At 44.2% G+C, this 67,560-nt stretch overlaps 1 protein-coding gene across 1 annotated transcript; it reads left to right on the forward strand.

Moving 5' to 3' along the window:
- Window positions 1-22,723: 22,723 nt before the first annotated feature.
- Window positions 22,724-49,736, forward strand: LOC118364944 (uncharacterized). The gene is made up of 4 exons (XM_035746780.2): window positions 22,724-22,759; window positions 47,380-47,472; window positions 47,861-48,196; window positions 48,607-49,736. The coding sequence occupies exons 2-4, from the start codon at window positions 47,400-47,402 to the stop codon at window positions 48,984-48,986; spliced, it is 789 nt and encodes a 262-aa protein (XP_035602673.1). The 5' UTR covers window positions 22,724-22,759; window positions 47,380-47,399; the 3' UTR covers window positions 48,987-49,736.
- Window positions 49,737-67,560: the final 17,824 nt, after the last annotated feature.

Here is a 67,560-nt window from a genome sequence, read left to right on the forward strand (position 1 = left end):
TTTTTACGAATTATCTTTGAAAGACAGGGTCCTGAAAAACAGACGTTTCTTTTTTTGCTGAGTTCAGCTGTCGGTGTCTATTTCAGGACCAAGGACAGCAACCAAACTCTACATCGATTCGGATGCAACAGTGACACCCAGCGGTCACTTGTTGAACGGTGAACATGGATTCGCTTCGTAATAACGACATTCCCTTATACTATACTGCAATGTTGCTTCGTTAGTCATTGTTTATTGTTTATATCTGCATCCAGAACACACTGAGCTGTCCTCTATTAAGGTAAGAAGTTAGTGGTTTGATTAACTGTAAACCTGCAAACTGAAACTGAATTTGTGGCATTTCATCTAGGGAAGATAAAGTAAGTCATTGAGCTGCTCAAATCGCTGAATGTGAAACTATCATCAGAATTGAATCTGACACACAATAAGCTATAAGACTACTCTGCACATTCCCCGTGGGCCCGGAATGGCCGAGGTATCAACAAAGAACCAAAAAGGAGAGAAAAATCATATTCAGACACATCACAAGTCCCTTCACACTTTCCAGCTCTCTGAATCACTGGTGCGGTGGAGCAAAAACCAGCACAGAGCGAGTCAGTGTGAGAGCAGAACTGTAGGGGCCCAAATGGAGATGACAGAAAATAGAAATCTCCAGCCCAGTCGTGCATGAGAGAGAGACACTGATGTGTCATTTTGACTGACAGGCAGCGCATTGGCCCTCCAAATGAAGGGACAGTATCACTGGCTCAGGGACTCTCTGTCTTGGTCGGTTCTCAGTCTGTTGTGAAGAAAACACTATTGTGAATTACTGTGCGTTTCGGGAGGTGCAAAAATCATAATAACAGGTTTCCCTAATTCACAAGATTTTACACTCTCTACCGAAATGCACAGGAAGGGAATTCACTTTCCATATTAGGCGACAGCCTCCTGTGGCTGAGCATGTGTTGCTTCCAGCCTGTCTGAAATGGATAACAAAACTTAATTATATTCTATTCTTACCATGTCCCCTGCAAATTCTTGTGGATGCTTGCGCGTGCACGCACACACACACACACACACACACACACACACACACACACACACACACACACACACACACACACACACACGAGAAGAGAGATCAACGCAGTCTAAAGATCATTCTGTCACAGACATACACTCGTTTGCTCTGCAGTGGCACGGAGCTCCACTCCTCACAGTGGGCACAAATAACCCTTTAAGACCATTGGTGGTTTCCTGAGGCATGTAGTGTTATGGCTAAACTTGCTCTATGTACAGCTCTGCACCATAGTGGATCCAGCCCAATGTTCCGTACCTGCTGTCAGCATCACTTGTGGTTTATGGATGTTGCAGTGATCCAACTACAGTCAATGTCCCACTCATTCTGGTACTCAACGCACAATGGAATCCCTCCTTATGGCCGCAGACTGTGTATAAAGCCCTGGTCCTTGTCCGAGTGTTATACATGAGGGATGTATGACATTGTGAAATCAGCGTAACTGGTGTCCTCTGTATGCCATACCAACGGACTGTAACAGCAGGTAGACAGGCAGGAGGGGGTATGGCGCCAGCGTCAGTAACAGAGGGAAAGAAGCCATTTAATTTCTCGAGCTTCAAAAAAAAAAAATGTGATCTGATTTCTGATGACACAAGTCGTCTGTGTTCTATTACCAAGGGGAACAAAGCCTATGAAATAATGTTAGTCTGGTGGAGGATTGTAAATCACTAACGTGCAGTTGGCTAGATTGTGTTGCTTCTGGACACGGCTGACAACAGAACCATGTGTTGAAAAGGAGAAGCTGTCTGCGTGGTGAAAAAAAGGAGAGTGAATTGATTTGTGTCAAAGGCTTCCTCGCTTCTCGTTAGGTTTACATTGGAACAGAGAGCAAGAACACAGGCCATGCAGAACGTCATTTTAAATCCGTTGTTTTGCCAGCCAACGAGGGCAGTTGAGGTGAGGTCAATGCTGTTGGCTGGGGATACTTCCTCTGTTTTGAGTAATACACTATGATCACATACTCTACGTGCCTATCAGGATAAAGGTAGGACCCAGATGCAGACCGTGTCGAAGTAACAATGTTTATTACAGCAACAGGGGAAAAGGTACAGGACGGCAGTCAGGCACAGGCAGAGGTCGGTCATCCAGAGACAGGGCAAAGGTACAGGACGGCAGTCAGGCTCAGGGTCAGGCAGAGGTCGGTCATCCAGAGACAGGGCAAAGGTACAGGACGGCAGTCAGGCACAGGCAGAGTGGTCAGGCGGGCGGGCTCGGGGTCAAGACAGGCAAGGGTCAGAACCAGGAGGTACGAGAAAAGAGAGACTGGGGAAAAGCAGGTGCTGAACACAAAGAACACTGGTTGACTTGACAAACAAGACGAACTGGCAGACAAACAGAGAACACAGGTATAAAAACACAGGAGATAATGGGGAAGATGGGCGACACCAGGAGGGGGTGGAGACAATCACAAAGGCAGGTGAAACAGATCAGGGTGTGACACTGCCAATGCTACCGATCTAATTGAATTCACAATGGCGCCTTAAGGAACACTACAGGTCAGAATGTACTGTCACTACTGAAAGGCTTTTGCCATGATATGTTAACCCTGTAAATAGAAACCATACAGGAGAGGGGAATTATGAGAAACAGATTATAATCGAGTGTAGCATTTTGTAGACAGAGTACACACATGATCCATATGTCCATGTTTGGCTTGGGAGCTAGCTAGTTGACAAACGGAGCATTTCAAGTAGCTTTGATTCTGGGCTCAATGCCAAGCCAAACCTAGCCCAACTCAGCCCAGCTCACTCGAGTTTAGGACTCCTTAGCCAAAAGAGTACACCAATACAATTCAGGCTGCATCTCGATCGTCTTCTACTTGTCCTTCACATTTACCAGCGCTAATCTGAACAGAGGATGAAAGCAATGTGGATCCTTTCAGGTGAGTACTGTCACCTGTCCAGTCCTTTGTGATGGAGTAAAGGTTAGACAGGAAGAGCGACAAGTAAGCCTATTTAAAAGATCAGTTTCACTTTCCTCATCCTGCTCTTCTCCTTGGCTAATTGGGTGTCCGAGAGTCGGGATAAACAAACCAAAAACAATTCATTAAAGGCTGAGCTGTAACTGAAAAAAAGAAGCTAATGAATAATCGTTCATCCTTCTGCCTGTGTCCCAAATGGCATCCTATTCCGTATACGTTGCACTATTTTGACCTAGACCCATAGGGCTCTGGTCAGCAGTAGTGCACTAAAGAGTGAATAGGGTGCTATTTGGGACACACCCTCCTCTGTTCCTTCCTAAGTGACCGTTCCATCGTTTCTCATTGCAACAGCATTTTAATCCAATTAGCAATCCCTTTCTTTGGACTAATGGATGTAAAAATATTTTAAAAAGAGGGGGGAGCGATGCAGACAAATGGAGGGAATCGATGGAGGAGTGGAGAAGAGAGATCAGACGTAACAATGACGGACATTGACCCATCTGTAATGAATGAGGGAAATCAGTGGGAGGAGCACATTTTTTATTTACATTTTTTCTGTGTCGGAGGTTTGATTTTATTGCGTGTTTATGTGTGTGTGTGTGTACGTAAACATTCAAGAGGCGTTCTCAATCTCAGGTGTAATAAACAAGCAAATACTTCCCTCTCATCTCAATCTGACACTTTTACACAAAGGAGTAGCCTACTGCTACAATGGCACGCATACACACCACACACACGTTGGTCCCAGCATAGTAGAGTTCAGTTCTCTCAGTGGCTGAGCAGTAGTATGTTTTATGAATGACAGTCACACACGGGCGTCCTGTTGTCTCTCCATGCTTAGTGTGACAAAGATGGCAGCTGGAAAGCCAGGGGATGACACCTCTACGTCTCCTCTGAAATTAACCAACCAACCAATCTCTTCCGTAATTCAGATTTCCCTACGCAGGTTGAGGGTTGGAATAATACAAAAAGGCCGGGATATGACACTGAGGTAGGCCTGTTTCAACACCTCGTGCTGGGAGTGTGTCCAAATAGTGTGATGATTGCCCCGCTCTCTAGCTACAGCACACACCCCCTGGAAACTCTGTCACACACACACACCCACACACCCACACACCCCCTGGAAACTCTTTCACACACACCCTGGAAACTCTTTATGTCACTCACACACAAACACACACCCCCCCTGGAATCTCTTCGTCACATATTACCCCAGACGCATGCATCCACACACACACACACACACACACACACACACACACCTTTCTCAGGTACTGGCATCTGCTCTGCCCTCACACACATTATAACAGATGGACCCCTGGAGGATCAGACTACAGGATCAGAGGAGAGCTGACATTCTCTGACCCTGATAATAACACACACGTACTTACAATGCCTCTCGTTTTCACTGAGCCGCTCGTTCCAGTATTTCATACATACAGCAAGCTAAAGAGCCTACCAGTGAAGACCTCTGTAACAGTGGAATGACACAGTTGAAGTTGACACCACCTCAGTCCATAATTATATACAGTATAATATATCACTATCTCCATCTGTTGAATATTCTTGCTTCAAGGAATCTTTAATAAAACCATCGATCTCCGAAATGGTCCGTTTTTCTACATTTCCAACATCTGTTTTTATGAACACACAAACTAACTGCTGCGGTGCTGTAAATCGACAGGGTACTGCGACGGTGCAGCCAGTGTGTTGACTGGAGGGCCGAGAGGAGAAGGGACCAGAGGTGCCACACAGGCCCCAGGATGAGACTGTGACTGATGGGTCCACAGGCCCCAGGATGAGACTGTGACTGATGGGTCCACAGGCCCCAGGATGAGACTGTGACTGATGGGTCCACAGGCCCCAGGATGAGACTGTGACTGATGGGTCCACAGGCCCCAGGATGAGACTGTGACTGATGGGTCCACAGGCCCCAGGATGAGACTGTGACTGATGGGTCCACAGGCCCCAGGATGAGACTGTGACTGATGGGTCCACAGGCCCCAGGATGAGACTGTGACTGATGGGTCCACAGGCCCCAGGATGAGACTGTGACTGATGGGTCCACAGGCCCACAGCGTAACAGAGGGTGAAAAGGGAAACATATCGAGGGCAAGTCCCATTGGAAAGGCCAAATCGATCTAATACACAATGTGATCTAGAGACACACACAGAAGAAGAAATAAAGTAACTAACCGACCTTCACACTCTCCCTCACAGAAACATACACAGACAGCCCTTTTCCAACAGTGGTCAAATCCGATCTCCCTCTGTAATAGCAATTGCTCATTCACTGCAGTCCAACAGTGGGCCAGCCGGACAGCCTGAGACATCCAGTCTAGAAGGAGGAGTAGCATCACCAGGTGGACAGCCTCTCACACCCCACTGTTTATTCAGAGCTCCGGCTCCCTTCCAGTCCCACGCACAGTCAGATTCATAATGAGATTCATGCCCGGGCTACGCTGCAGTGAGGCCCACTGGGTGGAAGCAGGGGGATTTCCTGTGTCAATCAAAGAGCTGTATTACTTATGGAAGTAATACAGTTTTTTGTTTGGTGTCTGCGGTGCATGTTGTTTTTTTGGTGAGTATTCCTCTGAGTGCCCCTACTCTGTCCATCCCTGTTCTGATGCTGTGGTCATTCCCTGACACCGTACCACACCTAATAAAAGTCTTGCCTGCTGTTGCGTGGGGGCTCAGTGCTCATATCAAAGGGCGGAAGAGGAGAGGGATAAAGAGAAGAGAGAGAGAGAGAGAGAGAGAAAGAGACGGGGGGGAGAGAAATATGGACGGAGAGATTGAAGTAACAACGTTTGGAGCCAGAGCAATCTGAGCTGAAAATTAGCATTTTACCTCATTGAGAGGATTCCTGCTTTCTCATGCTGGGCACAAACATCCTTATCTTTCAGCTTCAAAACTCCAGCTTGGAAAACTCGGGGTCCTTCCTCTGCTCTTCTTCCTGCAAAACGGTATCCTCACGCCCCCTCTGAGTTTTTCTTCGTTCCCTGCTGGGACATTAAAGTAATATTTAAGACATGTTAAATAGCTTATTTAGCATAGCTCTAGCCTGGTTACAGATCCGTTTGTGCTACCATAGGAGTTGGCAATACCATAGAAATAGAACCTATAGAAGGGTCTTGGAACCCATAACCCTGGCAATTTGACTGGTACACTCACAATGGGTTACAGCCTAATTGACTTGAATAGGCACCCTTGTTCTATATATTATATTTCTATGTGCAATACAGCACAAAGGATCTGGGATTGGACAACCCTTAGCTAGCCCGGAGGTGGAAATGCAAACAGGAGGACTGATGCCATCTTGTTTTCAATGTAGCAATAAAAAGCCATAGCAAAATCAATTGAGGTTTATTGAGGCCGGTGGTGTACTTAAGGTCAAAGAGGGACGATGGAATCCTACTCTTTACACGGCAATGTCCTGTAGACAGAGACGCTGTTTACTTCCAGGTCAGATAGGCAGAAAAACAACGTTTCTTTCATTTTCTACTCAACTTTCATTTGTGACGATGTAAGTTGTTGAATAACAATATACTTAAACGAAACTATTCAACTTTGTTTTAAAAGGAACTGGAGTTGGTAGCGTCCCATGTTATGCTCTATGTCTTCGATGGCGGCTTGCCGGCAGAGCGAGACCCTGCGCCTGAATTGTCTAGGAACATCAGAGGGATGACGGTGTCCTAAATAGGACAAATGGTGGTGGGTCCCGCGGAGGCAGTGATGTGTTAAGCTCAGGCATTGTTGGAGAAAGGGGGGAGAGTCGGAGAGAGAGAGGGGGGAGAGTCCGAGAGAGACAGGGGGAGAGTCAGAGAGAGACAGGGGGGAGAGTCAGAGAGAGGCAGGGGGGAGAGTCAGAGAGAGACAGGGGGGAAAGTTAGAGAGAGACAGGGGGAAAGTTAGAGAGAGACAGGGGGGAGAGTCAGAGAGAGACAGGGGGGAGAGTCAGAGAGAGACAGGGGGGAGAGTCAGAGAGAGGCAGGGGGGAGAGTCAGAGAGAGACAGGGGGAAAGTCAGAGAGAGACAGGGGGGAAAGTTAGAGAGAGACAGGGGTAAAGTTAGAGAGAGACAGGGGGAGAGTCAGAGAGAGACAGGGGGAGAGTCAGAGAGAGACAGGGGGGAGAGTCAGAGAGAGACAGGGGGAGAGTCAGAGAGAGACAGGGGGGAAAGTCAGAGAGAGACAGGGGGGAGAGTCAGAGAGAGGCAGGGGGAGAGTCAGAGAGAGACAGGGGGAAAGTCAGAGAGAGACAGGGGGAAAGTTAGAGAGACAGGGGGAGAGTCAGAGAGAGACAGGGGGAGAGTCAGAGAGAGACAGGGGGAGAGTCAGAGAGAGACAGGGGGAGAGTCAGAGAGAGGCAGGGGGAGAGTCAGAGAGAGACAGGGGGAGAGTGTGAGAGAGAGCTAGGGGGTAGAGTCAGAGAGAGACAGGGGGGAGAGTCAGAGAGAGACAGGGGGAGAGTGTGAGAGAGAGCTAGGGGGTAGAGTCAGAGCGAGGGGGGAGAGTCAGAGACAGGGGGGAGAGTCAGAGACAGGGGGGAGAGTCAGAGAGAGAGTCAGAGAGACAGGGGGAGAGTCAGAGAGACAGGGGGAAGGGGGTGAGACAGGGGGGAGGGGGTGAGACAGGGGGAGAGTCAGAGAGACAGGGGGGAGAGACAGGGGGAGAGACAGGGGGGAGAGTCAGAGACAGAGGGGAGAGTCAGAGACAGGGAGGAGAGTCAGAGACAGGGAGGAGAGTCAGAGAGACAGGGGGGAGAGTCAAAGAGAGAGGGGGGGAGAGTCAAAGAGAGACAGGGGGAGAGTCAGAGAGAGACAGGGGGAGAGTTAGAGAGAGAGGGGGGGAGTCAGAGAGAGAGGGGGTCAGAGAGAGAGGGGGAGTCAGAGACAGGGAGGAGAGTCAGAGAGACAGGGGGAGAGAAGGGGGAGGGGTGAGACAGGGGGGAGAGTCAGAGAGACAGGGGGGAGAGTCAGAGAGACAGGGGGGAGAGTCAGAGAGACAGGGGGGGAGAGTCAGAGAGACAGAGGGGGAGAGTCAGAGAGACAGAGGGGGTGCGTAGCCTGTATATTGCCCATAAAAATGATAGAAACTCCTAGCCCTCTTCTCCCTCAACTCCACACTCCATCATTTATTTAGTCACAGTGAGGTGTCACCACCAGTTTGTCACTTTGAATGTGATTGGCTATGACACGCACAGGCTGCCATGCCACCATGCCAGCTGAATACTTATGTCCCCCCTTAATTGCCTGTAACAACACAGATGGGGGGTGTGGGGGGTGGACCAGGGGAAATCTCGAAATAACAGAATGCCATGAAGTTCCCCTCATCTGAGAAAGTTAGCGGGAATGAGTCAGCGGTGTTCCCTGATCCCGAGGTCGCTCATGCTGGGAACGTGTGATCTCATGCCAGCGGTAGGTGAATCGAAAGACGGACAAGTGAGATGACGACACATGACCCTGGAAGAAGATCAACAACCTTTAAAACAGAGGGGTATCTGTGAGTCTGGCTAAATCAAAGTCTGTATTAAAGACCCGCTCTCTGATATTTCCAGCTGGTTTCGATCATTTAAATGACGTTAAGCTCATTCCATTGAGGGCAAAGTGTCTGTGGGTTTTTGCGCCGCCCTTGTACTTGATTGATGAATTTAAGGTCACTAATTAGTTAGGAACTCCCCTCACCTGGTTGTCTAGGTCTTAATTGAAAGGAAAAACACAAAACCTGCAAACACCCGGCCCACCATGGAATGAGTTTGACACCTCTGATTTAAATGAATGGTATATAGGCCTACCGATTGAGGAGTGGGTCTTTAAAAGAAGGGTGGCAGAAATATCAGAAATAAGATGTGACTTTTAATCGACATGTCAGGAAACAGCCTTAAAACAGGTTGTCAGGGTGACACCATTGAAAGGGCGTTTCTTACATTTCTGTCTCCAAACGCTTGGAGGCATTTCGATTGGTCGTAATGATCAGCCTGGTAGGAGGGGATATCCAAGCAGAGGAACATCTCCTGAATCGAAGCCACGTCCATTTCAATTTGGGTGTCGAATTGGCAAGCATGGAGCTCAAAGTCAAACTCAACATAACGACTTCAAATGAATGTATAGTAAGCACACACTTGCAGAAATGCAGCAAAATTCACAAAATGGATGGATGAGCATGTTAGTTAATAAACTTAAGCGACACATGAAAATAACAGTATAGATGAATGGGAGCGTATAAGTAATACTTATGCTTATATTCCTAAAGCTTCACATTGAAGGTTAGGGAGACGCTATGTATTTAGCTAGTTACATCACGGTATCATAGCAGCATGGCCTATCAAATAATGACATGCCGCTAGCTAGCTAACGTAGCTACGTAGCTATAAACAAAACTTAGCGACTTACCAACACACTAGTCTCAGGTTTGACGTCCAGGCCATCTCCCGACGTTTGTTGAACAACTTCATGGTAGCCCATTATCACTAGAGTAGCTATTTCCTGATACAAGGGCAAGTACTAACCACACGTTGTCTGGGGAAGAGGTTCCAGTGGGCAAATTTGTTTTGTGTGACCCGGTGCCCCAGGTGGGCAGGGTTTGCTCATATTCGACCATTCCATTGGTCCTCCTAAGGAGAGGTCTCTGCCCACCCAGGGCACCGAGCCATGCAAAGCGAACTCGCCCAGCCTTTTCACAGAAAACACGGTTCCATAACGTGTTAACAGGTCGAAAATGGGCATGAATCGTTGTCATAATTGTAATCCAAACCAAACCCTCAAGTAAGTCGGACTAAACTCTATTTTGGAAGAGACTGACTTCATGACCAAAATGATCCTATTTACATTTGTAACCGATTTTGACACTAGAATTAGCGTTTCTTACTCATATCGATGCCACATGGGCAGTTTAAATTCAGAGAAGTTGGTTTTAAGGGTTAAGGGTTTACCTGAAATGAATTCGGCTTGGTGAGAGTGGTGGGTTCTGACGTGTGGTGAACCTGTGAGTTGCACGATGGCTGGCGTTAGTGGTAGCTGTGCCAGTCATGGCTGGCGGGCCCTCACGCCGTGGCAATGTGCCTTTCACAACCCCACTGCCGACAGCCACGGGCCCCCTCCATTAAACACCCATTCCATCAGTTGTCAGGGGAGAGGACGTCAAAAACTTTTCGCTTACTTTGTATTATCCCAGGTGCTGCATGGATTATCATGTGTATGTCGACCATTTGGACGTTTCTTACTTAGCTTCTATGGACCTTGGGAATGAGAGTCAGTGGTCGTTTTCTCTTACAGCGGCCGTGGTATCCGTGTTAAATACAGTTTAGTGGTTTCATTCAGCTTCTGCCGCAGTTCAATGCATCAGCATGTTGAAGACAAAGGGATTTGCCAGAGACAGGAGAGGATGACATTCTGTTTTCAGACAGGCTAGACAGTCTGGATACAACAGAATAAGTCAATACTTGACCTTGACCTGATGTGGTGACATCAGTTACAGACACTAGCTAGTGACAGTCTAGTCTGTATAATATTCCTTAGTCTTTCAAAAGGAATTTGCCAAGCTTTAGGCAGATCATGAGAAAAACATACTGTGCTGAGGGGAGAATGGCTCATAATATTGGCCGGAACAGAGGTAATGGAGTGATTCAAACACCTGGAAACCACATATTTGATGAGTTTCATACCATTCCACTAATTCTGATCCAGTCATTACCATGAGCCTGGTCTTCCCAATGAAGGTGCCACAAACCTCCTGTGGGGTGAACCGATTGACTCCAAAGGGATCAGCATCATGATGAAGAGGGTCTTTGCCTTGTCTGCCTGTTTCTGTATCCTGTTTAAACAGACATTAGGGCAATAACACTGAATGGCTGTGGTATATCAGACGGTTTTAAAGGCCCTCTCCCGGAGAAAGGACAGAGCGAGCGACGGAGCGTGGCAGAGAGCTAATTGAAGTCTCCTGACACCATTAGCACACTGCCATTGATTCAGGGAGATAGTGGACCGTGTGGTGCCAGAGAGAATGCAGATGGATGACGTTTTCTTTTTTACCGCACTTTCACGGGCCGGGCCACGCATCCCTAAGCACAAAGAAAAGGGCTCATTTATTAGATGCTCGGGGAGAATATAATGAAATGGGTCTTTGGATTGTGGTTGTGCTCTTTTCACAAATTCTACAAGCCTATAGAGAAAACATTATGGTCTCCTTGAAATCTAGCCAGATAACTGCAGTGTCAAAACCATATTTGGCATATTAGTCAAATAGCAAGAATAAACCTGTTTGGCCCTGTCCGGGGGTGTCCTCGGATGGAGCCACAGTGTCTCCTGACCCCTCCTGTCTCAGCCTCCAGTATTTATGCTGCAGTAGTTTATGTGTCGGGGGGCTAGGGTCAGTTTGTTATATCTGGAGTACTTCTCCTGTCCTTTTCGGTGTCCTGTGTGAATCTAAGTGTGCGTTCTCTAATTCTCTCCTTCTCTCTTTCTTTCTCTCTCTCGGAGGACCTGAGCCCTAGGACCATGCCCCAGGACTACCTGACATGATGACTCCTTGCTGTCCCCAGTCCACCTGGCCGTGCTGCTGCTCCAGTTTCAACTGTTCTGCCTTATTATTATTCGACCATGCTGGTCATTTGAACATCTTGGCCATGTTCTGTTATAATCTCCACCCGGCACAGCCAGAAGAGGACTGGCCACCCCACATAGCCACATAGTTCCTCTCTAGGTTTCTTCCTAGGTTTTGGCCTTTCTAGGGAGTTTTTCCTAGCCACCGTGCTTCTACACCTGCATTGCTTGCTGTTTGGGGTTTTAGGCTAGGTTTCTGTACAGCACTTTGAGATATCAGCTGATGTACGAAGGGCTATATAAATACATTTAATTTGATTTGAAACCTATTGGTCAAAAGATAGCGTTGGTCAAAGAGATGAATCAGGCTTGGCTCAAAGGTCTTTGAGTAAAGATGGACTTACTATATATACAGAGATATGTTAGCTCTTTGTCTCTGACTCCAGGCTAATAGACTCTGACCACTGGGTGGTCAGCCACATAGAAATATAATTACTATATTGGACATTACCAAGTCAGTGTTCTGTGATGGGTACACTGGCTGCCAAATTGAGTGTACCCGTGTGTGTGTGTGTGTGTGTGTGTGTGTGTGTGTGTGTGTGTGTGTGTGTGTGTGTGTGTGTGTGTGTGTGTGTGTGTGTGTGTGTGTGTGTGTGTGTGTGTGTGTGTGAATGTATTTGCAAGTATAAGATTGAGTTGGTGCGCGCACATGATGACTTCCTGAGTATGTATTTTGGCCCTTGGCAGGGCCTGGCAGTGGCAGTAGAGAGGAGGCTAATGAAAGCTGCTTACAGTATAATGGGAGATGTGGTCCGACAATGGAGAAGGTAATTACTGCAGTCTCAACCCGACACAGCACTGACTGGTTAAGAATGACATTATTGATCGGCTGACGGGCCAGGAGGCAATGGGATGCAAAACAAAGAGAAAAGATTCTACAGTACACAGATCATCAGCCTGCACTGCTTCTATCAAGGCCAAGGCACACGCAGACACACACACAGTACCACACGCACACACGTATACACACTTAGATACTCGCACAAACATGCGCACACACAGTCTTTCCAGTCTTTACACACACACACACACACACACACACACACACACACACACACACACACACACACACACACCAACTGACTACTAGGGGCTATGAGACAAGTCCATTATGCCCTAATATGCTTGGCTGCAGAGATGGCGCTGTGTACTGACCCAGACAGGAATTCTCAGGACACTACAAACTCTGAACACATGAGGGTCAGTGTAGATATTAGGTTTCAAGGGGTGGAAAGTTGGGGGCTGAAGGGAGTAATTTGCAGGCTCAGCCCCTTGTTGTTCAACAAACGGATGAACTGCCACACTCTTAAAACATCTCTATTCACAACAAATGATCCAGAGTGCAGAAAGCAGGAAGCGCTCATCGATTTATGTGATTTTCGTTTTCACCAAAAACCATATGAAAGGAACAGCGAATCTATTGATTTGGGGTTCTGTTTATTTTTACAAGCGGTAGGTATGATAGATCAATACACCTGGTCTCTGCCTGTACAGGCAGGTGGGGAGGTTTTCACTGCAGTGTCTCTACTGATCCATCACTACTGCTCCACAGCCGACTCTCTCTACTCTACCTAGAGACCCCCCCACCTCGTTGTCTTATCCCCCCTCCATTCACTTTCCACCCTTCCTACATCGATTCCGTCTCACCCGCCAGCTTGTAAGACATTAGGATTCCTACTGTTTTTCCCATTTCTCCTGCCTGTCAGTTGTATTACCTATCTCTCACTACAGAACTAGCCCCTGCAAACACACACACACCTGCCACCAGCATGGGTATGAGCCACCGCCCCTGACTTTCACACATAAATCTCCCATTCAGCTGTGAGACATGGGCCTCATGTTAAATGCCAAAGGGATTCCACCACAGCACAGGTAATTATTTATCTGGATCCTCTCTCTCTCTCTCTCTCTCTCTCTCTCTCTCTCTCTCTCTCTCTCTCTCTCTCTCTCTCTCTCTCTCTCTCTCTCTCTCTCTCTCTCTCTCTCTCTCTCTCTCTCTCTCTCTCTCTCTCTCTCTCTCTCTCTCTCTCTCTCTCTCTCTCTCTCTCTCTCTCTCTCTCTCTCTCTCTCTCTCTCTCTCTCTCTCTCTCTCTCTCTCTCTCTCTCTCTCTCTCTCTCTCTCTCTCTCTCTCTCTCTCTCTCTCTCTCTCTCTCTCTCTCTCTCTCTCTCTCTCTCTCTCTCTCTCTCTCTCTCTCTCTCTCTCTCTCTCTCTCTCTCTCTCTCTCTCTCTCTCTCTCTCTAAAACCAGAGGCCCTGTAGCAGGCCAGTGTTGTATATCCACGTGGCTAGGTGCCTAAGGGAGCGTGGCGCAGACAGATCAAGTGTTATTTGTCACATGCTTGGTAAAAACAGGAGTAGACTAACAGTGACATGCTTACTTACGGGCCCCTTCCCCGCAACAAAGAAATAGAGAAATACTAGAAAAGTAAAACACGTAATAATAAAAGTTGTGATAAATTGATGAGTTGATGATAACTTGGCTATATACACGAGGTACCAGTACAGAGTCAATGTGCAGGGGTACGAGGTCATTGAGGTAGATGTGTGCACATGCAGATAGTCCGGGAAGCTATTTGGTTAACTATCTAACCAACTATTTAGTAGTCTTATGGTTTGGGGGTAGAAGCTGTTCAAGGTCCTGTTGGTTCCAAACTTGCTGCATCGGTACCGCTTGCCATGCGGTAGCAGAGAGAACAGTCTATGACTAGGGTGGCTGGAGTCTTTCACAATGTCTGAGGCCCGCCGATCAATGCACCAAGATGGGTAAGGAGAGCAGGAGTAAGGAAGGGAGAGAGAGGGAAATAAAGGGAGGGGGGGAGAGAGAGAGAGAAGTGGAGAGGGAGTGAGACAGGGACCGAGGAGCATGGCTAAAAGGATTGATAACAAAACGCGGCCACCGAGAAATCCCCTTATTTCAGTCGGGCAGTCCTGTGGGTGCCGGAGGGAAAAGCGGAACAACAGCAGAGATGTGGAGAGGAGGAGGAGGACAGAGGAGGAGAGAGGAATACAGATTAGAGAAGAGGTTTTCAGAGAGAACAGTCTCTGGTACCAGTGTCCCTGAGGTTCTGTCACTTCCACCTCCACACATAGAGCACTGATGAAATGCTGGTTTGTCACTATATGCTCATTCTAGGGTTCCTATCTAACGTGCTATAGATCTACGTGCAAAATTAATCATATCCATTCATCAGCGTTGAATGCTAAGCGTTCATCTGTGACTAATAGCTTTGTAAAGCAGTATAGAAATTCAGCTCTATAGAAATGCTGTATGACTGACTGATTGATTTGAGCTGGGTTGTGGCATCAACAAATTGTCCTCGTTGAAGCATGACATACTACGGCATTCTTTACACAGGGCTCACAAGGTTTCTCATATTTCAAGCAGCTGCACAGCACTCTATAACAACTACGCCACTAAAGCATGGTTGTGCCCCAAATGGCACCGTATTCACTATGTAGTGCACTACTTTTAACCAGAACCCTATGGATCCAGATCCCTACTAAACTCAGCAAAAAAAGAAACGTCCCTTTTTCAGTCTCTCAAAGATCATTCGTAAAAATCCAAATAACTTCACAGATCTTCATTGTAAAGGGTTTAAACACTGTTTTCCATGCTTGTTCATTGAACCATAAACAATTAATGAACATGCACCTGTGGAACGGTCGTTAAGACACTAACAGCTTACAGACGGTAGGCAATTAAGGTCACAGTTATGAAAACTTAGGACACTAAAGAGGCCTTTCTACTGACTCTGAAAAACACCAAAAGAAAGATGCATGAATGTGCCTTAGGCATGCTGCAAGGAGGCATGAGGACTGCAGATGTGGCCAGGGCAATAAATTGCAATGTTCGTACTGTGAGACGCCTAAGACAGTGCTACAGGTAGACAGGACGGACAGCTGATCATCCTCGCAGTGGCAGACCACGTGTAACAACACCTGCACAGGATTGGTACATCCGAACATCATACCTACGGGACAGGTACAGGATGGCAACAACAACTGCCCGAGTTACACCAGGAACGCACAATCCCTCCATCAGTGCTCAGACTGTCCGCAATAGACTGAGAGAGACTGGACTGGGGGCTTGTAGGCCTGTTGTAAGGCAGGTCCTCACCAGACATTGTCGGAAACAACGTTGCCTATGGGCACAAACCCACCATCGCTGGACCAGACAGGACTGACAAAAAGTGCTCTTCTCTGACGAGTCATGGTTTTGTCTCACCAGGGGTGATGGTCGGATTCGCGTTTATCATCGAAGGAATGAGCGTTACACCGAGGCCTGTACTCGGGATCAATTTGGAGGTGGAGGGTCCGTCATGGTCTGGGGCGGACCATCGGACTGAGCTTGTTGTCGTTGCAGGCAATCTCAACACTGTGCATTACAGGGAAGACATCCTCATGTGGTACCCTTCCTGCAAGCTCATCCTGACCCTCCAGCATGACAATGCCACCAGCCATACTGCTCGTTTTGTGCGTAATTTCCTGCAAGACAGGAATGTCAGTGAACTTGCAGGTGCCTTGGTGGAAGAGTAGGGTAACATCTCACAGAAATAACGAATCTGGTGCAGTCCATGAGGAGGAGATGCACTGCAGTACTTAATGCAGCTGGTGGCCACACCAGATACTGACTGTTACTTTTGATTTTGACCCCCCACCCCCCACCCCCACCCCCCTTTGGTCAGGGACACATTATTCCAGTTATGTTAGTCACACGTCTGTGGAACTTGTTCAGTTTATGTCTCAGTTGTTGAATCTTGTTGTGTTCATACAAATATGTACACATGTTAAGTTTGCTGAAAATAAACACAGTGGACAGTGAGAGGACGTTTCTTTTTTTGCTGAGTTGATAAAGGGATTGAGGACCATTTGAGACACAGTCCATGTTTTTACTAAGACCACCGAAAGGAAAGCTTCTATGTGGCCCTCAGTGAAGTAGATTGAGAGAGTCTCTATTAAATATTTTGGGGGCACTTATCAGAGACATATAATGCTCTTGGCAATAGCAGAAGCTTTCTTCAGCTCGCTGAGTTGCTATGAGAGGGAATTAGTTCCTAATGTGAGAAGTAGAATTCTCCTCTTTAGAAATTATAGCCTGGTCCCAGATCTCTGATGGTTTTTGTCATTGCCAAACAACATTATACAGCACAAATATTTGTATATATTTACAGTTGAAGTTGGAAGTTTACATACACCTGAGCCAAATACATTTAAACTCAGTTTTTCACAATTCCTGACATTTAATCCTATTAAACATTCCCTGTCTTAGGTCAGTTAGGATCACCACTTTATTTTAACAATGTGAAATGTCAGAATAATAGTAGATAGAACGATTTATTTCCCAGTGGATCAGATGTTAAGCCATTTTGCCACAACTTTGGAAGTCTGCTTGGGGTCATTGTTCATTTGGAAGACCCATTTGAGACCAAGCTTTAACTTCCTGACTGATGTATTGAGATGCTGTTTCAATATATCCACATAATTTTCCAACCTCATGATGCCATCTATTTTGTGAAGTGTGCCAGTCCCTCCTGCAGCAAAGCACCCCCACAACATGATGCTGCCACCCCCGTGCTTCACGGTTGGGATGGTGTTCTTCGGCTTGCAAGCCTCCCCCTTTTTCCTCCAAACATAACGATGGTCATTATGGCCAAACAGTTACATTTTTGTTTCATCAGACCAGAGGACATTTCTCCAAAAAGTACGATCTTTGTCCCCATGTGCGGTTGCAAACCGTAGTCTGGCTTTTTTATGGCGGTTTTGGAGCAGTGGCTTCTTCCTTTCAGGTTATGTCGATAGAGGACTCGTTTTACTGTGGATATAGATACTTTTGTACCCGTTTCCTCCAGAATCTTCACAAGGTCCTTTGTTGTTGTTTTGGGATTGATTTGCACTTTTCGCACTGAAGTACGTTCATCTCAGAGACAGAACGCGTCTCCTTCCGTGGTCCCATGGTGTTTATACTTGCATACTATTGTTTGTACAAATGAACGTGGTACCTTCAGGCGTTTGGAAATTGCTCCCTAGGATGAACCAGACATGTGGAGGTCTAGAATTCTATTTCTGAGGTCTTGGCTGATTTCTTTTAGGCCATGAAATACATCCACAGGTACACCTCCAATTGACTCAAATGATGTCAATTAGCCTATCAGAAGCTTCTAAAGCCATGACATCATTTTCTGGAATGTTCCAAGCTGTTTAAAGGCACAGTCTTAGTGTATGTGTATGACTGTCACGCCTTGGTCTTAGTATTTTGTGTTTTCGTTATTTATTTGGTCAGGCCAGGGTGTGACATGGGTTTATTTTGTGGTGTGTTTTTGTATTGGGGTTTAGTAGGTATTGGGATTGTGGTTGAGTAGGGTTGTCTAGCATCGTCTATGGAGTCAGGTGATTCTCGTTGTCTCTGATCGGGAACCATATTTAGGTAGCCTGGGTTTCACTGTGTGTTTTGTGGGTGATTGTTCCTGTCTCTGTGTAGTTTCACCAGATAGGCTCGGTCATTTTGGTTTTTCTTTTTACTTGTTTTGGAAGAGAAGAGAACGAGCGCCATTCTCCTTGCGGAGATGGTGCTAAATACATCAACACGGTCGGTCCCTGGGATTGGGCTGGCCAACACGATTCGGTTTGCTTGGAAGGAAAAGGAGTTGGAGCCTTTAGGACGGGAAACTTTTGGAAGGATAATATTGATGGGGATTCTAAAGCTGACGGTGAAGGACGTGTTTTGTTTCCAAGGCAACTCGTTGGAGGGAGCATACGACGTGGCACTATATACAGAGGAAAAACACGATGATATCCTGAAAAGGGCAAGAGCAGTGGGAGGTGAGAGGCCGATGTGCCACTACGAAATAACAAGCCTGGCGAAGAATAACTTTAGGGTTGTAACTGTCAACATTTACAACCCTTACGTTAAGGACGAAGTGGTGAGGGCTTTTCTGGGGAGATACATGGATAACGTCTCCTCAGCAAGGCACCTCAAAGACTCCCTTGGGTTTTGGAATGGGAGGAGAGGCTTCCAGGCCCTCCTCAGAGAGGACCCAAAGGGACATGGTGGCTACCTCCATCCTCCTGCTATGTTCTCCCTAGGGGCTGACAGGGGGACGTTGTTTTATGCACGTCAGCCCCCATTTTGCAGGCGCTGTATGGCCTACGGTCACATATTCGCCTCGTGCAGTACAAGAAAATGCAGATTTTGTGCATCTGAGGATCACGAGGCGAGGGATTGTGACAAGCCTAAGACGTGCCATGGGTGTGGCTCGTCAGCACACCTGTGGCGGGGGTGCCCGGCCCGTCAGAGGTCATATGCGTCTGCGGCTGGGGGGAGAGCAGGAGCGGGGGATGGGGGAAGAAGAGAAGGGGAAGGAAGCACGCCTCATGACCAGAGTTTAGGTCCAGAGGGGAAGGCCACAAGGAAGGAGGAGGAGCAAGAAGCGGCGGATGGAAGAGAGAAGGAAACGGAAGGCACGGGAGTAGGAGAACCAGGAAAAGCGGCGGAAGAAGGCAACCGAGTGGAGGAGCATGAGAGAGAAGAAAGCGAGGGAGGAGTGGTGGAGAAGGAGACGGTGGAAGAGCAAGTGGACTGGGGGGAAAGTGCCCTGGTGGAAGAGATGAGGGGTATGGTGGAGGAGCTGGCGGGGGGGTGGTATGGAGGGGATGTTAGTAGGTTTAAGAGGGAGTGGGACAAGGGGGAGTCGGTTTGGGGTGTTGGGGGGGTGCACTCATCAGGGGTAGGGATTTTGTGTGGGCACAGGGATGTAAAAGTGGAGGATTCTTTTGTGGTAATGCAGGGGAGGGTTATAGGGGTGGATGTCACGATGAGGGATTGTAAATTTAGATTAGTGGTGGTGTATGGGACACAGGTGGTGGCAGACAGGAGGGAGATGGTGGACTGTCTGACGCCCCTGTGTGTCACAAATAGGAAATTAGTGATAGGGGGGGATTTTAATACAGATTTAGGAAGAGGGGGGATAGCAGTGCAGGCGCCATTGCCAGGCTAATGGCTTGCCATGGTCTGGGAGATGGTGGTCTGCACACTACTCCGAAAATGGACAGTCCTACATGGCGCAACTCCAGGGGGGTTGAGCGGAGGCTCGACTATATTTTTGTACCCAGGTCTTTGGGTAAGTTGTCTGGGCGGCTGTTGCCTGTTTTCTTTTCGGATCACGACGGGGTGCTCCTGCAGGTGGGGTCGCCAGTCTGCCTCTTTGTGGTAGGGGGTACTGGAAGCTAGATCGGGATGTGCTAGAGGAGCAGGCTTTTGTTGACGGGTTTTATGGTTTCTTTTGGAGGCTTGAGGGCCTCCGGTCCATGTGCGAGGGGGTGTTAGAGTGGTGGGAATTAGTTAAGGTGAGGATTTGCCGGAGGACATTAGAGAAGTGATGGAGGCCCAGATCTCACTAGAAGAGGTTGAGAGCGCTCTTAGGAGGTTGGGAAAAGGGAAGGTGCCTGGGATAGATGGGCTGCCGGCTGAGTTTTATCTCAAGTTTTGGGGTATACTTGGACCAGTGGTCCTCGAAGTCTTGAAGGCCATCCTTGAGACGGGGGTCCCGGGGGGGATCAATGGCTGTTGGTGTGCTGTCACTTTTATATAAGAAGGGGAAAGTAACAGACCTTGGCAACTGGCGGCCGTTGACCATGCTGTGTGTAGATTACAAGCTACTTGCAAAGGTTTTAGCAGACCGGTTGCGCACAGCCCTTCCCTACGTCGTTCATGAGGATCAGACGTGCGGAGTAAAGGGCAGCTCTATTAGATGGAACCTACAGTTAATCAGGGACTCCATCGCTTGGGTTGAAGATAGAGGACTGCCTTTTATGGTAGCAGCGCTAGATCAGGCGAAAGCCTTCGATCGCGTGAATAGATCCTTTTTATTCAGAGTGTTAGGTCGATTAGGATTTGGGGAGAAGTTTATAGGATGGATTCGTACATTATATGTCGGAGCGGGGTGCCGAGTTAGTGTAAATAGTCACTTGGGTGACGTTTTTGACCTCTCGTCTGGGGTCAGGCAGGGTGCCCACTCTCGGCTCTCCTCTTCGTTCTGTACATGGAGCCTCTGGGGCTGCCATTAGGGCAGACACAGGGGTGGAAGGTTTGCTGATCCCTGGAAGTGGTGGGCTGCGTGTTAAGATGACGCAGTACGCCGACGACACTTCCTTGCTGTTGTGCAAGGACTCGTGCCTGACAAGGTCCCTTGCCATCTTTGGGGATTTCACCCGAGCGTCAGGAGCAGTTCTGAACCATGCAAAGTCTTCCATCAAGTTTTTCGGAAGATGGCGCGGTAGAACGGATGTGCCTGGGGGGTTATCTCTCTGTGAGGGGGCCCTGAGGATTCTCGGGGTCCATTTAGAGACCTCCGGATCAGCGACGCTAAACTGGAACATGCGTATCGCAGTGGTACAGAGGAAGCTAGCAATGTGGAAAGCTAGGTATTTGTCTTTTATGGGCAAAGTCCTGGTCCTAAAGGTGGATGTGTTGCCGTCTCTTTTGTATTTGGCATACCCATTGCCGGCTTGTCTGAGGAGGCCTCTAGTGAGGCTTGTGTTTCAGTTTATGTAGAGTGGCAGGCGCGAGTGGGTCGCCAGGGCATGCATGATCCGTCCCATCGGGGAGGGAGGTAGGGGGGTACCACATTTCCCCCTCAAGCTGGACACAATTTTTGTTTCTTTCTTGTTAACTGAGCTTGCTCAGCCAGTGATACACCCGTCCGGTTACCTCCTGCGGGTGTTTTTCTCGTATCAGGCGAGAAGCATAATGGTGTGGTCTAACACGGGTCCTCAGGCGGAACAGCTGCCGTGGCACTTTGGTCATGCGGCCAAGTGGCTGCGTGCGCACCCTGAGGTTAAAGTTGCCCGAGTAGGTTTAGATCACAGGCACCTGTACGAGGAGGTCAGAAAGGCAGGGAGTCCGGCGCCTGTAGTGGGCATCTCGGAAGTAGTCTGGGAGGGAGTGCAGGCGCGGGGTCTGGACAACAGGCTCAAGGACCTGAATTGGTTGAGCCTTCATAAGTGTTTGCCGATACGTTCCATCTTGTACCGGTATAGTTTGGTGCAATCCCCCACCTGTCCAAGATCCTCTTGTGGCAGGGAGGAGACTGTGCGCCATGTCTTTTGGGACTGTGCCTTTGCCGGAGTAGTATGGGCTAGGGCACGGGTGTTGTTAGTTTTGGTAAAGGGGGATTTTGTATTGACGTGGGCCAGGTTAGAGAGGGGTGTAGGGAGAGCGAGAGGGACGGATAGGGACAGGTTTCTGCTCTGGCTTCTCATGAGTCTCTTTAAACGGGGGCTGTGGGAAGCAAGGCAGAACATGATGAAGGCAGGGAGAGATTGGGGGGTGGAAGGGATAGTGAGGAGGGTGGAAGGAGATTTGAGGGGGAGGATGAAGAGGGAGGAGAGGAAGTGGGGGCAGCATGCTGCTCGGGAGAGGTGGAAGGGGGGTTTAGGGCTGGGTGTCATTTCGATTTGTAAGAGGACAGATTAGGGACGGGGAGATAGGGAAAGGTATTTTGTAGGGTGACGGGGAGGGAAGATGCTCCCCTGAGGTTTTGTTTGGGGTTTATGTTTAGTTTAATTAGTTGAATTAAAATACCATTATTTGAGTATGTATGTAAATTATGAGTTGTAAAGAATGAATGGTATTGAAGATAATAAATTATTTTTTATTTAAAAAAAAAGATAGGCTGTATAGGTTTTCACGTTTCGTTTGTTGTTTTGTATATTAAGTTATTTCATGTATCGTTCATTTTTCATTAAAGAACCTGATTAACCACCACGCCGCATTTTGGTCCGCTCCTCTTTCAACAGACGAACGTCGTTACAATGACCCACTGAAATTGTGATACAGTGAATTATAAGTGAAATAATCTGTCTGTAAACAATTGCTGGAAAAATGATTCGTGTCATGCACAAAGTAGATGTCCTAACCGACTTTCCAAAACTATAGGCTGTTAACAAGAAATTTGTGGAGTGGTTGAAAAACGAGTTTTAATGACTCCAACTTAAGTGTATGTGAATTTCTGACGTCAACTGTATATACAGGATATATAAAGAGAGGTGACGTAACAACAGGGAAAGTCCACTTTCCAATAGAGAAGGGTTTACAGGAAATACCGTATTGACATGACAGTCTTAAAAAACGAAAGTGAAACAGAATCAATCCGTTCATATTCCAGGATCCAGGCAAGACAAGGTATGTACGTGGATGGTACTTTCAATATTAATGGTGATGATGAATTCTGAACGGTTCTAACTGTCAAGTTTATCAACAGTAAGATGACATTTATAGTTGCTGCACGGTCTTAATAGCTGGATGTCTGATTGCTAGCAAGAAACGATAATCCTCTGTGGATTCATGTCTGAGTGCTTGGGTGAGTGCTCTGTTGCGATGAGGAGAATAAGCATTGTTATGATACTGTTTTACTACAGTTATAGTTACTTGTATGTCTGCACTGTAGCAAAGCGAGAGCAAGAGTATGGTTGCAAAACTCCACTTTCCCAAAATTCAGAGGTTTTCCAGAAATCCTTTTGGAAAGCTACAAACATGTGGCAAACCCTAAGCAACCCTAACCACCAGTGGTGACCCGTTTTTCAGGGCATGTGTTTTTAGCTCCACATTTTTAGCAACAACAAAAAAAATATATATATATATATATATATTATATGTTTTTTTCTTGGGGGGCATGCCTGTTTGCATGTTATTTTGGTATTAATACGTTTCACATTTCAGTTTGTAAACAATGTAAAAAAAAACAAAAAAACATTCAGTTAATAAAGCTGCATACACACATGGTCTCTTTTTTGTTTTCTTGAGTAAGGCAGCTCCAAAATGCAGGTGTTTCAGCCAAGCTCAGTGCTTTCTGTGGTGGTGGGGCGAGCCAGCAGAAAATAGGAGCGTTGCGCCGTGATTGGCTCAGTGTTCTGTCACTCATGGGCACAGTACGTCATCGCCAAGTTTATGTTCTTAGTAAGGGTAGACATCCAGAATTTCAGCCTTTTGGGTCCTGGTCATCGACCACAGATAAAATGATGTCAAATCACGTTATATCTACAGTAGCTTTGATTGGACTCAACATCTTATTTTCAAAGTCTTAGTTAGCAGTCATCATCATGAATCAAGTCGACAATCTACTGGCAAATCCTTTTTAATCCTTGTCATATGAAGAGAAATAATGAAGAGAAATTCTAGATAAAACATATCGGTTCTCATCGGCCATTGGACATAAAGATTTCACAACAAGTTGGAAATGTTGCACCCTCGACAACCACTGTGATTATTATTTGACCCTGCTGGTCATCTATGAACATTTGAACATCTTGGCCATGTTCTGTTATAATCTCCAGCCAGAAGAGGACTGGCCACCCCTCATAACCTGGTTCCTCTCTAGGTTTCTTCCTAGGTTCCGGCCTTTCTAGGGAGTTTTTCCTAGCCACCGTGCTTCTACACCTGCATTGCTTGCTGTTTGGGGTTTTAGGCTGGGTTTCTGTACAGCACTTTGAGATATCAGCTGATGTAGACAGGCTTTATAAATACATTTCATTGATTGATTTATACGCCCCGTTTACTTATCCTACGGTTCTGACTTGTTGTACAGAGTACACTGTAAGAACGGCCCATGTTCTGAATTCCGTCGCTGTACATTTCAAAAGTGCTGAACAAATATTTATATTGACTAACGTTACGTCCATCGTCGCACATTAATGTCTTAATCAAAATTACGGATTGCCTCTTATGCCATAGTTTGTACAGAACATTTCAATTGTCAGTAGAAACCACATTTGTTTAAGCAAGTCAGCCATAACAGCTGTTTTTTTTAAAGGCATTAAATGAGGCTGAATGAACTGTTTCTCTGCCAGACAAGGCTCTGCTGAAAGGCAGGTGTAGCAGTGGTAAGGTGTTGGGACAGCTGTTGGGACAGCTTTATGGAGGCCCTAACAGTTTGTGGGCATAGTTTGTTACCGTTATAGTGCAATTCATTTATTGTTTAGTGTTGTGTTGTGGCTTTGATGGCATGCATCCCACAAAGATTTACATGCTAAAATTGCCACTGCTAACCACCATATGAAAATCCCCACTCCATCTCCTGCAAGGTTCAAGTTGTGTCTTTGCTGCGTCTTTGCCTTTTCTGTGTTGGTGGTGTATGTTTACATGTTGTGTAGCTTCAGGCCATCATACTGAGCAAAACTGTCAAAGATGGAGGTGTTACTTTGTTGCCTTCATCTTTTGAGGTAAACTTTCCCCATAATAACTTTCCCTGGTTGCCCAACAGTGATTGAGCCCTCGGGCCATGTAAGTAATGCCATTACAAAACGGCTGCCTCAGCACCCCAGAAAACATGGCTAAATGCGGGCTAAAATATTGGCCACACGTAGGCTGCCAACATTGGGTTAATGCACTTTTTCTATTTAATAGGAATTTATTTTAATTATTTTTTACAATTTAATTAAATGTCTGTATCAGAAACATAATTAAGTTGTTGCTATTATACATGTATTTTTTTTTTGTTTTTCATACGTGTCTTTACAAATAATGGGGCCAATATGTGACATTGAGATCAACATTTTAATTAAAATGGTTTCAAACTAAAAAAATATATAATTATGCACATTCCACATACAGTACCAGTCAAAAGTTTGGGAACACCTACTCCTTCCAGGGTTTGTCTTTATTTTTTACTATTTTCTACATTGTAGAATAATAATGAAGACATCAAAACTATGAAATAACACACATGGAATCATGTAGTAACCCCAAAACAGTGTTAAACCAATCAAAATATATTTTTGATTTAGATTCTTCAAAGTATCCAACCTTTACCTTGATGACAGCTTTGCACATTCTTGGCATTCTCTCAACCAGCTTCATGAGGTAGTCACCTGGAATTAACAGCTGTGCCGCCCAACACAAAGCTCTTTGTTGATGAGTGTATCTCAGCTTGTCACCTAGAGCTCTGTTCAGCAACAAACCTCGTTCTGACAGGGAGTCAAGCCCTGCTGGCTGCTGTTGAGCTTGTTGAAACCATTTTCTGACAGGTTGTGAAAGTCAATAACAGCATGTTAGTTTACTTTTCAGATACACACACTTTGAAGTTGTTCAAAGCAGCGCCGTCCAGAAAGATAAGTTGAGCTGACGCGTGTGCCGCATGGAACGACAGAGTGACAGAATGTTTCAGGTTTCATTTTTAGCAGCATGACTCTCGATGCCTATTGAAAGGGATGTTTAGTGAACTCCACCTACTTCCTAAGGACTACAGCTAAAGACAATAGTGGAACAGTTGCCGGATAAAGAGTCTTTGCTTTGGGTAGGAATGGAGTGAAAACTTCCTCTTTGCAGTTTACTTACACCAATGTAATGGACTTTGACTAAGGGTCATTGCCAGGTCAACTGACACGGTGCTTATGGTCCTACTGGTCTGTTTTTGGTAGATGTTTGTGTGTTCAAATCTAAGTTTATTGATCACATACTCATATTTGCATATGTTTTAGCAGGTGCAGTGAAATTCTTATGTTGCTAGCTCCAATAATGCAGTAGAGTTTCTTGCAAATACAATATAAATACACAAATAATCAAACAAATCTAAACAAGCAATAGAGAGATAATCCAGAGTACACGGAACAAAAATATAAACAATGTGTGAAATGTTGGTCCCATGTTTCATGAGCTGGAAGAAAAGATCCCAGAAATGTTTCATATGCACAAAAAGCTTCCCTAAAAAGTTGTGCACAAATGTGTTTACATCCCTTTTAGTGAGCATTTCTCCTGCCAAGATAATCCATCCATCTGACAGGTGTGGCATGTCAAGGAGCTGATTAAACAGCATGATAATTACACAGGTGCACCTTGTGCTGGGGACAATAAAAGGCCACTCTAAAATGTGCAGTTTATTCATAACACAATGCCACAGATGTCTCAAGTTGAGGGAGCGTGCAATTGGCATGCTGACTGTAGGAATGTCCACCAGAGCTGTGCCAGAGAATTTAATGCTAATTTCTCTACCATAAGCCGACACCAACGTCATTTTAGAGAATTTGGCAGTATGTCCTCAGGGATGAGGAGTATTTCTGTCTGTAATAAAGCCTTTTGTGGAGAAGAAAAAACGAATTATGATTGGCTGGGCATGGTGCCCCAATGTGTGTGAAGTAAGAAATCACATGGAAAAAGTGGTAAGCAAATTATTTTTTTTTTTTAACAGATTAATTTGTGTAAGACATTTCATAATTCTTGTATCTAAACCAAAGTAGATCATTTTATAGATAAGCTTCAATATGAGGTTCTAACCTAGCATGAAAGTGCATCCTTGTAACTGTGTGGTTAAAGAAGCTAAATGTTTTCCTTGGGGTAAGTTGAGCCAATGGTCGAGCCAACGGCAAGATGAGTTAAAAGTGTTTTCTTCCCAGGTGTAATGCAAGACATTATCACTGGGATAGGAGGTAACAACAGGGCCTGGCCTGTGTAATGTTTGTGTTATTGTAGCTGTTAAGCCTCTGTTAAAAGATGCTTAATATACAACAAATATAAATTGTAATTGTGTTGAATTGTGTTTGGGAAATAAAGATAGACATGGTTTTAAAAAGGAAGTATTTAATTTAGGACATACATGTTTTGTAAAAAAACAATTTGTTTGGACCAAGCTGTTTTCAAAACTATAATGTTTATATGAATTCAGATTATTTCCATGGATACACAACACCTTGAAATATATGTAGAAATCTTTGTTTTCCTTGATGGAATGATGCTGAATGTAAAAATGATGTACGTAAAAACTTTAAAAAACGTACCCCACTCTCCCCTATGTACAGTACTAGGTATATTAGGATGAGCTATGTCAAGAATATAGTACATGTGCATACACAGTGAGTAAACAACAGTACATAAACAGAACGTGAGGTGACCCGCATTCAATGAATATCTACTTGGGACATTAGTCTAAAGGTGCAGGGCTGACTACCGGGCAAGTGATGGCTTTTCAACAGTTTGACTGAACAGTCCAATCCATTAGAGTGAACGAGTGCATACTTTGTTGAGAAGGGTAGCGAATCAGACCACAGCCAACAAGTTTCACCACTTATCAACCTGTCGCGCTTTTTACTTGCCTCCTTCAGGAACCAATCTAAGCTCAAAAAAAGACGTTTAAACCCCAGTGGAGTGCCGTTGTCATCGATTAGGGCATACTTGATGTTTGTCCTGGCGTTTTTTGTTTTGGTTGCCTACGTCAGGGAGATATTCGTAGATAATAAATGACACTGCTGATGCGAGCAGCCAGCTGCTCTCCTGGGAGATGGCTTCAGTCTCAGGCCCACAAATGATGTGGGAACATTGATGGAGCAGGGCGGCCATTTTCTCATCAGCAGCATCCCTGGGAGGAAACAGCTCATCATAATAGGATGTTCATCAATCCTGAAGGGTAATACTTGTATTAGGTGCTATGAAAGGGGCTAACGATCTGACCGACGCTTTGTTAAAAGGAATCTTGTGTGTCTCGCCGCCGTAACGAGCTACTTTCCAGTGGTGACTGGTGGAGATTATCAGAGCAGCGTGTTGGTGGAGTGAGTAGTGGTGCAAGTCATTTGTGGGTGGCTGGCTTGGGGAGTCTTTGAGAGAGGCGACACGTGGTCACTATTCAAAGTTGGTATCCAGGTTTCCAGAAAAAGTTGAAACCATTGTTTTTTAGCAAAATTAGACTCAACTGTATATCAAAGAAATAAGAAAGTGTAGACCCACTACAGACACACACATTGACCAAACACCAACACCTAATTGGACTGTTTGCTTTTTTTGGCAAAGAAAAAAAAGCTGTGTTTCCTGTGGTAATACAGTACTTTGATACAGAGAAGAGAAGAGAAGAGAGGCTGCTCCTGTCTGCTGTCATCAAAAGAGGAACCGTCTGTCTCACTAGTCCTTGGTCATGTCTACACTTGACACTTACATGTGACTTCTGCTCTCAGAATACGAAGTTCGCATTGAAAAGACTGGTCTAAACGCACAAAAGTCGCTTTGTTGTCTGATTGTAATCTGGGATGCATTGTGTACGGATTTCTCCTCTGTCTGGATGCAATAAGGCTACCAAAAGCGCATACAGTGGGCAAACGTCATCAGCACTCCTCCAACAATTCTCAGAAAAAGTGATTTGGGGCCCGAGAGGCACCCTTTCATCATAACGTTGGAGGAAATACATTCTTAGCCTGTGAGGAACATGTTTGCTGGCCTGAAATGCTAGCCGATAAGCTAATATTAAGAAAAACTAGAGTTATGCTAACCCGTTTGCAATCCCTTTAGCGTTGCTTGCTAGCTTGATACAGTAGTTAGCTGGCTAGTTAGCTACAGCCTATTTAGCCTATTCCAGTTTGTAGAATGCATACTGGCATTTGAATATAGTGCGGGAAAAGGGAATCCGGACACAGTAGACACATTTAGATGTAGACTTATTCGGAATGTAATGATCAGAACTCTAATCAGAATACTAAAGCTGAATGAACGGTTAAGTCCAGACGTTTCTTATTTGAAAGTAAAAATTAACTTCTTCTGCACTCACTCCTCCCTCTGTAGTGTAGACTCCTCCAGCTCTGAACACGTTCCCATTCCCTCCCAGTCACCCTTTCTCCTCCCTAACAACATCTGTAGGGGTGAAATCAGAGTGTAGCGAACAGAATGCCCCGAGGAGTATCATTACTGCACCATTAGGCCATATTTTATGGGTGAAATGGCAGTCATCTTCCCAGGTTAGTAATTTGTAGATTGTGTGCGATGCCAGCAAACAAGCGTCGAAACAGAGTGCGGGCACTGATTCAAATGACATTTGTAATTGGGAGTAACGTTTATGTCAAAAGCTCTCCTTCCTGCCAAATGTTTACTAAACCATAAGAAGATGGCTTATGAACCCGAGAGGATACATAACGTGTAGTATGTATATTGAAGAAATGAACTCGGACGGACTAAGATAGGAACAGGACTGTTGCTGCTACCATGGCACATCGGTCAGAATGCAAATGAAGTGGAGAAGGTTTAGGGGTCACACACACGGGGGGAACGACGACTTGTAAGTAGGCAGGTCGGATGGATGGGTTAGGAGTTGTGGCTTGTAAGCCCTTGGAGATTGGAGGTGGGTAACAAGAATGTGGTGGTCTGGAAGAAGGAAACATTAGGAACACAACATAAAAGGTGCAGGCATGACAAAGTAGTGCCAGGTGACGATTACAGGAAACGGGACAAACTAAGGAGGCTTCCAGGACTAAACATAAAAAGGGCATTAGCATTATCAAACTGAGCACATGGCTATATAAAAGAGATAACATAGGACAAAGTTAAGGCAGCATATGCGCATAGTATCTCCAACAACAATAACTAGGCACTTACTTAAAATGACCCATTAGTCGTGCTCAGGTAGAGGCATGCTGCTAATATGAGGAAACAAGAGGAGTGAAAAAGGGAGAGGAGAGGTGATTATGGGAGTGGGAACAGGTGTGGAGGGAAGGTGCGTGGCCTGGGGTAATTGGAAGCAATTGGAGTCCATGATCCTTCACAACATACTGTATGTAAAGTAATAAAATGATCAATTAGAAAACATCCGTTTGAAATTGGCTGTTTTGACTATGGACATGTCTCCTAGCTGTGACTAAAGTTTTGCGTAGTGCTAACAGCTGATGAGGGGGTGTGAACTAAAGCATTTTAGAGGAAAATACATTTCATGCCCAAGGATTCTCTTGCCGAGTTGTTATAATTATCATAATCTTATAATTGAGGAGAAATATCCACTTTAGAGCTTGGGCAATAAAAATACCACTTTCTTCTATTAGCTATGATTACGTGAAGTGGACATTGAGTGTTGCTCATCGCCCCCGGGTCAGTATTTTAGCCGTGGGAATTTGCACTGCAATAAATCATATCATAAAACCACCTCCAGCGTTATCTGAACAGCATTTATATCCAGGAACGAAGCCAGAACTAGGGCTATGGCTGTGACCAATATGTATAGGTTTGTCCTGTGTGGCTCAGTTGGTAGAGCATGGAGCTTGCAACATCAGGGTCGTCGGTTTGATTCCCACAGGGGACCAGTATGAAAAAATTCTGAACATTTATGAACTCACTACTTTAAGTCGCTCTGGAGAAGAGCGTCTGCTAAATTACTAAAATCTAAAATAGTGCACTACTTTTGAGAGCCCTATTGTCAAATAGGGAATTGGGTGCTATTTCCAACACACCTATGTTTGACGCAGACCAGAGGGACCAACATATCAAGCCAGCAGGTAGATTAAACAAAGTGCAGGCAAACACTTTGGGCTATAATCCTCTACCTCAGCAAACACTGTCCCTGGGTTTGGGCATGGCTGTGCATCGTAGCAGGTAGCTAATGTTGTTTTTGAGCCAGATTAGCGTCCCTGATTCCAACGGAACGTGTCCCTGATCTCCGGCTAGCTAATTTTCCGAGGGATAACCCTCCTTCAAACACGAGTTTAACACTGGGATCCTACATCAAAGCTTCACTGTGTGTTTGCTTCACATCAAAGCTTCACTGTGTGTGTGTGTGTGTGTGTGTGTGTGTGTGTGCGTGCGTGCGTGTGTGTGTGTGTGTATGCGTCTGGGATAATATGTGCGCAAACATAGAAGCCGTTTACAATCTAGAGAGGAGACAAAGGAAAACGAGCGTCTCTGAGATGGCCTCTCCTCCATAGATTAGAGGGGATTACAACGACGGAGCTAACTCTGATTAGAGAGAAAGCGGGATGACTTCAGTGGGACGAGTACAGACTGGTTAGAATCGATGAGTCCTCCTCATATCACTTCATGGCTGGAGAGCCGAAGTGAAGTGGTCACGATGACGCTAATAATATCGCACTTGGATTTCTCAAGTCTAGTGGCAAAACATTGAAGTGATAGTTCACTCCCTCAAAACGTGGTCAAATGTCAAGTTGAGCCCACATCCCGGACCGTCTGTTGTGTTGGTTCCAGCTATGTTTTTCAATTCCAAATGAGTGGTGAAAGATCGGATTCGCCTTAAATCACATGAAGGTTGAGGCATGTAGCTCGTTCTACACACCAGATGCCAGGGGATGTGCACCAATATCAATATTGGACTGCTTCTGAGGTCTGAAAGAATCTCGCAAACTTTGATCTCCATGTGGACAAAATTGTGCGGAACGACACATCAGTGCACAAAATGCCAGCGACCTCTAGGTGAGAGCCACCTAGATTTCCATGAACTGTTCATGATTAGAAAATCAATACAGTGGCATTTCAAATATGAGGCCTGATACCCTTAGCAATTAGTCAGCTGATGAAAGAGAGACAGCAATTTGAGCCGGTCACCTGGTCCTTGCAACATTTATTAGGACATTTTTATTGGCAACAATCATTTCAAAGCTATATAGGCAATCCGTATAGGCAGATACGTCTCTTGGCTGCTGTGTTGGCTATGGTCCAGCTAATCATCATTGTGTGCGACTTAGGGCTTTGTTATTCCAGTGATGGTCAGTTGTAAATGGTTTGATGAAACCATAACGATGAGGCCATAGATGGCGGGGTTAACTTAATCGAGTGCCATTCAGTCTCTTTATGGTCGTACAGTGTCTGTAGCGTCGCTAACGGCCCTAGGCTAACTACTGTGACAATGCGGCTTTTATATCAATCTATATATCGCCATCCAGTTTATGACAACGTTGTTAATTCCAATCAAAAATGTATTAAGTGGAGCGATATAACCTTCAATGACAGCTGGAGACTGTGAATGGATCAATGGTCCCATGGACAGATAACAATGGGAATTTGACAATGATTATGAATCTCTATGCATTATATATCCACAGAAGAATCAAATGTATACTGAACAAAAATAGAAATGCAATGATTTTACTGAGTTACAGTTCATATAATGAAATCCATCAATTGAAATAAATTCCTTAGGCCCTGATCTATGGACTGGGCAGGGACACAGCCATTGGTGGGCCTTGAGAGTCAGGCCCAGCCAATCAAAATGAGTTTCCCCCCCCCAAAAGGGCTTTATTACAGACAGAAATGCTCCTAAATTTCATCCTCTGTCCAGGTGGCTGGTTTAAGATGATCCCGCAGGTGAAGAAGCAGGATATAGAGGTCCTGGGCTGGTGTGGTTACACGTGGTCTGCGGTTGTGAGGCTGGTTGGACGTACTGCCAAATTCTTTAAAACGATGTTGGAGGCAGCTTATGGTAGAGAAATTAACATTCAATTCTCTGGCAACAGCTCTGGTGGACATTCCTGCAATCAGCATGCAAATTGCACGCTCCCTCAAAACCTGAGACATCTATGACATGGATAGCGGCATTCACGAAAAACTGAAAGAGCGATCCACCGCATTTAACCATGGAAAGAGGTCTGGTGATATGGCTGAATATAAACAGTGTAGTTATTCCCTCCACAAGGCAATCAAATGGCCTCCCGGGTGGCACAGTGGTTAAGGGCATTGTACTGCAGCGCCAGCTGTGCCACCAGAGACTCTGGGTTTGCACCCAGGCTCTGTCGCAACCGGGAGTTCCGTGGGGCGACGCACAATTGGCCCAGCGTGGTCCGGGTTAGGGAGGGATATCCTTGTCTCATCGCGCACCAGTGACTCCTGTGGCGGGCCGGGCGCAGTGCGCGCTAACCAAGGTTGCCAGGGGCACGGTGTTTCCTCCGACACATTGGTGCGGCTGGCTTCCGGGTTGGATGCTCGCTGTGTTAAGAAGCAGTGCGGCTTGGTTGGGTTGTGTATCGGAGGACGTCCACTTCGCTGACCTTCAACACTGGGGCCCCACACGGGTGTGTGCTAAGCCCTCACCTGTACTCCCTGTTCACCCACGACTGTGTGGCCATGCACGCCTCCAACTCAATCATCAAGTTTGCAGACGACACAACAGTAGTGAGCTTGATCACCAACGATGACGAGACAGCCTACAGGGAGGAGGTGAGGGCACCCGGAGTGTGGTGTCAGGAATACAACCTCTCACTCAACATAAAAAAAACTAAGGAGATGATCATTGACTTCAGGAAACAGCAGAGGCAGCAGCCGTCTATCCACATCGAAGGGGCAGCAGTGGAGAAGGTGAGAAAGTTAAGTTCCTGTGCCTACACATCACAGACAAACTGAAATGGTCCACCCACACAGACAGTGTGGTGAAGAAGGTGCAACAGCGCCTCTTCTACCTCAGAAGGCTGAAGAAATTTGGCTTGTCACCTAAAACCCCGACAAACGTTTGCTACCTATATTGAGACCCAATCACTGGACACTTTAATAAATGGATCACTAGTCACTTTAAAAACAATGCCACTCTAAATAATGCCACTTTAATAATGTCTACATATCTTACATTACTCCTATCATATATATATATATATATATACTGTATTTTATACCATCTACTGCACCTTGCCTCTGCCGCTCGGCCATCGCTCATCCATATACTTATATGTACATATTCTCATTCACCCCTTTAGATGTGTATATTAGGTAGTTGTTGGGAAATTGTGAGATTACTTGTTAGATATTACTGCACTGTTAGAACTAGAAGCACACGCATTTCGCTACACTCACATATGGTTAGCAGATGTTAATGCATGTGACTAATAAACATTTTATTTGATATGCCACGCTTGTCAGGTGGAAGGATTATCTTGGCAAAGGAGAAATGTTCACTTACAGGGACGTAAACAAATTTGTGCACAACATTTTTAGAGAAATATGCTTTGTGTGTGTATGGAACATTTCTGTGATCTTTTATTTCAGCTTATGAAACCATGAGACCAACATTTCTCATGTTGCTTTGATATTTTTGTTCAGTATAATATTTAATGAAGTCTCAGGTCAACTGTAAATGACAGGGATAGACATGATTATGATACTAATTCATATAATCAAAAGACGGATGTAAGTGTAAGTTCAATAGCAAGTGACATGGATAGAAAGTTTTCAGGCTGCCCCGTTTGCCAGTTGGCCTCTCCTGTCTAATTGTCTTCACTGTGCTTTCACTGTTCAGGTTAACACCAACTCTTAGTGTCCCCTTCTCCTCTGTCAGGAGAGACCGATATCATAAATATCTCTTTTACACCCATTCAGGGATTCAGCCCCCCCCTTCCCTCCTTGATGGAATGTTGAGTAGATGGCATTTTAGATGAAATAAGAAAACTTCACTAGGTCTTGAAAACAGATCAAAACAAAGAGCCCAATCTTAACCTATGGACATTTGGCAGTGACATCAAAAGAGAAAGAACACCGAGAGGGTTTATGGTCCAAACAACCTCACAAAGCCTTTACAACTTCTGACAAAGATTGCATAATGCAGAAGTACATCGACCCATACTACCATTTTACCACTCCACTTTAATAACAAGGGAAAGATAGTCCTGCTGTTATACAGTACAGAATGATTGTGGCATTTCTATCTGACATGACAGAAATAACACAAGTCCTATACGTTTAATGAGATTATGTCCATTCAAGCATGGCCATCAAGTGACAGTCAAATGAGAGGGAGCTCAGGCAAAAAATCACACTATTCCCTCTTCTACTCAACCCCCCTCTATTTCTGATCTGATTGCAGGTGCCTGTCCGCAGTCTCCGTGTGATCTCTGTCTTTATGCACTGTGGTACAGGCGCTGGGCTGCCATTACGATAAGGAGCGGCAGGATGGCTCGTAAAGCGGATTCATGACCGTCGCAATCAGAGGTTAGCGTGTCCTCAAAGTTTAGGGGCTTAGAGACGGAGGGGCCTAAAGTTAGGGCCGATTGTCCCTTGGGGTCTTATGTGGTCGGCAAACGCATTAGTGATCCATACAAGCCCTAGAGGCCGAGTCCATTAGACCTGTGTCGCTAATGTATTTGTGTCCCTAGCTGGAGTTAACAAATGCCAAATCTGTCATTTCTCAGTGAAGGGTGTGTACAGTATGTGCTTCTACGTACAGTGTGTGTCTCTGTGTTTGCATGCATGTACGCACACACACACACACACTTGTCTCCACAACCACGGTCCCTACTCTCTAGGGAATAAGATATGGGCGTCAGGAGATTTATATTATTAATCAGATTTACTTCAGAGATTATTATCCTCTCAATGAAGGTATACAGCGCTTGCAGAAAGTATTCACACACTGACTTATTTCACATTTTGTTGTGTTACAGCCTGAATTGAAAATTGATTCAATTGAGATGTTGTGTCACTGCCCTACACACAACACCACATAATGTCAAAGCGGAGTTATTTAAAAAAATATATATATTTAAAAAATGTATTCTACCCCTTTGTTATTGCAAGCATAAATAAGTTATGTAGTAAAAATGTGCTTAACAAGTCACATTATACACTACATTGACTGCAATAATGGTGTTTAACATGATTTTTGAATGACTACCTAATCTTTGTACCCCACACATGCAATTATCTGTAATGTCCCTCAGTCGAGCTGTGAATTTCAAACAGATTCAACCACAAAGACCAGGGAGGTTTTCCAATGCCTCGCAAAGAAGGGTACCTATTGGTAGATGGTAGCATGGTGAAGTTACTAATTACACTTTGGATGGTGTCTCAATACACCTGGTCACAACAAAGACACAGGCGTCCTTCCTAACTTAGTTACCGGAGAGGAAGGAAACTGCTCGGGAGTATTTTAAGGGAAAAATAAAGGAATCTTAGAGGAATCCCTGGCTCAGTCTGTTTTACAACAGACACTGAGAGACAAATTCACCTTCAGCAGGACAATAACCTGTTTTGACTTAAATTGGGTTGAATCGACTTGAAAATGGCTATCTAGCAATGATCAACAACCAACCTGACAGAGCTTATTATATTATTCTGTATTTTTTTTTACAATAATGTGAAAACGTACAATCCAGGTGTGCAAAGCTCTTAAAGACTCACCCAGAAAGACTCACAGCTGTAGTCACTGTCAAAGTTGATTCTACATTTTTTGTCAACATTTGTTGACTCAGGGGTGTGAATACTTATGGAAATTAGATATTTCATTGCCAATAAATTTGCGAACATTTATAAAAACATGTTTTCAGTGTGTCATTATGGGGCATTGTGTGTAGATGTGTACGATTTAAAAAAAAACAATTTTTAATTCAGGCTGTAAAACAACTAAATGTGGAATAAGTCAAGGGGTATGAATCATTTTGAAGGCACTGTATATGAATGGACAAAGCCGTGATACCATTCATTCCTTTGTGAAGATTCAATAGCGCATTGAAGACAAATTAAGTCGCTTAAAGGTGAACTGCACGTACCTATTATGAATGTGTTTCTTCCTCATTAAGAAATGCAGTGGCCATTACTGAAGCCCAAATGAGAGTTGTCTTTAGGGTGTAGTTTAATGTGGGTGTTTATTGTCTTTATTTATTGTCCATTCAATCACAACAAACAAACAAAGGCAGTAGTGAGAAACGTAGTGACAGCGAGGTAAGCAAAGCTAGCTTTGCTATGGAGAGAAGTTTTGAAGTTGAGGACGTGTTCCCCCCTGACTGACTCACCATCTCAAGATGATCTGCTAATTCAGTTATATAGAATATGTAGGCTAAAGCCTTCGCAGACCTTGTGCTTAACCAACCTGACAGCAGCTAGCTAGCTAGCATAGCTTGGGGATAGCTGAAGCTGGCTAGCCTATCTAGCTAGCTGATATTTCTGTCAAATCACAGTTATGCCAAGACGGCAAGAAGTACAAGTGTCTGGAATGTATTTCATGATACCCTCGTTATACAACACCTTACTACGAAAGTAACTTGCAACTTGAAGTTATATTATGTAATGTAAAGACATGTTACCGTGGAAATTATATCAACAGCTGCGAGTTGAATGCCCAGTCTTCAGTCAGCACAGCTTTCAACATATCTTGAACTCATATCACTAAAGGTCTAGACTTTATGTGGACATTGCACAAACATGGCTAGCTTGAATGTAACTACATTTATCAACAACAACAATTGATGGGTGTGTTTGTGTTACAAAGACAGCCTATTTACAGCAGAAAATGTTTCATCATATTGATTTGCTTATAAAGACAGTACGCCTACACTTTACCTAACAAAGGAAAATGAGTTGTGTGTAGAGTACAACCACAGAACAAGGAGCATAAAAATATTTGGTAGAGCTTCAGCTGTTCCAGAACTAGCATGGCATTCTATACTATGTCTATGGTCTATTCGAAGGATTTGTCTGTCTAACCACACACTTACATGCACTGCTCTCTGGGTGAGGTTCTGTCTTGAAGTCTCCAGCGGGTGAAGAAGTCCCTTTCATCTATGCCATGTATTACAGGTTACTGACAGGTGCAGCCAGGTGGCAGGAGGGGTGGAGTGCCCGAGACTACATTCTTGATATGACATAGTTTGCCACAACGCATGGGTTCAGCAGGCAGAGTTCAATAACCCCCCTGTATCTACTGACCTAGCTTCCTCCAGGAGGAAGCTTTGAATCGGTCAGTAGATACAGAGTAATATGAGAAGAGTCCAATTGCTGAACTTCTGTCGATATTCTAAACAAAGTGTTCTGATAACTTTCAAGTTCAAGTGTAGAATAAACCGCCTAATACTGTAGAAGCAGTGTCCTGCTAATATAACGATGTGCACATTTGACACTTGTCTTTCATCTTCTAGCAAAGCAAGGTAAGGTTGATACACACAGCACTACGTTATCTATCAATGGCTGTTAGGCGAATTCCAAGACAAGACAAGTGATTTTATTGTGACGTATAGCCAGATCAAATGTGATCAATCTGAAGTGGGACTGGTGCCTAGCCACGTACTGCCTCAGCTCCTGATATGGTAGGGGTGTTCCCACGACACTGCTGAACAACAAATTCACCAGGTTTTGTTAGTAGACTTTGAATGAAATTAAATATCATCAGTCAATAGACATAGAGCAAGAAAAACAAATTTTCTCTAGTTTGGAAGTAATAATATTAAGATTGACTAATCACAGAATAGATTCAGGCCAGTGACGCTGATGCCGTTACTATGCAACCAGCTGTGGCAGGTACCATCCTTCATTTATCTTTGCGCTAGAAAATACACAATAGAATTTCCTGAGAACAGGCATGTTGTTTTAGCACTAGTAGCAAACGAAGCCTCTGAATACTGGCTAGCTGGTTCTAACCTAGCCCTTGATCATGACTCCCAGTTGTATTACAGTAAAGGCAGAATGCCGACAGGGTCTGAGTTATCGAGAACAAGTGCTAACTCAAACAACATGCCTGTTCTCATAAAAATAGCTAGCTACCTAACTTGCAAATCCGGGTTAGTTATCAATATCTTTGTCCGAGTTTAAATTAATTGGCTAGCTAGATACCTAGCAGGGATCTTCTTAGCTAGCCCGTTTGAGTTGAAACATTATCGATAGCAAGCTGGCTAATGTTACATCCTATCAAACCTTATCGTCAGGCACAACGTTAGCTATGCAAATCTTCCTCTCTATGACATTACATCACATTACACATTAGGGAGGGACTATGTATTTAGCTAGATCACAGTATCATAGCTATCTAGCTAGCTACTCACCACACACAGCCATAGTGTCGTACGTTTGTTGTATGTAATACATTCCTTGCCATCTTGCGAAACATTGTTGAACATGTTAGAAGTTTGCACCAACTTTATGGAAGCCAATTTTCACTATGCTGAGCAAGTGTCCATGTGTTGCAGGCTTGACAACATGTTCACAACACATGGCAGCTGGGGGCGGACCACACCTTGTTGTCTCTTTGCAAATTGGACATCATTAGCAAAAGTGGGCATGTATATGTAAATAATCCATACCCAACCCATACTACTCATGACGCGCTCACTTCCAAATCTCGTTTTGGATGAGGCTGACTTTATGACAAAAATTATCTTATTTACATTTTGTAGTCAATTTTGACACTATAATTAATATTTCTGACTCATATCGATGCTGCACAGGCCATTTATAACCAGTGAAGTTTGTTATAGGAGGCAGTTCCCCTTTATTAAGATGGCGTCTCATGGAGATATAACATGCGCAATTTGAGCTAGTCCAGGAAGTGACGTTTCAGGCTAGCTCAGTGCTGCCCCCTCATTGCGTAACTGAAGTTGAAGGCCGACAGGGGCACTGCAGGCTGCCATTAGTTACTCAATTATTCTTATAACTTCTTTTGTGTGTGAAATCAGTTCAATGACATACATCTGGTATATTAGAAGCCGTTTTTGGTGCCACGATTGTCTTTGATTTTGTATTTTATTTACACTAAGATTTATCATGAAGATTGGCATTTTTCCATTCACTATAATGGGGGATCCTGTTTTCTGCAAACAATGCCTGCAGTACCACAGTCACCCTTGAATTTCCGTGGCGTCAATGAGAAGGGGCAGAGGGCAAATCAAGCTCCATACCGCATCGCCGTGAGCCTCTCAACTTTTGTAACAATGCAGAGGGCTCTGTATAGCTCCGCATTGACATGATTGGTTGACGGTAGGCGGGGGCGTCCCCCCAAATGTCCCCTCATTCTTTCATTTGCTTTAAATTTGCTTAAATTTGCTTTTGCTCATTTCCTTTAAATTAGCTTTCTTCTTTGAAGGGTTGTTTTCACACTTTTGTTTGAGTTCTTAGATGTTTGAAATCAACTCTTTCGTGATAAAAAAAAAGGTCTAAAAACAATCCTGAGTACAGTAACCTGCTGAGGAACTACTTTGGAAAGGGGCATACAGGACAAAATGCATATCAAGGACACATGGTGAGAGGTACAACCAACTCTTTCTTGACCTACCACTCACTCCGTCACTTCTCCATGAACCAACAAAAAAAAGTCCACTTTCCTTTCTTGAAGCTTTCCAGGCTTGAGGGGGTAGGAAATGTGGTGGGAGTTGGTCAACGTTCCATCTCATTTCAAAGATGCCCCAGTGCCCCCGAAGTGGACAAAGCGCCGAGAAAAGCTCCATGGACAGATGGAATGGAGAGGGAGAACAGTTACTCGCTTGCCCTTTAGTTAATGGACCAGGCCTAAAAGCTCCTTCTCCTTTCAGCAGAGAGAGAGAGAGAGAGAGAGAGAGAGAGAGAGAGAGAGAGAGAGAGAGAGAGACACAGAGAGACACAGAGAGACACAGAGAGAGAGAGAGAGAGAGAGAGAGAGAGAGAACAGACATTAGAAGACCACTTAAGAAAATCAGCCAGAAAAAAAAAAAAGACCAAAAGCTCAGAGGAGCTGAGTTGGTCTGGTTTAAGAACAAAACTGTAGTTACACAGAGTTTGGTGACAACTTGGTGCCCATCAGAATTGTACATCTCAAACCAAGTTAGCTGAACTTTGCAGAAGATTTGTATAGCTTTGGCTTTAGTCGTAATAGTCAGGGCCTAAGGAGTTGAATGACGATTGGTACTTTGGAGTGTACTTTTGACTTTGTCCCTCAGCACTCTGGCTCATGATATATGGGAGAAGTGTGATTCATACAGTAAGCTGACCTAGTACAAGCTTAAAACAGCCAGACAGGGATATGTCCAAAATGCCAAAAGGGGAGAAGGATGAGGCGGAAGGGCATAAAGTACGCGCTTGGTACCGATAGGCCGCTGTCGCCTCTGGTCTAGGATTACCACGGAAATGCGATCGTAAATCCACCTGACTAATCACCATGACGACGACCCAGAGTGCAGGAACTCAATCCACAGCCTCTCTCCCAGTGTGGAATTAGTGTCAACTTTCGAAAAAGTTAACTTAACGACTTTATGAACTACCTCGGCAAAGTCGCATGTGTCACCCACATCAGAGCTGGATCATTTTAGACACCATTATGGGGACAAAAACTCTGCGTTTTGGGGGTAATCTGGCCCAACAGAAATTAAGTATCGGATGAGTGTCGACAAGCTGTGAAAATAAACTGTAACTCAGTGTGTCGTGCCAGGGCGAGAGACAGAGATAGAAAGAGTCACCACATTCTGTCATTTGCAGGGAAACGGTTGTCTGAATGTGTGAAATGCAGTGTGGCGTCGTTGGCAAAGGTTTCCCGTTGTCGGTGGCAACAACACTTATTATTAGACTTCCTGTTTTATTCAAAGTTGCTCTTAGCACATTGCTTGTTTCCTATCACATAAGGTTGCCATGCTGGTGGCAGACCAAACAATGGAGCATTAAAATGAAGATGCACTGAGGAATATACACACTTATCAGAGGAGAGGCATCCAAGCAGCACATTGCTATATCAAAAAAGCCTAGTGTGGGGTACAGCACAAAAGGTCAGAGCAAGGCAGAAAATCTCTTCGTCTCACGCTACCACCGTGTTCAATCTCAAATGTAAGCGTGGTAGTGGGCTGGTGATGAAGCAGAGAAGAGGCTCTCTGTTCTGCAGCGGTGTATTGTATTGTTTTGGTGGAGATGTAGCCTCCATGTTATTAAAGCCTGCAGCGTGTTCTATATCTTCGTTGTTGGCAGCTACTGCAGTGCTGATGTGGGAGGAGAACTGATGCCCCTAGAGCGGAGACAGTAAGCCTGAACACCCACACACAGTAGACACATCCAAACACACGCGCACGAGAGTACACCATACGCAGTACATACACAGACAGAAGAACTGCCACACACACACACACACACACACACACACACATATATACAAAGTAGACATACATCCAAACACACACACGCGCGCGCAAGAGTACACCATACGCAGTACATACACAGACAGAAGAACTGCCCACACACACACACACACACACACACACACACACACACACACACACACACACACACATATACAAAGTAGACATACATCCAAACACACACACGCGCGCGCAAGAGTACACCATACGCAGTACATACACAGACAGAAGAACTGCCACACACACACACAAGTCCAACAGAGAGGTCAGCCCTGTGGGTCAGACATCAGTGAGCTCTGCCAGGCTCCTCTCTCTTTGCCATTGTCTCCCACCCTGGGGTGGTGTTCCACTAGAGGTCATCCACCACTGAGGGGTCAAGGTATAGTCAGAATTCAACCTGCATATTGAGTTGCCTCACACCCACAACACTCAAGGAACCTGTTTCCTCAGAGTAGAACGGTTACAGCTTAAATACAAGCTCGGAGCAGGAGAAAGGCTTGTCAGGTACAGTGGTTAGTGATTTACTCAGTTTACAGAGTGCAAAACGCCCATGTACAGTCTGACGGGCACTTTGGAGGAGAGGGTGATCGTTTTTTTTTTTAACTCAGGAAACAAAGTGGCATGAACACTCGCTAATGAAATCTCATCTGCCTCGCTGTGTGATAAAAGATGATTCAAGCTAAAAGGGTTCAAATGTGTTTTTGCAAACTCTCGAAAAACTTTTAGAACACACAATCTCAAAAGGTCCTGTTACTGCAGGATCATTTGCAGAACATCTGTGTTTTCACCCTTGTTCTACAACATTAATACATGTATGATTTACTTGAATATTGTGGCTGTAAAGATTCAGTCAAAACACCGTCATAAACTTTTTGCCAGGATTTGGCCAGGGTTGTTCCGGTTTTGGTTACGAGATGCCCCCATTGTGCTTTTTGACCCTTTTGTTTTCCCTTGTTCCCAGTTATTATTTGCACCTGTGCCTCGTTTCCCTTGATTGTATTTAAACCCTTAGTTTTCCTCAGTTCTTTGCTCTGTGTTTAAATGTTAGCACCCAGCCCCAGCGATGCTGTGAACATTTGTTGCTCCAGTTGGACTCTCTTGTGGTACTCTGTTTTTGTTCATTTATTTTTGATGATCTTTTGAGGCTTTTTTTCTGCTGTACGTACCACCTTGTGGATTTACCTTTTTGACTTGGAGGATTACCTTTGTTCTCTTGGAATTACTTTTGACGGTGTGGATTTATTTTTGCCTGAAGAACTTTCCTTTTTACTTTATTAAAACACTGTCTCAAGTACTGCTGTGTCTGCCTCATCTTCTGGGTTCTGCCGACTAATAAGTGACTGTTTCTCACACCGGAGACCCGAGTTCGTAACCGGGTCCTGACACTTATTACCAAGTATACAGAAACATTCTATCCATTTGACCACGTCTAAGCGATGACATTAAAAAAAGTTAATACTGAAACCTATCAAGTGAAATCACTTCCTTCTCATGAATGAGCCAATCACGTGAGTGGGAGTGATATCTGAAACAACACTCTCACCCCTTCATGTTGGCACACAATCAGAGCAACAGCTCCCATTACAACTTAAATTCCATATGCTAGATTCTCTTGACTTAGCATTAACTTATCACACTCTCTGTTACACACACACGTTCTCTCACTCTTTCAGAAGAGCAGCAAGAGGTCGTTATGAGACACACCCTTCTCAGAGATAAGTACAGCAGCCGCACAAAGCCTCCTTACTTAATCATTAACGACCTTGGTATGTAAAGAACCCTACAAGGAAATGGGAGGACTAATTTTAGCAGGGGCTCAGAAGGTATCAGACAGAGTTACTCAAAGAAGCAAGGGACAAGCACATCTTCATATTGGGGTGAGTCAAGTTTGCTACTGTGTCTGTCAGACCTATGTCACCAGCAATATAACTTATCTAGCTGTACTTTTAATGGCCCAGTGCAGTCAAAAACTTGATTGTCCTGTGTTTTATATAGACTGAGTGTACGAAACACCTGCTCTTTCCATGACAAACTGACCAGGTGAAAGCTATGATCCCTTCCTGATGTCACTTGTTAATTAAATCCACTTCAAATCAGTGTAGATGAAGGGGAGGAGACAGGTTAAAGAACGATTTTTAAGCCTTGAGACAGTTGAGACATGGATTGTGTATATGTGCCATTCAGAGAGTAAATGGCCAAGACAAAAGATTTAAGTGCCTTTGAACAGGGTAGGTGGCAAGCACACCGGTTTGTGTCAAGAACTGCAACGCTGCTGGGATTTTCCCGCTCAACAGTTTCACGGTCTACCACCCAAAGGACATCCAGCCAACTTGTCAAAACTATGGAGTGGGATGGAGTTTTGGCCTTTCCATGGTGACATCAACATGTGGTAAATTAGTTAATAGACCAATAAGAAAGACTGTTCCAAACCTCTCTGCCAATAACAGCTAGTTTTCAGTTTCCCACTCAGAACACTCCCAGACAGTCCTAGCAAAATTCTTGCTTGAGAAATTGTTCTTTGCTAAGAAGCTATTTTTGTTTATTGCTTTGAACTGAACAAATTGGAAGGATACATTTTACATAAAGTATTTCATGGAAATGATAAATGAGCCCCATTGAGCACAAATTAAGGCCAGTCTACACACGACATGAGGAACAGAGTTTTACTGTGTGTGTGTTGCAAATGTATTTCTTGCACTTGATGCATATGTACTGTGTCTTCCTGTCCTTCTTGGGTCCATACACATTATAGCACTTCTGCTTGTTGCTACATGCTGCAATCTAGAATGATAAACACTTAGTTCAGGAATTTTACAAACATCTCACTCACATATAGTTGCAGCAGGCCAAGTCAGACAAACAGAGTCAGACACACACACACATGCAACAACATCACTCACCGTAACTTCGGGTATTGGAGTTGTTGGTTCTGTGGGTCGGGTGGATCGGGCATCAGCATCCTCCTCCTGAATCTTCCTCACGATGGCTGCATAAGCTGGGGTCCTTGGGATATGTTGCCTCCTCTGGATTTGAGGTCTTACCAATACCTTTCCCTTACTCTTCGAGAAAGAGCCGTCTCTGCATATTCCCTCTGTTCCAATCTGGGATTAACGCGATCCAGATGACAAAGGCGTTGTATGCCAAGATGTTGAAGAATATTACAAGTGTCCAGCATAGGGTTCTTCTTTTTCAGCTGTGGCCACAGATTCTCCCATCCCTATGCAGCGTACTAATGAGTACCAGATTTTTGCCTTTCTTTGTCACATAGGACACTAGGGACGTGTCGGCCGTGAACACAAACTTAGAGGAATTGATAGGTCTGCTCCGTGTATTAAACAGCTGAGGTGGGAGCTCTGGCTTGTTTTTTCGCATTGTTCCTACCATCGCACGCTACCTCTTGAAGCTCCTGTCCCAGCTTGTGCAAAGTAAAAAAGTTATCGCATGTGATGTTGAGGCCCGCATCCCTTGGCTCTTCTCAGGGGCTCCTCCATCTGGCTTCCCTGTGTACACTTGCAAGTTCCACGCATATGATGAAGCAGCATCACAGGCAACCCAGATCTTGATTCCATATTTTGGGGGTTTAGGCAGTGTGAACGTTGGGCCCAGGGTTGTAAAACAGGGGAAGGCGGTCCACCCACTTGTCCCACACTGACCTGATTGCAGCTAGCTTTTCTCTCTGCCGCCGAGCTGGTCTGGTGTCTCAGTTATCAAAGCAGATAATCCTGGAATTAATGTGGAAGTTTTCCGGAGACATTGTTGCACGGAAAAGTTCTCCGGCAGTTTCTGCATCCCACAGGGATTCTGTGGATTCCCCATTGGATCTGAAAACACCAGCAACGGTAAGAAACTCAAAGTATGCATGTAAATTAGTTTGGTTCATCTTCCATCTCTCTCCAAAAACATGCCTTCCCTTCAAATGAGTGCAGTCCAGAATGATTTCCTGGATGGTGTCTGGGATGAACTGTTCAAAAGAAGACTATGTCCTGTACATGAGTAACCGCCATCTGTGTCGGCCCTGGTCGCATCCATTTGCAGCCGTGCGGGGTGGCTCATTCCTTGGGCAAGAAGAGCATCCAATTTCATCCATATTTCTCCTCCTGCAGGCTGCTGATGAGCTGGTTGCTGACGGGCTGGTCCTGGGGCTGGCTGAGGGTCAATCTCATCCTCCTCTTCCAACTAACTGTCAGATTCCGAAGTGAATTCTTCATCTTCCAAAGTGGAAGACGGTCCTTCCACACTAGCTTCTCTATCTGCCATACTGATTGATTGTGGTAAGGAGCCCCACATGCAAAGCTATTTATTTGTGTCCCTTCCCCAATTTGCACCTGGCTGGGGTAGATTGTGGGAAAATACTGCATTTTTACAATGTAATGAAATGTATTGTAATAGCACTGTGCATGTTCCCACAAGACATTATAGTTGCACACGCTACAAAGGGTGTGAGACAAGTGGGAGACAGCACCAATAACCTATCTTGTCTCCCTGCCTATGTTGAAACAGCAGGCCCAGGGAGGAGGAAGACCGAGTGAAGGCACACAGTATTGTTTTTTTTTTACATGTTTTCACCTACACACACTTTTATTACCCTCGGGTCCAGTGGTCCCAAACACCACATATGTAATATACACTACCAGTCAAAAGTTTGGACACACCTACTCATTCCAGGGTTTCTTTTTTTTTGCTATTTTCTACATTGTAATAATAGTGAAGACATTAAAACGATGAAATAACACACATGGAATCATGTAGTAGCCCCAAAAAAAGTGTTAAACAAATCAAAACAGATTTTATATTTGAGATTCTTCAAAGTAGCCACCCTTTGCCGTGACGACAGCTTAGTAGACATTGAAAATGGGTCCCACAGACCCGAGCGATACTGAGATAAACATGGGCTGCATTGGACCTTTAAGGAAAAACTATCGGTCTGTGAAGCAAAATATTACACAGTGCACTCCGCTTATAAGAACGATTTAAGACTCCAACGATTTAAGACTCCGTAGGACAGAAACATTCTGATACAATGTACAGGTATTGGATCTTAATTTGAACCAGTTTGCTACAGCAGGAAAATGATCAAATACACTATGTTTTACATTTCTTGCAAAGCAGGAAAGTTCTCCTGCAACAGGATCCTACATCTGTACGTCTCTTGTAATGATCAATCAGTTAAATCAATAAGTGCACTGTGTTTGCAACAGGTGAATATCAGGTAGACTGGGTGAGAGTGACATACTAGTGTAACATGACCAATGTGTAACTTGTGTGCGTCTATAGGAGATCAAGTCAAGAGAAAGATGAAGATGAACCTGCTCACCCAGCAAACGGTGATGCTTTGGCTCTCTGTTGCTCGCACACTCACAACAGCAGGTAAGCAAATCACGTTGAAACTTGACTATTTTATAGGCACCCTGGTCCTCGAGTACCCCCAACAGTACACATTCTCATTGTAGCCCTGGACCAGCACAACCAGTCAATCAACAAGTTATCTTTACAAGCTGAAGTTTGTGACTTGCAGTACTAATACACAGCTGACCATAACTACACAGTTTCTGAAATGATATACTGTAGATGATTTGTATTTCATGTGGATGGGTCTTTGGTACTTACCAATACAACAATGTAGCTTGGGCCCCCACACTAGTGGGCTCATAACACAAAATGGAATGGCTCGAGTCAGGAACGAGCATTAGTTGAGCACAGTCATTCCAAGAGAGCTAAGTGAAGAAACTAACTCCAATATCTCCTTAATCCACAGAGCTGGTGAAGCTAAGCACTGTTGACTCTGTCATTGTGCCATGCCACCAGCGTGTAACCCTCCGATGTGACATCACCACCTTCCAGGAGGGGCTGTCGATCAAACATCTGGCCTGGGTCCGCCAGGACGGCAAGCACCTGTGTGACGTTAACGGAACTGGAGTGACCGGGTCCCACTCAGGGAGCACACCTAGTACCATGGAGTGTAGTTATACCCCACAGACACAGCTGACCCTGACGCTGCTGCAGGTACAGCCACTGGAGCGGGGAAAGTACTTGTGCAAGCTACGCTCCAATCACGGAGTAAAGGAGGCCACTACAACGGTGGAGCTGCAAGGCGAGTGTCCTAGCCCATTCTTACTCGTGTAATACTGTCATAACCTAGACATCTGTCATGCATGTAGTCCAATGCCATTGACCAGAGGATGGTGGGAGGAGCTATAGGAAGACTGGCTCATTGTAATGGCTGGAATGGGATAAATGGAACGGTAGTCATGTTTGATTCTGTTCCATTAATTCCATTCCAGCCATTACGTTACAATGAGCCAGTCCTCCTATAGTGGACATAGCTAATGGACATTGCCTAACCACCAGGAAGTACAAGAGACTTTACTGTGCCTCAACTGAACAAAATGTATGACTAATGGTGTCAGGGGGCTTACGGAACTGTATTGCACCATTTCAAGAAATCTCCAACCTCATCCATATTCTTTGTGTTTCCATTTTTTAAAATCTGTTTCCATTCAGAGTGCTACAGGAAGGCCCAGCCCAGTGTCAGTGATGAGGGCCCAACCTGCACCTTCACTGGGGTCTACCCTGATGGAGAGGTGCACTGGTTCCAGGGACCCAACAATGTGACTGGGGACTCTACAATCAACACTAAACAAGTGGAAGATGGAGCGTCATTGACTATAACTAGTTCCCTGAAAAGAAAGACCGTCTCTGGGGAAGGGGCCTACAACTGCTCCCTGTGGATCCCCAGTACCGGAGCCTACCTGACCAGCAGCTTAGTGGTACCAGAGCATAGTAAAGCCAAGGTTGTGCAGCCCAATGCCAGTGGGGCAGGGTCCATTGGTCCTTTGTGGAAACCTTTTCTATTCCTCCTGAGTACTCTCTTCCTGGTGTGATGTCTTGAAAACAAACATTGACAAGCAAGTGGATAATTTAATAAGAATATGGAAGAGCCATTGTGTGAGGTTCGTTTCATGGTCCAAAGGTTTCCTTGGCTGCGTAGAACAAGGAAATGATAACCTGAGGCTGGTAACCTGGTGCAAATCAACCTATTGTGAACGCACCCTTGTTGGTCTGCCAGTGCCAGATGTTAATTAGATTGTTAATTAAAAACAGCAAACGGCAGTAGAAACAATAACAAAGTTTACTTCCTTCCCGTTTCGGTGAAACGCTGAGGGATGGGGCCGGAGAAATGTAACCACTCTCAAATTCATAGACAGTGCTTTGGATGCATGGCCTGACCATCGATGATATCAAAATAATTAGTTTTAACAATGTTTTGAGGCTATATAGTGTTTTATTAAATTGGAGTTAAACAAGCTTCTGATGGGGTAAGCCAGTTGCACTAAGCTCATGAGTCATTTATAAGTTATATTCTTCAAGAATGAATGTGTACATGTATAAAAAATGTAAAATGATGTAACAACTACTGATTGCCTTTTGTAGAAAAGCATTCCTGTTTGCGTTAATCAGAGAGATCCCCTTACTGTTCGGCGTGCTTTGGGGGGACAGGAGCGGTGGTTTAATTGGGTTGATTTTCTACGTTTGATTGAATGTGAGTTGTGCGAGAAACTTATTGTTAGTAATGATGTCTGTGAGGTGATATTCCTGCTTAGGATGGATGTAAATAAATGGCTGCGCCCTGATTATTGTCTGAGTCCCATGCTCCACTCCTTGATACAAAGAACCGGTGTATTTTAGATTTAGTCCTGAGGACCTCCTCTCGCCAATAACAAAAAAAAAAGTGATGTAGGACTGCTACAGGAATTGAACATTTGTGTAAACTCTCCCGCACTACATGTGGCGTAGTCCGGTATCCCTAGTTGGGAGGTGTTACATCTCGGCGGATAGTCTGCAGCGATGGACATGGCTCTACCTGTTCAGCGGTTGCGCTGTTACAATGTACCGTTTCTCTTTTGTGTATCCCCTGTGTTCTGTTGGCAAGGAGGTCCCAGGTTCTCAGCCGTTGCTGGAGTGCAAGAGCCCAAGATGGTTCCGACCATCGCACGTTACGTAGACATTTTAGAATGTTTGGGTATTACTGCTTTTAAAACGTTAGTCACGGGAGCTCCAATGATGTCATAGGGGGGACTTTAGCTCTTCTATGAATTGATTTCTCACTGATCTTTGCATGCTCTCACAAATGCCTTGCCTTAATGGATTGGTAATTGCCCTTTATTGATTGGGTGTGTGTGCTGTGACTTGGGAATTTGCTGTACTTAATTGTATCAACTTTTTAACCACCCTTCCTGTGATTGGAGCGTCCCTGAACTAGGCTCTTTCATTGCAGTTCACGCCCTCTGCCTCCTTTTTATAACCTGTGGTGCACCTGTGTTCAGTGGCAAGCACCTCTGGCAGTGTGGAGAGCAGAGGGTACAAGCTGTAGTACAATGTCTGAAGCTAGCTCACAGTGGAGTCCATCCTGAACATAGTTTGCCCTGCATTCATTGTTGTCGGCTATCTTTTTTTTTTTTTTTTTTTTTTGCTAGTAGGGCCACTCCCTCTCCAGATAGATTCATTATGAGGATGAAATGATGTAACCTATTGCTCTTAAAGAGACCGTAATGTGATTGTAGTCCTAGGTATTATAATTGTCTTGTAGTGCACAAGTCACCATCCGGGTATTTATTGTTATTTATACTGGTAAACAAAAACTGTAGTTTTTTCAAATGTATCTTCAAACGGTCCATTACATTTGTGACAGGCCACCTATTGAACAATTCCCCCTCATTAACAGGAACTTTAGTCTGGTAGTTGTGCCAGTTTAGGTATCCCTAGTCAGCATGTGTTCAATATACACTGGGTGTACTAAACATTAGGAACACTTGCTCTTTCCATGACATGGACTGAACAGGTGAAAGCTGTACACATGTATCGATGTCACTTGTTACATCCACTTCAATCAGTGTAGGTGAAGGGAAGGAGACGGGTTAAAGGGTGTTGAAGCCTTGACCCATGGATTGGGAATGTGTGCCATTCAGAGGGTGAATGGGCAAGACAAAATATTTAAGCGTCTTTGAATAGGGTATGGTAGTACGTGCCTGTCGCGCCCGTTTTGTGTCAAGAAGTGCAACACTGCAGGGTTTTTTCATGCTTAGCAGTTTCCCGTGTGTATCAAGAATGGTCCACCACCCACCAGGACATCCAGCCAACTTGACACAACTGTGGAATGTTTCTGACACCTTGTCGAGTCCATGCCCTGATGAATTGAGTCTGCTCTGAGGGCAAAAAGGGAGTGCTACTCAATATTAGGAAGCTGTTCCTAATGTTTTGTACACAGTATACTGCACGGCTAATATCTGAGCAAGGCTGGCTGTGCGTGCATATGATAAATGACCTTGTTTGCATCTTAGATCTAAAACACAATAATGTTTAGGAGATACAGAATGTAAAATATTTTATAATCAAAGAAATACAGGGAATACCCCTAGGCAAACCAGACAACTGTGTTGAATGTTGATCTGTCTCTTGTTGCCAAATGCTGCCCTCTGCTGGAGTTTGTCTGCTGCTGCAATTGTGGCCAACCTCACTCTCAGTATGAGTGATCAAAATACGCTGACCAAATAAGAGTTTACTGTAAGAAGGGAAATAGATGATCTGGGATATACCCCCTAAATAAGAACCTCTCCATATCTAATCTGGCCCTTATGCCACGTTCACGTGCTAGTTGGAACTAGGAAATAAACAAAAAAGTAAAATTGCTGGTTGGATTTATACAAGTGCCTCGATCATCCAGTTAGCATGTTGAAAATGTCTGTGAATGTGCCATTAGTATGGGGTCCAAAAGTTATCGACACACAGTGACCCATCTCACCCTCTTGGGCTAAGTGCATTGCTTCTCCTAACCTTTGGAGCCAAACATTTTACACAAGGTTCTTTTGGGAGGCTTTTCCAGCCTGCCCACTTTGCTCAAATGGTCCAGTTAAAGTCAGCGCTAGATGGGGTCTGTGCTTTTAGAGAGACAGGTTAAAAGTGCCCTCTGTCAAGACTGGAATATTACACACACACACACACCACACCTTATAGTCACTGAGGAACCTAATAGTTCCTCATGACAGGTGTACTTGGTTATAATTGGGGTTCCTGAGTGGCGGTGATTGGGAGTCCCGTAGGGCGACGCAGACTTGGCCCAGTCTGACGTACAGGGCAGCTGTCAGTGTAATTCTCATATAGACATTAACACTCTGCATGCTAAAGGCTTAAGTGGTTCCTGTATGTGGTTAATATTTGAAAGTCCACCTGATTTTTAAAATGTACAGTCATTTCTTTTTAAATGTATTGAACCGTTTAACTAGGCAAGTCCGTTATTAAGAACAAATGATTATTTACAATGACTGCCTACACCGGCCAAACCCGGGTGACACTGGGCCAATTGTGGATTCAAACCAGGGTTTCTGTCGTGACGCCTCTAGCACTGAGAGGAAGTGCCTTAGCCTGCGCCACACGGGAGCCCCATAAATAACAACAATCATCATCCAATTCCATTAGTAAGCGATGTTATCGATGTACATTTAATGTCTGTGTGTTTTCATTCTCAACTGTCGGAAAGACTTGGTGCTATCGAATTCAATGTTCCACATGCAAAAACAAACAACCTATGCTATTCAAATCAAGACACTATCATCATCACAATCATCATCATGATAAATTATGATTTACACTGCTGACTAAACTCTGGCGTGGAGCTGAGACCAGGCTTTGTGGAATCCAGCTCCGTCAATACTTCAAAACCTTTCAATTAGGAAACGCCCACCTCCGTACCTATGTTTTGTCGTCTTTGGTCGCTGAAATCTATACTTTTTCGATAAACGTTAATCAAATACCACCAACTGTTTCCTTGTTGAGATTCAATTGGCACATGCATTTGCCCTGAGTTGCCATCTCAGAGCAAAAGCAACGTGCAAACAGTCAGTGGCTGTATTTGATGTGCGTTTGCGTCATTTAAGTATTGACCTTGTGCGAATCGATAGTCGGAGATAGAGTCCACAAAGCCTGGTCTCCGCTCCACACCGTTCACACTGTTCATAAACTTCCTTCACCATGGAGTGGAGTTCAGTCCACTACTACTGAAATGTTTCTTTGTGGTTCACTTCTGTTCAGAGTAAGAGCAGCATTTCAACCACTTCCCCTTTCCACCACAAGAGGGGGAGAGTGACACACCAACTATGAGAGAACGTGAGTATCGGTTTGCCCGAGAAAATTCAACCACAGGACTGCAATCCTCTTACATATAGGGTGCATACCAAATGGCACCTATTCCCTATGTAGTGCATAATACCAAATGGCACCTATTCCCTATGTAGTGCACTAGTGAATATTCTAGTGAATATTCACCATATCATCTCTTAGCCGTGATTAGAAAATGCATCAGGAGTGCAAGGAGAGTTGGAAACGAACATACCTCACAGAGGAATCCTTTCAAGCAGCGTGTCACACACCCACATAATGGGCCCCCCACCAGTGGTGGCTGGTGGGAGGAGCTATAGGAGGACAGGCTCATTGCAATGGCTGGAATGGAATTATTGGAACGGTGTCAAACACATCAAACGTATGGAAACCACATTTGACTCTGTTCCATTCCAGTCATTACAATAAGCCTGTCCTCCTATAGGTCCTGCCACCAGCCTCCACTGATCCCCCACAGTACCATGGGGGGCCTATTCAATCAAAACTAATAACTGGTTTCCAGGTTTAAAGAGAACGTTTTTCCTGAGTGTGTGAAAACACCTTTGCAGCATGCTGTATGAAGAATGACGTGTTTGACTGAAAAGAGCTCCTGTGGGTATGCCTGTCATCCTACAGTACGTTACCATGACAAACCACTCACTGTGTGATTTGACACTGGATTACACCCGTCCTCACTATCTGAAATGTCTTGCTCGTCTTGTTACATCACCACACTAGCATTTGTTTGAAGATGTTCCGGATCCCTCTCTTGAAAACGCTACAAAGGTGGAGTGAGCGAGTTCAGAAGTGAAGTGGTTAGCCATAGGAACTCTGTCTCAAAACACACACGTGCTTTATCTCCATCCCACACACACACAGCCCAGGGAACACAGTGGGGAATGCAGCCCCGTTGCCATGGGGACCAGAAGCCCTCTGATGGCTCTCTGCCACAAGCACACACACACACAGAGAGGGGCCGTGTGTTCCTCTCCCTGGCCAATTAGTCTAGCCACTGTTATCTCCCCTCAGAGTGGTTTACATTACAGCCTTGACAGCCTGCTGGCCGATGGTCAGGTGAGCTGTCCTATCCACAGCTGGCCATATCAACATGGTGAAGACAGCCATTCTGTCAACACAGGCCTTGGGATTTATGTAAAGAACAGGTAAGTGGGTTACCTAACGCTAAAATGGCAGTTGGCTTTGGGACTAATTGCTTTGGGAATAAATAAAAGAGAGAAGTGACATTGATTTGTTATCATGACACAGTTTCTCTCCAGATTATTATGGCCTTCAAAGAGCAAAGAAAAACAAGTCAAAGTTCAATGAAAGGGCATAATGGAAATGGGGAAGGTTTTATGTGGTGAACCTCATAGGGATAGCTAGACTTTATTATGTGTACTCTATGCAGACAGAAGGAGAATTCATATATTCTGTGCTTGTATAACGCTATAGCTCTGGAAATCAATAGTGTGAATAACATCGCAGAACGGAGTCGTGCTGGAGCTACTTTGATGTGAACAGCAAGGCGTTGAGACTCTAGCTCTGCTTGACACCGGAGGTTGCAGTGTAAGAATAGGGAAGAAAATCTTCCATCGAACCAAAAAGCTTCATTGTACTGAACCCTCCGTGCTCTGTTGACACCATCCTCCTTCGTACCGTTTGACATAATTCAGGACGAGCAAGATGGCAAAGGCAAAAGTCATTTGAAGATACAGAAACAACACAATTGCGTAAGACTTGTATAACAGACACAGATGGCTACATCTCCCAGGTTCCAGAGTGAGGACAGATGAGAGGCGTGCTCTGTCCTCGAATCCCCATGAGCAGCACACGAATGCAATTCTCTTTCAAATCCTCATTTCCGATGGGACAGTGGTTCATTTTACAGATGACCCATCAGGCACGACAATGTCAGAGCACCATGGAGCTGTACCATAGGGCCAGAAACAGGAGGCCTGCCTAATGAATACCACCCAGAGTGACTGTCGACAACATTTGGCACAAGCTGTTCAAAATCCTGAATGTCACCTCAACTCAACTCCCAGAATAAGTGGATGTACCTCAAACCCCCCATTCACACCAAGCTGTCTGAGATTGTCCATCTTCTCGTTCCCTCATTGGAACAGAGATGTTTGTCCTAGTCTGGTTGCCACGCCCATTTTAACCCATCTACATCATTTGGATCAGAGTGTTAGGCGATAGAATTAGAACTGGAGTTCCGTGGTGTGAGTGAGCTGTCAGGTAGTACAGTACATGCACAGCATGTACATGTGTGCTTTGTTGCCACGGGAGACAACACACGGTTGGCCAAACTGTAATGCGGGGTTGATGATACTGCTCTGTCTGCATTTTTCATCTGATATGTAACATGCAGATCCTTCTATAAGCATTATTTGTCATGTGATGGGTTTAAAGCCCCCTTGCAGTCTTTGTAATTGTATTTTTAAATCATTGTATGTCTAATAAACCACTGTGTGTTAATTTAATGAAAATTACGCAAAAACATATTTTGAATCATTTATTTCCCTGAGCTTCCTTGGGCCATTGAAATGCTTTGTCTGATCGTGTGAGTGTTAGGAAACAAATGTGAAGATATTTACATATGTAGCCCTGATTGGCTGATAGGATGATCTAGAGCCCACTCCCTTACCCAGATGAACAATCCTTCATCTATTATAATCAGATCACTTTGTGGTGAGGACAGCTCTTACGCAAAAAGGGCATTATCCCCATTATCACAATTTCAGAGTGTTATTTCGACCTCATAGTGTGGAAATATCTTCTTTTTTTAAACTAAAAAAAATCACATTTTAACTGAACTGCCCCTTTAAGAATGACGCAATTGAGATAACGCCAATGAATTGTCTGACTATTGACAATGTAGTGCATTAGCTCCAGTATAGTTCTAGGATTGTGTTATTATATTGGAGTTTCTTATCTACGGAGACTAAGGTGTCACCGCCACAGCCTGCCTTGCAACGTGTTATGATTCCTTTCTGCAGCAGCTGGGCACACAGGGCATGATTCAGGTTAAGTGCCAGGCTGAAGGATGCCCATCATGCCAGGAGGTCAACACCAGTAGTATCCACACTGGCCACACACTAAAACACGGACAAAGTAGACTAAACACTGTGTCCACAATAACACAAGCGCACCAACACAGTAACACTCCCATGAGAACAAGTAGGGCAACACCAGTATACACAGTGTCCACATGGACACTACCACTAATATCACTAACGGTTACACTAACACTAACCTACTTACACAGTAACACACTGGAACACAGAAGCACAGAATCCACTGCAGTTTACTGGGTTGATATTGGATGGGTTGACAGCTGTCCAGTGTGGATGCCTCTCTGTTATTCTGGGTCATAAACATATGACAATGGGCGCAAGACATCATTCAAATCTGTTTTTAGTTCAAATAAATAAATAAATAGTTATCTTGTGTAAGGAAATATGTATTTCTAAAAGAAAGGATTTACATCTGTTGTCCTTGGTTACAGACCAAATTGTCATATGCTCAAACCTTCTACGAATCATATCCAAATCTCTTGTTTATAAGTCCAGCTGTAGCTTTCCACGTGTACCTCCACCTGCTAATGCACTGAACGACCAGGTCTTTTCTGTTGTCTCTCAAACTGTTTTGATCCATGCGATACAGATCACTGGAGGTTGGTGGCACCTAAACTGGGGAGGACGGGCTCGTGGTAGTGACTGGAGAAGAAGCAGTGGAAGGCTATCAAATCCATCATTATGAGACGCTCTCCCCTCAGCAGCCTCCACTGGTGCAGATATACGATAAGTCGCTTTGGATAAAAGCGTCTGCTAAATGGCATATATTATTATTATTATTATATTAATATGAATAACGAAGAAGCTTATTGCGTAATTGTGCAGAACGAGCATGGCAATGACTGAGTCCAGTAAACAGCAAGCCTCATGGTTACAATCTCTACGCATGCATTAACCGAGGCTGAACCAAGCGCCATTCAAATCCAATACTTGGGCTGCATTGATCCCGTATGAATCGATACACCTGCTCTGCACACTAACTGTTGCTGCACACTAACACACAGACCCTTGATAACACGGGCGCACACGCTCTTCACAGCAAGATAGACAATTAATGAGCTCATATCAAACAGCATCTTTCTACCGCTCCATTGAAGAGCAAACTTCTAGATTCATCTTGCCTCAACAATTCCCCGTTCCAAGAATAATTGACCAAACTATGATGAATCTACAGTCATGTATGTCTGTGGCTTTCTGCTCCTTCTAATCAAAGTCCTCTTCATGTGGGCAGATGAGTCAATAGTCCTGCCGGTGCTGGCTTGAATGGGGACATGTGGTCAATGTATACACAGAGTACACAGAGAATAGGGCTGCAGATGGATCTCGTTAGGGGAGACCCCCACACCTTTCCAATGCACCACTGCTTCGGCCATTTCCTCCTCATCGAAGGGGGAGGCGGTTAAGTAACCTATGTTGCTGTGTTTATGTAACACCTGGCAACCCAGCCCTCCTCCCCCTCCTCACATTCTAGGTTGTCTTGCGAGCATTGAGAGCATATGCCTCTGGTAATTGTTGTATTTATACTCCAGACTCTCCTCCATTAGGCCTGAGTGCTCTGCAGCACAACATAGGACTTTGAAGGGAGATAGGGTATGCGAGAGAGAAAGAGAGAGATGAAGAGTTTACTGTTCATTTTTGATTGTTTACTTCACTTTGGTAAATTATCTATTTCACTTGCTTTGGAAATGTAAAACATATGTTTCCCATGACAATAAAGCCCTGAATTGAATTGAATTGGAGAGAGAGAGCGAGAGAGAGAGAGAGAGAGAGAGAGAGAGAGAGAGGACTGTGCCAGTCACTATTATAATGAGTACGTGGGACAGGCCTAGATAGATAGACTTCAGCCAGTTTAGCAAGAAGCAGTAACAGAGAGGCAGTAACCGAGAGGCAGTAACAGTCACTTAGAGTTTCTCAATCTCTGAGTGCGCCAATGGTTGCATAATGTTGATCCAGTCCAGCACCAATGCACATGATTCAATTAATCAAAGGCTTGAAGATTAGTTGAGTAGTATAGCCTACACTAGCAGTCAATGTGTGGTGTTCAATGTAGGCCTAAATTCCATGAGATTTTGAAAATAATATGCAGGACTTGACATTAACCTGTTTATCCACTTGTCCTTCAGACAAGGAGGTGACTGAAAATGTTTTTGTGTTGTTTGATGCAAAAAAAAAAAAAACTTTTCAAAATAAAATGCATTATTATTCGCATTCCATTATTACAGAGAATCTGACAAATGATGCAAACCTCTGCCTATTGGCTGCTTAGCTTATTCAAGCCTGTCTCAAAATACAACACTGCCCCTTTAAGACAAAAAAAGCTCTTTAACTGACTTACTTTTCAAATTTGTCGAGGAAGCAATCACTCCCTTCGTTCTGCCCACAACAAAATCTCTTGCATTGTATTTTTTCTTTTGGCACGTTGCATTGAAATGTGCTAATATTGCGTCGATTCGATCACATTTGCCACAGTAAAGGGAAACGTTGATAGTGTTAACTAACAGGGAAAACTCTAGAAAGTTGAGGGAAGTTCAATCTCGTGCCTCTCTCAGTGGTCTGATAGTTCTTCTGTGCTCTGTGCAGAGTTGCTTGGCAGTCTCAGGCTACTGCGCGCCCATTGGAAGCAACTGCCTGCTATGTACCCAGAACAGGGACACACCCGTCTGTTCCTTTTGACACTGGATTTGTGGAAACACAGGCACATTAAGCCTTCCGACTGTCTGCAAACACAGACTAGAAACGCACAATGCGTTTGGAAAGAGAGACAACACGAGCCAGCAAGGCGCCAGGAACCCAAATCTGGTTAAATCAATATTCCCACCGGACCATTGAGAACCAATCTAAATATTGATTCATCATTTCGGTTGTTGTCTCCTGTTCCAAATATGTACAGGACCGGGCACAGTGTCAATGCAAATCGACTTCCTCATGATCAAATATCAAACGTTGACATGAGGTAATATTGGTCCCGGTATGAGATAATACATGGCTTTAGAGAGACTGTGAAGAAACATCAGTGATGAGTCCTCCTTTGATCCATGGAAAGAGTGAACAGCTGAGAGAACAGCTGTATCTCAAGCCTTTGTCTCAACTGTTGTTCAGTTCCAGTGTTATTTTGTTCTCTCATGTGCTGACTGAGAATAAGTATGCATAAGCATTGTACAGCAAAAGTCACATTTATAAATCAATAAATATGTTAGTCCAAAAGGTGTGAAAATATATAATTGATGGCTGAGCATAAACTGGATTAAAACAGATATCATAGATAGTGGATGTTGATAATATTAGTACCAAGGGTTGAGTAGCTATAGCTTAGCTTGTTAATTAATCATCTGAACTACAGTAACGGGCATTGCACTGGAAGTTAAAACGTAAGCACACAGTCAGGAAAATGAAAGACTGCTTTATCCTGCATTAGACACATTGGGTGTTTTTCAAGTGGCACCCTATTCCCTGTATAGTGCACTACTTTTGACCAGGGCCCATAGGGAATAGGAGGCCATTTAGGACCATCAATGTCCTAAAAGGACTCAAAGCAACAAGCCCCAATTGTTTTGAACAAATAAGGACATACGGTGCCATTGGGAACATTCAGCCTGCAGGTTGAGCGACAGCTAAGGACAGCTAAAGGAGAACTGAGGGGGTTTCTGGTCATTGGGTTGCAATGACCGTCTTCAAAAACGTTTTAGGCACAATCAATCAATCAGCACCCCGCTCCTCTTCCTCAAAATAGTTTGAAGCAATCAGATTGAATTAGAGAAAGGCATCGGATAGGAGAGCACACTCAAAAGATCATAGCAATAACAAGCTGTTCTTTCAGCATTTTTTAAGCGAGATCTCAGCAGTGCTCACTATTGAATTTTATTGACAGTTGATGTTCAGCTCAGCAGTCAAATGTGACTGATGTTTTAGAAAATGCACAGTGGTGGTGGGTGGATAGGGGTGTGTGAGTTTCAAAAAATATATATATTTCACCTTTATTTAACCAGGTAGGTTAGTTGAGAACAAGTTCTCATTTGCAAATTAGCGACCTGCCCAAGATAAAGCAAAGCAGTTTGACACACACAACAACACAGAGTTGCACATGGAATAAATAAATATACAATCAATAATACAGTAGAGAAATCTATATACAGAATGTGCAAATGAGGTAGGATATGAGAGTTAAGGCAATAAATAGGCCATGGTGGTGAAGTAATTATCAGGAGGTCTATGTGTAGCTGGTGTATAGGAGTCAGGCGCAGGACAGCAGATATGAGTAAATAAATGTATTTACTCAACATATAATAAATGCAATACAAAAACAGAGTGCACAAAAACGGAATAGAGGAAACAATCACTCACAAACAAACATGGGGAACAGAGGGTTAAATAATGAACAGGTAATTGGGGGATTTAAACCAGGTGTGTAAGACAAAGACAGAACAAATGGAAAATGAAAAGTGGATCGGCGATGGCTAGAAGGCCGGGTGACGTCGACAGTTCCATATCGCAATTTTTCTATTCCGAACAAGGAGAGGGACCGAGTAAATAAGTCATCCGGAAGTCGTGAGGTCTAGTAATTACAATATAGTAATTAAACACTGGAATGGTAGAATGTGCAGAAGATGAATGTGCAAGTGGAAAGATACTGTAATGTTGACCAAGTTAAAACCTCATGTATTTTGTTAGGAAGGCTACATACATTCCATTTCCTTATCAAGTGGAGATCAATATAGCATGTATTTCTTATAGTTGAAGTTGTCATGATACACTACAACACAAACTCAGTTTTAAACATTAATTTAAAATAACCAAGGAGTTACTCTAGAGTCCTGATACAGTTGCCCGTTGATATAAAGTTTATCCATCATCATGGAGACTCGTTGATTCAGGCAACGCTTTTCCTTCATGATGGGATATAGTTTTTTTCTCCTTTCATTGATCTCAGTGGGGAAGTGATCATTCATTCCAAAATCAGTGTTTCTGAGTTCTCTCCCCATGTTCTTCGTCATTTCCTTTTGCTTAAATTGATCAAAACATGCAATAATAGCCCGTGGCCTATTTCCAGAGGCCTTGCCTATTCTATGGACTCTGGAGAAAGTGGCATTGCGCACAACATCGGTGGGCAGTTTTAGTTGAGTTGACATAAAGTCTCGGACTGTGTCCTCACAGCCTCTGGTGTTGTCATTCTCCGGTATCCCTGAGAATATTATTATTGTTCCACATTGATTGACACTGTACATCAAGCAATGATTCTTTAAGTTGTTTGTTCTCCATTTGCACCACCTCCACCTTGCTATGAAGAGTCTACAGAACCTTCCAGCGCAGTGTTCTCTTTCCTTAGATCATCAATCTGACGTTGGCTGAATTTGAGACTGGCACATAATGCATTGATGTCCTCTCGTAATATATCCAAGATATCAAGTTTGGCAAGCCTTTCATTAATGGATTTAACAAGTCAACATCCATATCAGTAAACCTCTCCCCACTTGCCACACGCGCCCTCTTACTAGGGGATGGTTTGGTTCCATCGTTGATACCTATTGGCCAACCTGGTTTTGTTTTGTTTTGTAGATTTGGTTGGTTGTCCTTGACAATGCTTGAATCCTCCGAAACCAGCGACATGTTTCTTTGAGTTCGTAAGTATCTCTTGTCAATGAATCGTTCAAGCTCTTCAATGGATTCTAAATCATCCAGTGTGTTTACAGAGTTAAGCACACAAACAAACTGTTCAGCTAAATTATTCGCTATTCAGCTCGTTCAGTCTTTAGCTTATTGATGAGCTTCATTCATGATTAACGGAGGTATACCTGCTGGAGCTCGTGCTACGGGTGGGTGCTGCTATGGTGATCAGTGACCTGAGATAATGCGGGGCTTTACCTAGCAGAGACTTGTAGATGACCTGGAGCCAGTGGGTTTGGCGACGAGTATGAAGTGAGGGCCAGCCAACGAGAGCATACAGGTCGGGTCTTTGGCATCATTAAACTGAAGACTGTTATTTTATCAAATCAATTCTCTGTAATTATTATTACATGATTAATTAACCTAATCACGTAAATGTAATTAACTTGGAAGTTGGGTCACCAAGGAAAATATTCAGATTACAAAGTTATATTTTTCCTAATATAACTTGCAGATATTTTAATATCTGATTAATTAGTCTTCTAATTAATGAATTATTCTTTACCTCACATTAATCTCATTCATTGTTGGCACGAACCCAGTCTTCACTATGAATCATCCATACATCAATTGTCTAAATAATTTATTTATTAACTAACTAAAAAATCCCAGAAATTCTTAAACAAACAGTACTACACATGGTTACAAGGAAATGATAGGGGAGGTACCCTAGTGCCATAAACCGATATTATGGCTTGGTGAACAAAGGGGAAGTGGGTGTAGACTGAGAAAGGCAGGAATTACGCAAATGAGTCACTACACACTTGATTATTATATTAATTGAAATGCTAATCCTTTGCACATGAACGATCACTCATTCGGGAATAATTGCAATCAATATATATATATTTATGCTCAGTGTGTCGTCGTGATCTCTGTTGGAATCGTCCGTCTTTCTGTTGGAAAGTTTGTCCGCCCTCTCTCTCTCTTCCGTGTTTAGATGGATAGTTCAGCGTCCCACTCAGAAATGTTCTTATAGAATAGATGTTTCAGTGGTTGTCGGTCCTCGCATTCACGGGTACATAATATCTAGCTGCAGACTAGTAATCAGTATCGAAGAGTAGCACTTATTCTGTCGGATCGATAGTCTCAGAGTCTAACCACGTGGTATGGTTAAAAGATTCAGCAACCATTACAATCTTAGCTCTGTCGATGGTCGAAGTACGCATGGTCTCTACTCAAACCTTAGCTCCCGAGGTGATCGAGGTACTGGTCTGCTAGGAAATTCCCAATATGGGGGTTATATCCAGAACAGTATGAAAGGGTTGTCACATGACGCCAGATCAATGTCTGTGCTCATGGGGTGGGCCTATGACTTAGTTAAACTCCAAAGGGAATTGGAGTTTCCTTCATTAACTTCTTTGGGACTGGGGGGCAGTATTGAGTCGCTTGGATAATAAGGTGCCAAGAGTAAACTGCCTGCTACTCAGGCCCAAAAGCTAGAATATGCATATACTTAGTAGATTTGGATAGAAAACACTCTGAAGTTTCTAAAACTGTTTGAATGATGTCTGTGAGTATAACAGAACTCAAATGGCAGGCAAAAACCTGAGAAGAAAATCCAACCAGGAAGTGGGAAATCTAAGGTTTGTAGTTTTTCAAGTCATTGCCTATCGAATATACAGTGCCATCTGATTAAGAACATCAAAGGTTAGTGTTTCATTTAATCGCTATTTCTGACTTTTGTGAGGGCTCTCCTTGGCTGGAAAATGGCTTTATGGTTTTCTGTGACTAGGTGCTGACCTAACATAATCATTTGGTGTACTTTCGCCATAAAGCCTATTTGAAATCTTTAAAATGGTGTAAAATACTTGTATTTTGTTTAAATACAAGTAATCCGTTTAAAATCACATTACATCATTTCACAAATAGTTTAATCTCTACTCATTCATTTTATACAACAATTAGATGCAAGCCTCACAACTGAGACTCTTGTATAAACAGAGTTATGGTAATGTTGCTGTAGTGTCTCACATGAGTTTCACAAACATTAAACTAAATGGACCGGTCGTAGCTAGATTTTCCACTGACCGTGTACACATTCTCCAAAACATGGACATTGTTCAGTTCTCAAGTTCTGTGATGTGGAAGAGGTTCCTTTGTTCTCCTGTGAAACTCTCTCTCTATACTGCATGGCCATGAGGAGAGAGACTCCTCTAGGAATTTATGACCTGCGATAACAGAGCCGGGGTGTAGGAGGAAGAGAGAGGTGATGAGAGGGAGAGAGAGGGGGATTGTGCTCGCTGTACCCAAAGAGGGCCACGTCCTGACACAGTGGTGGGTAGTATATGGGGCTTTGGTGACAAAATGGATGGCACTGTGATAGACTGCATCCAATTTGTTGAGTAGAGTGTTGGAGGCTATTTTTAAATGACATCGCCGAAGTTGATGATTGGTAGGATGGTCAGTTTTACGAGGGTATGTTTGGCAGCATGAGTGGAGGATGCTTTGTTGCAAAATAGGAAGCCGATTCTATATTTCATTTTGAATTGGAGATGTTTAATGTGAGTCTGGAAGAAGAGTTTACAGTCTAACCAGACACCTAGGTACATATTCTAAGACAGAACCGTCCAGAGTAGTGATGCTGGATGGGCGTGAAGGTGCGGGCAGCGATTTGTTGAAGAGCATGCATTTAGTTTTTCTTGCATGTAAGAGCAGTTGGAGGCCACGTAAGTAGAGTTGTATGGCATTGAAGCTCATCTGGAAGTGAGTTAATTAACTTCTTGCGTCGAGCCATCCCGGATCCGGGATCGTGACTACAGCCTCAAGCCCATTACCATAACGCACCGTTAACTATTCATGAAAATCGCAAATGAAATGAAATCAATATGCTAGCTCTCAAGCTTAGCCTTTTGTTAACAACACTGTCATCTCAGATTTTCAAAATATGCTTCTCAACCATAGCAAAACAAGCATTTGTGTAACAGCATTGATAGCTAGCGTAGCATTTAGCATTAGCATTCAGCAGGCAACATTTTCACAAAAACCAGAAAAGCATTCAAATAAAATAATTTACCATTGAAGAACTTCGGATGTTTTCAATGAGGAGACTCTCAGTTAGATAGCAAATGTTCCGTTTTTCCTGAAAGATTATTTGTTTAGGAGAAACCGCTCCGTTTTCTGCGTCACGTTTAGCTACGAAAAAAACCTGTATCCAGGATTGTGTAAATCTATCCGCACGCTCATTAGCATAACACAACGTTAACTATTCATGAAAATCACAAATGAAATGTAATCAATATGCTAGCTCTCAAGCTTAGCCTTTTGTTAACAACACTGTCATCTCAGATTTTCAAAATATGCTTCTCAACCATAGCAAAACAAGCATTTGAGTAACAGCATTGAAAGCTAGCGTAGCATTTAGCATTAGCATTCAGCAGGCAACATTTTCACAAAAACCAGAAAAGCATTCAAATAAAATAATTTACCTTTGAAGAACTTCGGATGTTTTCAATGAGGAGACTCAGTTAGATAGCAAATGTTCTGTTTTTCCTGAAAGATTATTTGTTTAGGAGAAATCGCTCTGTTTTCTGCGTCACGTTTGGCTACCAAAAAAAACCCAAAATTCAGTCATCAAAACGCCAAACTTTTTTCCAAATTAACTCCATAATATCAACTGAAACATGGTAAACGTTGTTTAGAATCAATCCTCAAGGTGTTTTTCACATATCTCTTCGATGATATATCGTTCGTGGAAGTCTCCTCTCTCCCTTGAATCACATGGATGAATGCGTGCAGCTTGTAGATTACGCAGCAATTTCGACAAAGGACACTGGGCGGACACCTGGTAAATGTAGTCTCTTATGGCCAATCTTCCAATGATATGCCTACAAATACGTCACAATGCTGCAGACACCTTGGCCAAACGGCAGAAAGCGTAGGTTCGTTCAGGGCACATTCACAGCCATATAAGGAGACAATGGAAAACAGAGCCTCAAAAATCCTGCTCATTTCCTGTTTGAAGTTTCATCTTGGTTTCGCCTGTAGCATCAGTTCTGTGGCACTCACAGATAATATCTTTGCAGTTTTGGAAACGTCAGAGTGTTTTCTTTCCAAAGCTGTCAATTATATGCATAGTCAAGCATCTTTTTGTGACAAAATATTGCGCTTCAAACGGGCACGTTTTTTTATCCAATAATTAAATAGCGCCCCCATAGCTTCAACAGGTTAACACAGTGTCCAAAGAAGGGCCAGAGGTACATGTATACAGAATGGTGTCGTCTGCGTGGAGGTGGATCAAAGAATCACCAGCAGCAAGAGCGACATCATTGATGTTTACAGAGAAGAGAGTCGGCCCGAGAATTTAACCCTGTGGCACTCCCATAGACACTACCGGAGGTCTGGACAACAGGCCCTCCGATTTGACATACTGAACTCTATCTGAGAAGTAGTTGGTGAACCAGACGAGGGCAATCATTTGAGAAACCAAGGCAGTTGAGTCTGTCAATAAGATTGTTGTGATTGACAGAGTCGAAAGCCTTAGCCAGGACGATGAATACGGCCAAACCATAATGTATCTTATCAATGGTGGTTATGATATCGTTTAGGACCTTGAGCGTGGCTGAGGTGCACCCATGACCAGCTCTGAAACCAGATTGCATAGCAGAGAAGGTACGGTTGGATTCGAAATGGTCGGTAATCTGTTTGTTAACTTGGCTTTCGAAGACCTTAGAAAGGCAGGGTAGAATAGAGAGTGTCTCCCCCTATGAAGAGGGGAATGACTGCGGCAGCTTTCCAATCTATCGGAATCTCAGACGATACGAAAGAGAGGTTGAACAGGCTAGTAATAGGGGTTGCAACAATTTCGGCAGATCATTTTAGAAAGAGAGGGTCCAGATTCTCTAGCCCGGCTGATTTGTAGGGGTCCAGATTTTGCAGCTCTTTCAGAACATCAGCTTTCTGGATTTGGGTGAAGGAGAAGTGGGGGTGGTTGTGTACATGTAACAGGGTGCATTCCGTTCTGCCCGAGCAGGAATCGAACACGCAACCTTCTACACAACAACTCAAAGCCAATTGCTTAGCCAGGAGAGCAAGATACTTGTCCATTACTTTGTGAGTGACAGTTGGCTTTAGAGCACAGTGAAGGTGGCTTTAGATCACGTGAACATATGCACTACCAGCTCTTACTTACCTACCACACCACTCATGACTCGTTCTTTCTACGTGAGAGTCATGAACATCATTTATGACGTATGTTTACTAACTCAGAGGTCAACAGTGTTCAACTACAGGAGGTTGGTGGCACTTTAATTGGGGAGGATGGGATTGTGGTAATGGCTGGAGCGGAATTAGTGGAATGGTATCAAATACATCAAACAAAAATTAAATAAATAAAAACACATGGTTTCAGCCTCCTGAGTGGCGCAGTGATCTAAGGCACTGCATCGCAGAGCTAGTTGTGCCACTAGAGATTCTGGGTTCGAGTCCATGCTCGGTCTCCTGGCCGTGAACTGGGAGACCTATGGGGCGGCGCACAATTAGCCCAGCGTCATCCCGGTCAGGGGAGGGTTTGGCCGGCACGGATGTCTTTGTCCCATCGCTTACTAGTGACTCCTGTGGCAGG

This window comes from Oncorhynchus keta, chromosome 32 (genome assembly GCF_023373465.1).
Source record: "Oncorhynchus keta strain PuntledgeMale-10-30-2019 chromosome 32, Oket_V2, whole genome shotgun sequence".
NCBI lineage: Eukaryota > Metazoa > Chordata > Actinopteri > Salmoniformes > Salmonidae > Oncorhynchus > Oncorhynchus keta.

Coding starts and splice junctions, on each gene's coding strand:
- LOC118364944 (XM_035746780.2), top strand. CDS start 47,400: ATGAAGATGAACCTGCTCACCCAGCAAACGGTGATGCTTTGGCTCTCT. Junction 47,473..47,860: donor TCGCACACTCACAACAGCAG/GTAAGCAAATCA, acceptor CTTAATCCACAG/AGCTGGTGAAGCTAAGCACT. Junction 48,197..48,606: donor TACAACGGTGGAGCTGCAAG/GCGAGTGTCCTA, acceptor GTTTCCATTCAG/AGTGCTACAGGAAGGCCCAG.